Genomic DNA, 72,089 nt, shown 5'->3' on the forward strand with positions numbered 1-72,089 from the left:
GGGCCTGAACCACGAGAAAAAAGTGCAATTGCCGCAGGAAGCATGGGACAGAGCTATAAGAGCTATGAACGGCACGGAGCCGATGACCACACAAGTCTCGGCAGCAGCACTACAAGCATATCAATATAAACTCAATCGTTCCTGACGCGAGTTAGAAAAACTGCAGCAAAAACTCGACGAAAGAAAGGCTGCAGCAGATGCTTCCAGTGAACGAAGAAACAACCTGAGTCAACACTCGAGAAATTTGGCAAACAATAAGAGAGATGGCCATGGGCAAGGTCTTGGCTAGCAGGTGTACCCGAAGGACAATGGGATAACCTAATTCAAAACCTCGACATGTCCTTCATGTCGATAGATACGAGAGGGAACATAATCCCAAAAACGCCAGAGGCAGGATATACGGTGACACACGCATTCCTGATGGTATCCAGGCCATCTCCAGGAGATTCTCGATCATCATTATACCAGATGGCTATGGCAGGAGTTGGCGTGATGGGTGCGGCGATAGCAAGGAGAGAGATAGCACCACAACCTGAAAGTGCCCCACGCCAAAATAGCCCAAGGCAAAATAGTCCCCGGAGAACTGTGGTGGCAACTCGAGATGCTCCAAGAGAAGGCGACGCGAGGAATACAGTAGTTCAAGCTTGAGTCGATAGAGCACACGAGGAAAGAGGCCGAGAAAATAGAACCCGAGAAAGCCGTCAAGCGGCAGAAGAGAGTGATGAAGATATATGCGGTTTACCTTGCTTCACCCGTAGAGTGTGCAAAACTCGGGTACCTTCTAGCTTCAAGGTACCTGATAATTATGAAAAGTTTGACGGGCTGCAAGACCCAAAGGATTGGCTGGTTGATTACTCGGAGGCAGTGAAATTAATGGGTGGAACGAGAGCAACGGCTATGGAAAGCATCCAAGTTCACCTCAGCGGGGCTGCAAGATCCTGGATGAGGAAAATACCAAAGGGGTCCATAGATAGCTGGGAAACCTTCGATGAGTTGTTCGTAAAAAAATTCAGGTCTACCTGAAAAAACCAGCGTCAATAGAGAAGTTAAGGACGTGCAAGAAAAAACCAGACGATTCGATGAGAGTGTAATATCCATCGGTGCCGCAACATTAAAAACTCGGCTAAGCACGTGTCTGATGAGAGGGCCAACGATGCATTCATCGCAGGCATCCGCAGGAGGGACCTCATCGAAGAATTGGGAAGATCTAACCCAAGAACGGTAGCGGAACTCATGGAAATAGAAAATCGGTGGGCTGACGGCGAATACGTTGCTCATAACAAACGGCAGAGATCACCCGAAGAAGATCGCAATAGAAATGGCAATCAGAATAGGCGATGTTTTTGCAATTTCATGCACTACGATGGTCCCGGCCAAGTATCGGCTGGCTTCCGAGGAAATAATGGTGGAAGTCATCGTAATGATTGCCATAAGAGTAATGAACAACAAAGCAATCATAGACATGCACCTAGCTCCAGCAGACAAAATAGTCGACCTTGGTTTCCGTGGCCATACAACGTGTCACCCGAAGATCTTCTGAACGGTCCGTGCCAGATTCATTTTTATGTCGGCTCCGACGGAAGAAACAGTCATGTCACCTCCAGAAGAACTGCCGAACCTTTCAAACTTGCAAAGGGCGACAGAGAGCACACAAGCGGAGGCAGTAAGGAGAGGATACGCACAAGGACTAAGGAGCGAGGTGCGCATACCATTGCCACCACCACCCGCAATTACCAGTGCGAATCAGCACCAGCTACAGATTTCGGTTCCTTTGAATATTAATGATGATTTTACCCCCACAAAAGGAGCGGTGTTGATGATCCAGAAGGGCTGGTCGTCAAACAGATCTCAGAAGCTTATTTTGCGACAAATAAACATGGCAATATTGGCACCCCGGCCAACCATAGAGTATATGAATTGGTCGGGTCAACCAATAGGGTTCTCCATAGAGGATCATCCAACACAAGTACCGCGGCTAGGGCATTCAGCAATGGTATTACCAGTAGTCATTGAAGGGTGCGATGTATCTCACATATTCATTGATGGAGGAAGCAGCAAAAATCTCATCTATGCGGATATGTTGAGGAGGAAGAACATCTCATTGGCTAACCTGTCACCAATAGATACACGCTTTTATGGCATCACACCCGAGAAACCAACTTATCCCTTGGGCAAAATAGCACTTGACGTACAGTTCGGAACCAAAGAAAACTTTGGGAAGGAAAAGCTCGAGTTTGAGGTAATAGATTGGCCATCACAGTATCATGCACTCTTTGGACGACCCGAATATGCCAGATATATGGCAGTACCACACTATACATATATGATGTGGAGGATTCCTGGATCTAAGGGCCCAATAACAGTCAAAGGAAGTTTCGCTCTGTCTGACAAGTGCGACAGATACTTTCACAAGCATTCCGAATAATTCGGAATGCAAGCTGAGTATGAGGCAACCAAGCTCACCACCAACCACGAAGTCTTGCCAGACGGGGGTAGATCCTTGCAAGAGCAAGCTTTCGAGACCTCCAAGGACTCCAAGGAAGTTCAGATGCACCCGACGGATCCTAAAAAGACGACATCCATCGCAACCAACTTGGATAGCGCATAGGAAAGCGCGCTCATCGAATTTCTCCGTGAGCGTTGGGAAATCTTCGCATGGTGTCCAGCTGACATGCAGGAGTACCCAGGGAACTTGCCGAGCATGCCCTCAATCTAGACCAAAGAGCTAGACCAATTCGACAACCTTTGCGTCGTTTCTCGGAGCCAAATTGCAAAGCTATGTTATCTGAAATCCATTGACTCGAGGATGATGGTTTTGTTAAGGAATAGAAGACTCAAGCCACCTGGGTCGCCAACCCGCCAGTGCTGGTCCCGAAGAAAAACACTGAAGTCCTTCGCATGTGCGTCGATTTCACGTGTCTCAATAAACATTGTCCAAATGATCACTTTCCCCTACCCAGGATCGATCAAATCATCAACTCCACAGCACGTTGCGAACATCTTTCCTTCCTGGATGCATATTCTGGTTACAACCAGATTGGATTGAAAGACGACGATGAAGTCAAAACAACTTTTATAACACCTTATGGTGTGTTCTGCTACAGAACAATGCCCTTCGGGTTAAAAAAACGAGGGAGCAACATATCAGAGGATGATGCAGAAGTGCCTCGCCACGCAAATTGGCAAAAACGTCCAAGTATACATTGACGATGTGGTCATCACAACAAAGCAAGGGTTATCCCTCATTGATGATCTGCGGGAAACATTTGATAATCTCGATAAGTTTCGCCTCAAGCTAAACCCGGCAAGATGTTCTTTTGGCGTTCCTGCGGGAGAACTCCTCGGATAATTGGTGTTAGCCAGAGGAATCGAGGCCAATCCAGCGAAAATACAAGCTATTCTGACGATGAGAAAATCAACCAAGCTTAAAGAGGGACAACAGCTAACTGGGCGAGTCGCAGCTTTGAGCAGATTCGTCGCCAGGTTGGGAGAAAAAGTTTTGCTCTTTTACGCGCTTATCAAGCAAGGGGAAAAGATCGAGTGGAACGAGGAAGCAGACAAGGCTTTCGAGGATCTGAAGCGTACGATTTCGACACCACCAATACTGGTGGCACCAAGAGAAAAAGAACCCTTGCTGATGTATATTGCAGCCACACCCCAGGTGGTCAGCACAGTTCTCGTAGTAGAAAGGGAAGAAGAAGGAAAGATCCATGGAGTCCAACTCCTCGTATATTTTCTTAGTGAGGTCCTGTCTCCATCCAAGCAGCTCTACATGCAGTATCAGAAGCTAGCATATGGAGTCTTCATGTCAGCCAGAAAGCTAAGGCACTACTTTTCAGCACACCCGATAATAGTGATTAATGAGGTGCCCCTCTCGAATATTTTGAATAATCCGGAGGCTACAGGACATGTCTCCCTTTGGGGAATAGAACTTTCCCCTCTGGACATCACATACGAGAAAAGAAAGGCAATCAAGTCGCAAATTCTGCCGGACTTTGTCGCATAACAGATGGAACTTCAAAACACGGGGCCACCAAATTTATCAAGAACTTGGCATGTGAAATTTGATGGATCCAAAAGAGTAGAAGGAGCAGGTGCAGGCATTGTACTTGTTTCTCCGCAGGGTGGCAAGATGAAGTACATATTACGGATGACTTTTCCCAGCGCTTCAAACAACGAAGCAAAATACAATCCTCTCCTTCATGGAATGAAGATGGAAAAGGCATGCGGCTCCACGCGCCTTAAAATCTTCGGCGACTCTCAGCTAATCGCACAACAGGTAATGAACAAGTGTGATGCAGTCAGCGATAGTATCATAGCATACTGCATGTAAATCATTTGAGCAAGCTCAGCAACGACAAAGCTAACGATTTAGCAAACATTAGGTCACAATGCCTGCCCATACCACTTGGAGTTTTTTGGTAGGAAATTAGCGAGGGGTCAACCAAGTGGAGAAGTTAACAACGCCGAAGCAGTCGAAGAAAAAAGATAAACTCAAGAAAGCCTCGGAGGCTGCAGCAGCCTCAGAACTACATATTTCTGATGAAGAGGAAGAACAAGAAGAGGTCATGATGGTACAAATCCCTTGGATGCAAACATACTTAGCATACATCTCGAAGAAAGAAATATCCGAAAATCCAGTAGAAGGGCGAAGAGTTATTCGGCGATCTAAAGCGTTTACAGTGGTTAAGGGAGAACTATACAAAAGAAGCATATCGGGTGTACTGCAGAGGTGTGTTACACCCAAAGAAGGGAGAGTCATATTAAAGGACACACATGAAGGGATATGTGGCCATCACGCAAGCAGCTGAGCAATTGTAGCCAAGGCTTTCCGAGATGGATTTTACTGGTTATTAGCCATAGACGATGTGAAGGAAATTGTGCGTACTTGTGAAGCTTGTCAAAGATTCGCGTTTAAACCCCACTCTCCAGCAACATAATTAATGCCAATACATTTGGTGTGGCCTTTTTCTCAACGGGGGCTAGATATGGTGGGAAAATTGCATAAGTCTTGGTCGGGAGGACACGTCTATCTGCTCGTAGCAGTCGAAAAATTCACCAAGTGGATTGAAACAAAACCACTAACTACGGACTATGCGGCGGCAGCAGTAAAATGGCATCCCTCACATCATAGTCACAAACAATGGCATTAAATTCACTTCTCGAGAATTCAAGGACTATTGCGAAGGTATAGGCATCAAGCTGCAATTTGCATCCGTCGCACATCCACAAACCAATGGCCAAGTCGAGAAAGCAAATGGTCTCATATGCAATGGCAGTAAGAAGCACTTGTTAGCACCACTTGAAAAGGCAAGACATGCTTGGATCGACGAGTTATCCTCCATGCTTTGGAATCTATGAACAACGCCAAATGCAACAACTCAAGAAATCCCCTTTTTCTTGGTCCATGGTGCAGAAGCAGTACTCCCAATAGAAATAGAACACAATTCTTCTAGGGTCGTGGAATATGAAGAAGAGGCTTCGCAGAGAGCACTCGAAGATGCTATGGACGCAGTCGATGAAGCACAAGACGTGGCGTTATCCAGAGTAAGCGTATACCAACAGAACCTCAAGAATTACCATAGTCGTCGATTGCAAACCAGATCGAAGTCAGAGATTTAGTCCTTCGGCTCAAGCAAGATGGCCATGAGAATCTAGAATCACCTAGGTCAAGACCGTACATCGTCACGGAAGTTATTCCAGGAGGAGCATATCGACTAAGAGACAAGAAGATAGGAAAAGATGAAGGGAACCTGTGGAACGCCACACAGCTGCGGCGTTTCTGCGCATAGAAGTAGTCAATATAGCAATAACCATGTAACATACATTGTACTCGAGTAGCTTTGAAGTTTTCAGACGCACTCTTTTCCTTTCAGGGCACCAAGTGGGGCTGAAATGTTTTTAATGAGGCGGGCGCTTGCGATGCTGCAATATAGCATGGTGAAATAAAAATAGTGATGTTAAATTTTCTTTTTTCCTTTACAAGCAACGCTTGGGGGGCTCGAACCCGCAAAATACAACATAGCTAACCTTGAAAAACTTGGCAATATATCCGCTTTGGTTTCACAGAATCCTCGCGACAAAACAAGCATTCGTATGCCACTCCAGATACTCGGGGGCGAAGAAGAGAATTATCATACAAACTACAAGAATTTGCTTTGACTGGTCAACTTTCTTGCAAAATTTTACAACAAGACACGACAAAATAGTACACGAAAAATATTATCCGCACAAGGACCGATATTTAAAAAACGAAATATACGACAAATATATATATATATATATATATATGTAACATTGCGTCTTGGCTCAAACCTCACGCATCAAGCAATATAAAGAATTCTGATATCAATCTATCTATATTTTCCCTTGTAGCAAGCATCTATATTGTCGAATCGTCATATCAGTATTCTTTGAAAAAAGAGGAGTCTACTTCAAGGAGTTTATCTATCATCTTTTCAGCGACAGAGGACACGACCGCATTATGTCGATCAATATTTATCCTCCTTTTTGAGGTCTTGAGGAGAACACCGTCCATGACCTTGTCAAGATCCATCTTCGGGTAGTAAATCCTCAGCCAAATCAAGGCAAATTTGGCACCATCCACCATCTGGGCCTTCAAGAAGTCGTGAATATTGCGCACATCCTTAAACTTGCCCATGAGTTGAGCAAGACTCTAAGGTTGAGGGTTGCGAGGAAACATTACATTATATACCATCACTAAGGTGCGGTTGCAGAAATCAAGAAATTCTCTAGTCTGGGCGACACGGTCTTGAAATTGAATAATACTGCGACATCGCATTTCCTCTACCCAAAAATCAATATCGTTGGCTCGGGCAAGACTAAGAAGGCTTTCAACCCGCAAGTTTACTCTTTGCTCTTCAGCAACAGTATCTAGGAACACACCTATGAGAGATCCATACAGAAGGACAAGGAGAGAGTGGAAGGACATAAATAACGTACCGGCCATGGCTTAGCTCGCATCAGTCATAAGGTCTAGCATAAATTTTTCACGTTGAGCAGACCGAGCGGCATTGGAAGTTGCAGTTTTCTCTAGTTCAAGAGATTCTTGCACCCGACGAAGAGCAATTTGTTCGCGATCTGAGGATTTTTGCGCTTGTTCCAAGGCAGTCATGATTTGCTTCTTCATCGACTGAAGCTGTTGTCGCAAATCGGCCACGTCCTTTTTCATCGAGTCGGGGCACGATGAAACGTCCAAGGAGGTATTTTCAGGTATTTTTGTGGAGTGTGAATCATTAGGGGATGTGTCGGAGTATCCAATCCCGGTATAGTTGTTAAAAATCAACTGGAAAGCAAAAAATTATTGAAATCAATCCTTCGGCAAGACGAACTCTTTCATTCATATCCATAGTACATTACATGAAAGTGTTTTTCAAATATATGGCTCATAAGTCGCTTACATAATGTTTGAGAGCAACAAAAGGCGAAAACATCTACAAAGAAAAATGAGTACAAGTTTGTCTACTTGACCTCCATTTGAGTAGTGCTGGTAGAAGCAGAAGACTGCGGGTCAAGAATAGCAATGAGCTTCCTCGAGTAGAACTTGAGATATTTTATCAAAGCCTTCCACTTTCGATGTTTAAGCCCCTGACAACAGCAACTTTGGCCTAGTAGACTTTTTCACCACTAGCCGCTACGAGAGCAATTGTGCGTTCGACTCCAATCTTCAAGCTTGCTTGGCAATGTTCCAAAGCTAGATCATTTTGTCCATTGAAGTTTCTAGCGAGCTAGCCAAACTTCGAGGGCAGCACAGCCTTCGGGAATAAATGTGAGAATATGCGTTTAAGCGCAGTCCGCACTGACTTCAAGCAATCACGCGTCAGGCCTCAGTTCAGCTCCAGGACGGTAAGAGTATCGAGGAGACGATCTTCATCTAACTCCTGGTTCCTGGTATAATGCTTACCAATCTTTTCTGCTGAAGAAGAGAAACATCTTATCAATATAAATATAGCAACGACGTGTACACGCAAGTAAAAAGGGCAGATAAAGGAAATGTAGTGTTACTCAAAAATCTAGCGGATTGCATCTCGAAGCGCGTAATTATGTTGGCTTCCCGTTGGGAGATCTCTATTTCTCTTTCGTTCAAGGCATTTTCTGCGGTGTGTAGTCTTTCTCGAAGATCTTCGACACCACCAGCTTATTTTTCAGTCTTTTTTGCAAGCCTCCTCGCTGGCCTTAAGATTTTTCTCCAAGTCAGGGGCGCGCTCCTCGGCAAGACGCAATGCCTCTGAGAGAAAAAAGGGATCAGGATACAAGATAAACAAAAAACATAGAAGGTATTATGTGCAACAAGAGCTTACCTCTTAGAGAGTCAGCTTCATTACGGAACTCGATAAAATGGGAGCCTATATTGACCATATCCTTCATCACGGGCTGCAAAAATAGTCGACAAGCAAAAAGACAATATCAAAAAGTTGGAAATTTTTCCAAGCAAATAAAGAAAATAACAAGAAAGTAAAAGGTATTTTACATCGTCAAGGAGAGGAGTCAATAAGCTTCCAGTGATAATTTCTTCATTACCAGATGCGCCCGTCCTAGCTTTTTTCTTCTTCAATTCTCGAGGGATGCGTGCTGGAGCCGAAGTTTCTGGAGCAACATGAGTTGGAGCCGAAGTTTCTAGATCAATTGGCGGTTCGTCGGACAAGACCAGCGTGTGAGATGTGCTCGTGTTCGCTGGCCTAGGAGGCTCAAGTTCCAGCAATTCTTTGTCATCTTTGTTCACACATCGGTAACCTTAGAACTCGAAACAAAATATAAGCCAAGATAGCTGGTAGAAAGGAAGACAAACTTACGAGCTGACGCTGCCAGCACAGGTGAAGGGGTCGAAGATCTCTTGTCCTTCGGGGGTAGATTCTTCGGCAACTAGTTGAGATATTTTGACGCGCCGAAATCTTCTTCGTCAGAGATTCTCTTCCTCTTACTTCTTGCTGAGCGCGGAGTTGATGAAGGAGAATTTATGCGCAACATTGAGTGGAACCCCAAGAGGAAGGTATGATGAGCACAACAGGAATTTTTCCCTCAGTAAGAAACCAAGGTTTATCGACCAGTAGGAGAAAAACGTTCTCTCCCGAGGTGTTGCGAACCAACTCGTGGCAGGGCGCACTGCCAGCGTCAGCAGCAACGTGGAGACCTGCACACAAACAACCAAGTACTTTGTTCCCAACTTTCAGCGAGATTGTCAAGCTCACTGGTTTTGCTGAAAACAAAGGATTAAACGAACCGTGTGGAAGAAGAATTGTTTGCAGAGAACAGAACAGGAAAAATGTTATAGAATATTGCAATTAAAAGAAGAAGGACCGGGGTCCACAGTTCACTAGAGGCGCCTCCCCAATAAACAAATATGCTGGGTAAACAAATTACATATGGGCAATTGTCAAACGGAGATTCTACGCTAATGGTTGGTGCAGAGTACATGCTATGAAAGTATGCGGACATTACAACAATATAAATAGACCGTAATCCAACAACATCTATGACTAATAATCCAACTTCAGGATTGCATCCGCGACACCCTCCAGTATTAAGTTGCAAGCAACGAACTATCGCTTTAAGCAATGTGTGTAAAGTAAACGATGAAACTACCCTTGAATAGAACACCGCTGTTTTCTCCCTAGTAGCAACAACACATCTACAACCGTAGAGAACAAGGTCACTTCCCATGGTTAAATAGAGGCATGAACCCACTATCGAGCATAAATTCTCCCTCTTGGAGTTGCTAGCATTTACTTGGCCAGAGCATCTACTAGAAACGGAGAGCATGCAAGATCATAATAACATAATACATAATCTAAACCAAAGCAATCTCTCTATAAATCGGATCCACATGAAACCAACATGTAGCAATTACAAATAGATGATCTTGATCATGTTAGGCAGCTCACAAGATCTATACATGAAGCACAACAAGGAGAGGACATCCATCTAGCTACTGCTATGGACCCATGGTCCCGTGGAGGACTACTCACGCATCACCTCAGATGAAGACATGGCGATGTAGAGGCCTCCGGCGGTGATTTCCCTCTCCAGCAGGGTGCCCGGATGGACTGCAGAACCCTCCCGGACTAGGGTTTCAATTGACGGCGACGTCAGAACTTTTCTTGGATGCGGGCTCGGGTCCCTGGGGTTTTCCCGATACGAGGAATAAATAGGCGGAAGGGCGGAGCAAACAAGGCAACGAGGCGCCAGTACATTGGCCAGGCGCGGCCCAGGGTGGGGCCACGCCTGCCCTGTGTACTGCCACGTGGCAGCTCTCCTGCGCGTGTCCTTCTGGCTCCATCTTCATCCCGGAAAAATATGACTCTAGGATATTGTTTCGTCCAATTCCGAGAAACTTCATGTACAACTTTTCTGAAACACAAAAACAACAGAAAACAGGAACTGACACTGCGGCACTGCGTTAATAGGTTAGTCCCAGAAAATGCTAAAAAGTGTGGAAAAGTGCACATAAAACATAGAAGAATTGTAACAAAACAAGCATGGAGCATCAAAAATTATAGATACGTTTGGGACGTATCACTTCTATCTGGAGAAGCCGCAGGAGGAGGAGAGTTTATTCGAGAGTAGCTAGAAACTTGTTCTGACTCTGAAATTTGGTCAGAGGAACCCGCACTCTTTTCAAATTCTGTGGATTCACACTCGAGAACGGAAGTTTCCTGCGAGTCATCAGTGATGATGGCTCGCTCAGGTACATCTCCACCTTTGGGAAGGGGAGGAAGAGAAGAAAGAGTGCGGTGGTTCTGCATACAAAAAAGCGAGTTAGTAGGCGGAAATTTGTTGGATTCGTAAGAAGAATAGTGTAACTCGAGGAAAAAGAACTTACAGCTGGAAGGGCATGTACACTACTGAATGGTTCCACGCGACAGGAGGAGGGAACTTCACTTTTCTTGCTTAACGAGGTGAAGCGGTGCACTAGTTTTCCAAATCCTTCAAAGGAAGATCTTTGGAAAACCTATTAGCATCTTCAGCACCTGAATAAGCCAAAGGGGATTTTTTTGAGCTTGAAGAGGTTGCACTCGAATCCGCAGGAAGTGTGCAATGATTTGCACACCTGACAGTTCCTTCCCCTCAGTGTTCTGCATGGCCTGGATACGAGCAATCAGGGACTCGGTGGCCGCTATTTCTTCGGTCGTGGCCTCTGCGTCCCAGGATTTGCGCCTCTGTATATCTTCTGTCGGGTCAGAAGGGGCAAGGCCGTATTCTTGAGTATCCTAAGATTCATGCTTGACGTAGAGCCATTTCTTGTGCCAGCCTTGGATGGAGTCGGCGAATTTCAAATAAAAATAGTCGGCTTCCTGCCGAACACAGATACATACACCACCTACATTGTAGATTGTGTTCTTCGAGTTGTTGCGGCAGAGGTAGAAAATGAGTTTCCACAGGCCCCAGTGGGGGTGTATGCCAAGGAAACACTCGTATAGAGTGATGAAGATAGAGATGTGGAGGACATAGTTGGGGGTCAGCTGATAGATCTGAATCCCGTAGATAAAAAGAAGACCACAGAGGAATTCGTGGACAGGAACAGATAATCCACGAACAAGAAAGTCAGTGAAGATTACCCGGAAACCTTCAGCATTATGGTGAGTACATTCGTCCCTTGGCATCCGCATGGCCTCATTCTTGAAAAGGGCCAAACTCTTGAGCATACGGCGATCCTGAGCGGAGATCTTAGATCTCTCCCATTCGAAGATCTTCTCCTTCTCCACGCGCTCTCTAGTACCTGAAGCGATGTTACTGCAGTGCTTGGTCCGGGGAAGCATGGTGACGAAGTGGTGGAGCGGAAAAAGGAAGAGAAACCTGGGCGCAGGAGGTGCTCAAGGAAGGAGGAAGCTAGGGCAATGGCAAGTGAAAGTAGAGTGTGCAGCACAGAAGGGGAAAATGGCCATAGGGATAAATCTTTATAACCTGGAAGACGATGAGGTTCAACCATTGGATGAACGCGGGGAGATCTTGAGCCCTACACGTGGCCACATAGTAAAAAGCGTTTTACGGATTGAGGAAGTTACTAGGAGCGCACACCCGCAGAACAATAAGAGTGAAAACTAGAGTGTTCTATGCAATTAAAATGGAGCATGTCACTCTCCCACACAAGAATGCTAGAATCCAACCATATGCTACAAAAAACAAAAAAAACCAAAATAAAGACACTCCAAGAATAACACATATCATATGAAGCAATAAAAATATAGCGCACGATGACCTGTTGATTTGTTGATGAAGAAGGGGATGCCTTGGACATCCCCAAGCTTTGACTCTTGTACCTCTTGAATATTTCTTGGGGTGCAGTAGCATCCCCAAGCTTGAGCTTTTGTCCATCATTATTCTCTCCCTACACTTGAAAACTTCCTTCATACAAAACTTCACATAATTCTTTACTAGCAGCATTAGTACAATCAAAATAACAAATTCACTAGGATTCAGTTCTAACATATATCAAACATCCATTATAACATTATCTACTATAGCAACTTCTTCAAAAATCTCTTTGGTCAAACTAACTCAAAAAGAAAGAGATTTAAGAAGCAAATGCAAATAGTGCAGAAATCCGTCAAAATAGAATACCAGATAACGATCGATTTTTTAGAAAATCCTATATTGCTTATATCGAAAATTGGTCAACTAACAAAAGTTAGATAATAACCCAGGGCATATGCGTAAAAAATGGAAGCTCACAATTCCTCTCTGGCTATTTTTATGAATTTTTACGGTAACAACACTTAATCTGTTTCTGGACAGCAACTTCCCTAAATCTTACTTTCTTCCTATCAGAGGCCATTCTTAGCACAAAAATCAAAAAAGCAATGATAAGGAGAGGTTGTTACAGAGGCAAAAACATCCGAGATTAATCAAAAAGAAAAATTACAGAAAATAAAACAATGGGTTGTCTCCCATAAGCACTTTTCTTTAATGCTTTTCAGCTAGGCACAATAATTTGAGAAGATGCTCACATAAGAAATATGAATTGAAGTAAAAGAGAGCATCAAGGAGCAAATATAAAACACATTTAAGTCTAACCCACTTTCTATCCATAGGAATCTTGTACGAAAATAAATCAAAGAAGCACATAGTAACAAGCATAGAAAAGTAAAACAAGTGCAACTTCAAAATTTTCAGCATATAGAGAGGCGTTTTAGTAACATGAAAACTTATACAGCCATATTTTCCTCTCTCATAATAAATTTCAGTAGCATCATGAATAAACTCAACAATACAACTATCACATAAAACATTTCTTATCATGAGCCACATGCATAAAATAATTACTACTCCCCACATAAGCATATTCATTCTTATTAATTGTAGTGGAAGCAAATTCAACAAAAATAGCTATCACTATTATTCTCATCACCATAATCATCAAATATAGGAGGCGTATTGTAATCATAATTAATTTTATCCTCAATAGTAGGTGAACTGAAAATAACACAATCATCATTGTAATCATCGTATATTGGAGGCATAGTATCATCAAAGTAAATTTCATCCCCAGTGCTTAGGGGACTAAAAATATCATGCTCATGAAAACCAGCTTCCCCGAGCTTAGACTTTTCCATAGAATTAGCAATAATGATGTTCAAAGAATTCATACTAATAACATTGCTATTAGCATGCAAGTAAAGTTCCATAGGTTTTTTAATTTTCTCTTCAAACACCTCACGTCCTAACTCAAGATAAATATTATAAAGCTCTCTATTTTTGTTGTTGTTTTCCATTAAGCCTAACGAGTCAAAATAAAAACAAGAACCAAAAAGATGTAATTGCAGAATCTAAAGGAAATAACTTCAAGCACTCACCAGCAACTAAAAGATTTAGTAACCAGAGGATGCGAGTACCTTTTACCTTACCTCCCCGGCAACGGCGCCAGAAAATAGCTTGTTGCCATGGGATTTAGCAATCTCTGTGGTGTAACTTTTCTTCAGTTTCCCAGCAACTGCGCCAAAAAAGAGCTTGATGTCTACACATGCTTCTATTCTTATAGACAATGTTGGGCCTCCAAGTGCAGATGTTTGTAGAACAGCAGCAAGTTTCCCTTAAGTGGATCACCCAAGGTTTATCAAACTCAGGGAGGTGGAGGCCAAAGACATTCCTCTCAAGCAACCCTGCAATTACGATACAAGAACTCTCTTATGTCCCCAACACACCCAATACACTTGTAAGATGTATAGGTGCATGATACGTCTCCAACGTATCGATAATTTCTTATGTTAAATGCTTGTTTTATGATGATACACACATGTTTTATACATACTTTATGTCATATTTATGCATTTTCCGGCACTAACCTATTAACGAGATGCCGAAGAGCGATTCTTTGTTTTAGCTGTTTTTGGTTTCAGAAATCCTAGTAAGGAAATATTCTCGGAATTGGACGAAATCAACGCCCAGGATCTTATTTTTCCACGAAGCTTCCAGAAGCCCGGAGGAGATACGAAGTGGAGCGACGAGGCGACGCCACACTAGGGCGGCGCAGCCCAGGCCCTGGCCGTGCCGGCCTAGCGTGTGGGCCCCTCGTGGTGCCCCCTGACCTACCCTTCCGCCTACATAAGCCTTCGTCGATAATAGTTCCAGTACCGAGAGCCACGATACGGAAAACCTTCCAGAGACGCCGCCGCCGCCAATCCCATCTCGGGGGATTCAGGAGATCGCCTCCGGCACCCTGCCGGAGAGAGGAATCATCTCCCGGAGGACTCTTCACCGCCATGGTCGCCTCCGGAGTGATGTGTGAGTAGTTCACCCCTGGACTATGGGTCCATAGCAGTAGCTAGATGGTCGTCTTCTCCTAATTGTGCTATCATTGCTAGATCTTGTGAGCTGCCTAACATGATCAAGATCATCTATTTGTAATGCTACATGTTGCGTTTGTTGGGATCCGATGAATAGTGAATGCTATGTTATGTTGATTATCAATCTATTATCTATGTGTTGTTTATGATCTTGCATGCTCTCCGTTATTAGTAGAGGCTCTGGCCAAGTTTTTACTTGTAACTCCAAGAGGGAGTATTTATGCTCGATAGTGGGTTCATGCCTCCATTAAATCTGGGACTGTGTCAGAAAGTTGTATGGTTGTGGTTGTGTTGTTGCCACTAGGGTTAAATCATCAATGCTATGTCTAAGGATGTATTTGTTGATTACATTACGCACCATACTTAATGCAATTGTCTGTTGTTTGCAACTTAATACTGGAGGGGGTTCGGATGATAACCTGAAGGTGGACTTTTTAGGCATAGATGCATGCTGGATAGCGGTCTATGTACTTTGTCGCAATGCCCAATTGAATTTCACACTACTCATCATAACATGTATGTGCATAGTCATGCCCTCTTTATTTGTCAATTGCCCAACTGTAATTTGTGCACCCAACATGCTATTTATCTTACGGAGAGACACCTCTAGTGAACTGTGGACCCCGGTCCATTCTTTTACATCGAATACAATCTACTGCAATACTCGTTCTACTGTTCTCTGCAAACATCATCATCCACACTATACATCTAATCCTTTGTTACGGCAAGCCGGTGAGATTGACAACCTCACTGTCACGTTGGGGCAAAGTAATTTGGTTGTGTTGTGCAGGTTCCACGTTGGCGCCGGAATCCCTGGTGTTGCGCCGCACTACACTCCGCCGCCACCAACCTTCAACGTGCTTCTTGGCTCCTACTGGTTTGATAAACCTTGGTTTCTTACTGAGGGAAACTTACTGCTGTACGCATCACACCTTCCTCTTGGTGTTCCCAACGGTCGCGTGCTGAACGGAAAGACATACGTCAACTACGCGCAGCAAGTAAATTTCTGGCGCCGTTGCCGGTGAGATTAAGACACGCTGCAAGGGGAGTCTCCACTTCCAATCTCTTTACTTTTTTTTTGTCTTGCTTTATTTTATTTACTACTTTGTTTGCTGCACTAAAACAAAATACAAAAAAATTAGTTGCTAGCTTTACTTTATTTGCTATCTTGTTCGCCATATTAAAAACACAAAAAAATTAGTTACTTGCATTTACTTTACTTATTTCATCATGTTTCCTCCTAAGTTCACTCTAAAAGATATATATGTAGGAGAAGGGTCTATAATTGGAAGAGATAATATAGAAGCATTTTTCACCCATGTTAGCATGGATGAAGATTTTGAAGATGTACCATTATTAAAAGCTGCTCCTACTTATGAAAGTGCTTCTGCCTGTTTAGTACACATGTTGGAAACTAGATTTATTAGTCTCAACCCCATGATACAACACATGTTTCTTACACTTTCTGATATGGAGATGGGAGAAAAGAGAGATTTTGTTTTAAAAGTCCTTGTTAGAGAATTTAAAGAGGTAGCTAAAAAAGCTAGAAAAGTTTTCATTAAGCATAAGAGGCTTGGTTTGTTCACTGATTTTAAGATAACACTTGAAAAGATGGACATGGATAGAATAAGGTACACTAATAATGTTAATGATGGTGGGGAGATTAAAGTACCGATACCTAGTAAGCTCCTAGGAATATATGAAGCTCTAGAAAATAATTATGCTTGGCTTGTCCCTGAAAATTTGTTTGATGAGAATATCAAGCCTAAGACTAATGAAAAGGGAGCCTCTGAAACTTACATATGCAAAATACAATGCATGGTTGAGAAAACTCCAAACCCCGCTGCCAATGCTTCATCTCTTGATAACACTTGATACACACTTTCTGCGCCTAGCTGAAAGGCGTTAAAGAAAAGCGCTTATGGGAGACAACCCATGATTTTACTACAGCACTTTTGTTTTATATTTGAGTCTTGGAAGTTGTTACTACTGTAGCAACCTCTCCTTATCTTAATTTTGTTGCATTTTTGTGCCAAGTAAAGTCTTTGATAGTAAGGTTCATACTAGATTTGGATTGCTGCGCAGAAACAGATTTCTTGCTGTAACGAATTTGAGCAGTAGTCTCTGTAGGTAACTCAGAAACTTCTGCAAATTTACGTGAGTGATCCTCAGATATTTACGCAACTTTCATTCAATTTGAGCATTTTCATTTGAGCAAGTCTGGTGCACCTAGAAAATTCGTCTTTACGTACTGTTCCGTTTTGACAGATTCTGCCTTTTATTTCGCATTGCCTGTTTTGCTATGCTTGATGGATTTCTTTATTCCATTAACTTTCAGTAGCTTTGTGCAATGTCCAGAAGTGTTAAGAATGATTATGTCACCTCTGAACATGTGAATTTTGATTATGCACTAACCCTCTAATGAGTTGTTTTGAGTTTGGTGTGGAGGAAGTTTTCAAGGATCAAGAGAGGAGGATGATACAATATGATCAAGGAGAGTGAAAGCTCTAAGCTTGGGGATGCCCCGGTGGTTCATCCCTGCATATTTCAAGAAGACTCAAGCATCTAAGCTTGGGGATGACCAAGGCATCCCCTTCTTCATCGACAACATTATCAGGTTCCTGTAATGAAACTATATTTTTATTCCGTCACATCTTATGCGCTTTACTTGGAGCGTCTGTATGTTTTGTTTTGTTTGAATAAAGTTGGATCCTAGCATTCATTGTGTGGGAGAGAGACACGCTCCGCTGTTGCATATGGACAAATATGTCCTTAGACTTTACTCATAATGTTCATGGCGAAGGTTGAAACTGCTTCGTTAAATTATTATATGGTTGGAAACGGGAAATGCTACATGTGGTAATTGGTATAATATCTTGAATAATGTGATACTTGGCAATTGTTGTACTCATGTTTAAGCTCTTGCATCATATACTTTGCACCTATTAGTGAAGAAATACATAGAGCTTGCTAAAATTTGGTTTGCATGATTGGTCTCTCTAAGGTCTAGATATTTTCTAGTAAGGGTCGAACAACAAGGAAGACGGTGTAGAGTCGTATAATACTTACAATATGTCTTTTATGTGAGTTTTGTTGTACCGGTTCATACTTGTGTTTGTTTCAAATAACCTTGCTAGCCTAAGCCTTGTATTGAGAGGGAATACTTCTCATGCATCCAAAATCCTTGAGCCAAACACTATGCCACTTGTGTCCACCATACCTACCTACTACATGGTATTTCTCCGCCATTCCAAAGTAAATTGCTTGAGTGCTATCTTTAAATTTCCATTCTTCTCCTTTGCAATATATAGCTCATGGGACAAATAGCCTAAAAACTATTGTGGTATTGAATATGTACTCATGCATCTTATCTCTTATAAGTTGCTTGTTGAGCGATAACCATGTTCCTGGGGACGCCATCAACTACCCTTTGTTGAATATCATGTGAGTTGCTATGCATGTTCGTCTTGTCTGAAGTAAGGGAGATTTACCATGAGTTGAATGGTTTGAGTATGCATATTGTTAGAGAAGAGCATTGGGCCGCTAACTAAAGCCATGATCCATGGTGGAAGTTTCAGTTTTGGACAACTATCCTCAATCTCTTATGAGAATATTATTTGTTGTTGAATGCTTATGCATTAAAGAGGAGTCCATTATCTGTTGTCTATGTTGTCCCGGTATGGATGTCTAAGTGGAGAATAATCAAAAGCGAGAAATCCAATGCGAGCTTTCTCCTTAGACCTTTGTACAGGCGGCATAGAGGTACCCCTTTGTGATACTTGGTTAAAACATATGTATTGCGATGATAATCCAGGTAATCTGAGCTAATTAGGACAAGGTGCGGGCACTATTGGTAATCTATGCATGAGGCTTGCAACTTGTAGGATATAATTTACATAATGCATATGCTTTATTACTACCGTTGACAAAATTGTTTCTTGTTTTCAAAATAAAAGCTCTAGCACAAACATAGAAATCAATGCTTCCCTCTGCGAAGGGCCTTTCTTCTACTTTTATGTTGAGTCAGTTCACCCATTTCTCTCCATCTTAAGAAGCAAACACTTGTGTTAACTGTGCATTGATTCTTACATACTTGCATATTGCACTTATTATATTACTTTATGTTGACAATATCCATGAGATATACATGTTATAAGTTGAAAGCAACTGCTGAAACTTAATCTTCCTTTGTGTTGCTTCAATGCCTTTACTATGAAATTATTGCTTGATGAGTTAACTCTTATGCAAGACTTATTAATGCTTGTCTTGAAAGTACTATTCATGAAAAGTCTTTGGTATATGATTCAATTGTTTACTCATTATATTTACCATTGCTTCGAACCGCTGCATTCATTACATGTGCTTACAATAGTATGATCAAGATTATGATAGCATGTCACTTCAGAAATTATCTTTGTTATCGTTTACTTACTCGGGACGAGTAGGAACTAAGCTTGGGGATGCTGATATGTCTCCAACGTATCGATAATTTCTTATGTTCAATGCTTGTTTTATGATGATACACACATGTTTTATACATACTTTATGTCATATTTATGCATTTTCCGGCACTAACCTATTAACGAGATGCCGAAGAGCCATTTGCTGTTTTCTGCTGTTTTTGGTTTCAGAAATCCTAGTAAGGAAATATTCTCGGAATTGGACAAAATCAACGCCCAGGATCTTATTTTTCCACGAAGCTTCCAGAAGCCCGGAGGAGATACGAAGTGGGGCGACGAGGCGACGCCACACTAGGGCGGCGCGGCCCAGGCCCTGGCCGCGCCGGCCTAGCGTGTGGGCCCCTCGTGGCGCCCCCTGACCTACCCTTCCGCCTACATAAGCCTTCGTCGATTATAGTTCCAGTACCGAGAGCCACGATATGGAAAAACTTCCAGAGACGCCGCCGCCGCCAATCCCATCTCGGGGGATTCAGGAGATCGCCTCCGGCACCCTGCCGGAGAGGGGAATCATCTCCCGGAGGACTCTTCACCGCCATGGTCGCCTCCGGAGTGATGTGTGAGTAGTTCACCCCTGGACTATGGGTCCATAGCAGTAGCTAGATGGTCGTCTTCTCCTAATTGTGCTATCATTGTTAGATCTTGTGAGCTGCCTAACATGATCAAGATCATCTATTTGTAATGCTACATGTTGCGTTTGTTGGGATCCGATGAATAGTGAATGCTATGTTATGTTGATTATCAATCTATTATCTATGTGTTGTTTATGATCTTGCATGCTCTCCGTTATTAGTAGAGGCTCTGGCCAAGTTTTTACTTGTAACTCCAAGAGGGAGTATTTATGCTCGATAGTGGGTTAATGCCTCCATTGAATGCAGGACAAGTGACAGAAAGTTCTAAGGTTGTGGATGTGCTGTTGCCACTAGGGATAAAACATCAATGCTATGTCTAAGGATGTATTTGTTGATTACATTACGCACCATACTTAATGCAGTTGTCTGTTGTTTGCAACATAATACTGAAGGGGGTTCGGATGATAACCTGAAGGTGGACTTTTTAGGCATAGATGCATGCTGGATAGCGGTCTATGTACTTTGTCGTAATGCCCAATTGAATTTCACACTACTCATCATAACATGTATGTGCATAGTCATGCCCTCTTTATTTGTCAATTGCCCAACTGTAATTTGTTCACCCAACATGCTATTTATCTTACGGAGAGACACCTCTAGTGAACTGTGGACCCCGGTCCATTCTTTTACATCGAATACAATCTACTGCAATACTCGTTCTACTGTTCTCTGCAAACATCATCATCCACACTATACATCTAATCCTTTGTTACAGCAAGCCGGTGAGATTGACAACCTCGCTGTCACGTTGGGGCAAAGTAATTTGGTTGTGTTTGCAGGTTCAACGTTGGCGCCGGAATCCCTGGTGTTGCGCCGCACTACACTCCGCCGCCATCAACCTTCAACGTGCTTCTTGGCTCCTACTGGTTTGATAAACCTTGGTTTCTTACTGAGGGAAACTTACTGCTGTACGCATCACACCTTCCTCTTGGGGTTCCCAACGGTCGCGTACTGAACGGAAAGACATACGTCAACTACGCGCAGCAGTGCACTAGTTTGGCGAAGAGATAGTAAAATACATGTGATATGGATGCATATGAGTGGTAATAACAATCTGAAATAAATATGACAACAATTAAATATGGAGTAAAACAATAAATAAATGGTGATTCGGTGTTTGGAAACAAGGCCTAGGGATCATACTTTCACTAGTGGTCACTCTCAACAATGATATCATAAAGGAATATAAATATAAGCACTTCACTATGCTACTCTGAACTACTCTCTTGTTGGATAACGAACACAAATTCATTGCGTAGAGCTGCAAAAGCAAACCTCAAAGATGTATTCCGCAAGTACTAATGAACACCCCACACTGCACTTTGAGCATCCATAGGCGGTACTAACACACCAGAATTTCATAGAGACATACAACTGAAATCATAATTCAGTTAACAAGTATTCTGTGAAATATAGCCTAAGAGACCCACACAGTGCACACACCCTCACCTTTACACACGTGGGACAATAAGTCTCCGGAGATCACATAAGTAAAATTCACTTAAATAGCATAACGACATCTAGATTACAAAGCTCATGAGCACATAAAGATCACATCATGGGAGAGAGAGATTAACCACATAGCTACCAGTAGACCCTCAGCCTCGGGCAGAACTACTCACTCCTCAATCCTCATCGTAGGAGTCAGCAACATCGATGGACATGGCTTGAGTCGATGGAGATGGCTCCGGGGGCAACTCCCCGTCCTGGCAGCGTGCCGGAACAGAGACTTCTGTCCCTCGGATCTTCTCTTGACGATGGCGGTCGCGACAGAAGTTTTCGGGGACGGAGGCTTGTATATTTAGGGTTTTTGCATCGGGAGCTTTATATAGGCGGAGGAGATAGGTCGGTGGGGTGCCCGAGGGTCCCATACCATGCCTAGGTGCGGGCCACGACAAGGCCGCGCCTAGGGGTGGTTTGGGCGTCCTGTTGCGCCTCTTCGATCCCCCTTCGGACTTCGTCTTCGTTACGATAAAATAGGCACTTCGGCTTTTGTTTCGTCCAATTTCGAGAATATTTCCTGTACAACTTTTCTGAAACCAAAAACAACAGAAAACAGGGAACTAGCACTGTGGCATCTTGTCAATAGGTTAGTTCCAGAAAATGTAGAAAAGTGCAACAAAGTGTAAACAAAACATATTGGAATTGGTGTAAAACAAGCATGGAGCATCAAAAATTATAGATATGTTTGAGACGTATCAAAGTGTTGGCTGAGAAAACTGCATCGGGGTTGTGGTTGAAACTGGAATCGATATGCATGTCCAAAGATCTAACCAGTAAGATGCATGTGAAGATGAAGTTGTTGTCGCAGAAGTTTCAAGTAGGTGCGTCAATAATGAATCACCTATTAATCCTCAGAGAGATCGTTTCTGATTTGTTGTCCGTGGAGGTAAATTATGAATATGAGGATCTTGTTCTTCTACTATTAGTCTCGTTGCCTAATTCTTTTGCGAATTTCTGAGACACCATATTATACAGCCGTGATGAACTAACCCTTGCCGAAGTTTATGAGGCCCTCCAGCAAAGGGAAAAGATGAATCTATGTTGCAGGTAGAGGGTTCGTATGCAGGTCCGAGTTATGACCAAACAAAGAAACAACAACTACAATAGAGATAAGAGCAAGACCGTCAGAGACTGATCAAAATCCAAGGGCCGAGATAGTAGGTTCTGCAAGTATTGTAAGAAAACTAACATAATATTGATGATTGTTGGAAGCTGCACAACAAGGTGAAAGGAAACGGTACTTACCAACCGAAAAACAAATCTGATGATGATGGTAAGGTTGTTGTTGTTGTTTCCAGTGATAATTCATATGGTGATTGCCTAGTTGTGTTTGATGGTTGTGTTTCTGGTAATGATGAGTGGATACTTGATTGTGCATGTTCATGTCATATTTGTCGTAACAAAGACTGGTTCAGTTCTTATGAGTTAGTGCATAGTAGAGATGTTTTGTGTATCGGAGATAACAACCCACGTGAGATCATGGGCATTGGCTCCATTCTAATCAAGATTCATAATGGCATGACACGCACACTAATAGATATGAGAGACATACATGGCATGACCAGAAATTTGATCTCTCTCATTACACCGGATGTTGATGGGTACAAACACTCTGATTCTCATGGAGTTCTGAAGGTATCAAAAGGTTCTATCGTTCACATGCTTGGTGATATAAATTTTGTGAAATTATATATTATTAGAGGTAGCATTTTGTCTGGTATTGATGCTGTTGTTATTGCAGATGAACCTACAAAAACTAATCTGTGGCATATGCGTCTTGGATATATGAGTGAACATGGCATGTCAGAATTGCACACGAGAGAAATGCTAGACGACTTCAATATGAGTAAGTTTCACTTATGTGAGCACTGCATTTTAGTAAGCATAAAAGGTTTAAATTTGTTCATACCGCTAAAGAGATTTTACATTATGTGCATGTTGATTTGTGGGGTCTGACAAGGGATTAACTTGTCAATGCCTACGGATGGTAGACTAGGGTTTAGTTGGAAGTAGAGGGCAAGTAGATCTCGAAGGTTTCAGCCAAAAAGTACTCGACGATTATGAAAACTAGGGTTTGTGAGACAATGATTCGATGCTTTCTTTGTCCCTCGACTCCCCCTTATATAGGAGGTGGAGTCGAGGGATTCGTATTGTACAAGTTACAGAGTCCGGGAGGGTTTCCAACCCATCCCGCAAGATTACAAACATCGTCTTCTAATACAACTCTAGCTTTCCTAAATATCCACTTGGGCTTCCGATTCTTCTTATTCTTCGAGTTGTGGACCTCCAGTAAACCCCGGGTACTATATTCGGCAGGCCCATTGGGGATGCCTATGTCAGTAGCCCCCGAGATTTTGCTTGAATCGTAGAGTTAGGGAAAATCTCCACTGTTTATATTTATTCGACAACTTTAAACTTCTCTATATTTCTTCATATGAACTTCTATATTGTACAGGGATAATGGTAGTTGGGGCTAGTTCATCTGACGGATCAGGTACTAGTTAACTGCTCTAGTGGCAATCCGCAAAAACCTACTTCAAGATCACGTCCCTGGACATGATCTCGGGATACTGGTGTAAACTTCCACAGGTGCCGCTTAAGGTCTTACCATACTGTCGAGTCCCAGTCATATTTATCGGGTACCTAACGTGTCCGTTAGGATTTTTCTTCGTATCTGTTGATACGGATAAAAGTAGCAAACCGACGTCAGAGACGGCGCCACGCCACACAGAACGGATCTGGGGTCTTATCTTCGCATATTTGCGGCATTCAGAAATTGTTCGCAACTTTGGCGTTCTGAGAATATATTGTCGAGTGCTTATTCGGCTATTGGAATGGCACATTTTATTGAGTCAACGGATGACTTATATTGCTCTCCCGATGGGAGTATATGTAGAGTTATGTATATAACTCGAAAAATGCACACTTTTTCTTCTTCTTTTTCTCTATCTTTTTTTATAATTTCATCGGGCACGCGAACAGCGTTCCCGATGGGAGTAGCCCCCGAGGCTATGAGCAAATACTTGTATTTGATCATAGGCTCTCGCCATTTCTATTTTGTCTTTCTCAAAATTTTCATTTTTCCAAAGTAGCCCCCGAGCATTTGATCAAAAACTTGTATTTGATCAAAGGCTCTCCAATATCTTTTGCTATCGCCATTTTTATGAAGCTGTTGAGTCGAATTTTTCTCTTTGCTAAAGTGATGTCATTGCTGACGATAGCCACGACCGTAATTCCTGGAAATCGCGAGATGCTCCCTCTCGCTGCCTTGCGGGCCCAATTTTCGCATTGTATTGACACGTCGTGGAAGTGGGGGACACACGTTCTCCACTTTTCCTGGCGCACGCACTGTACCTCCTCCAGGGTGAAATTACTTTTTTACCCCTGTTCCACGTGTACATCATCGGCCACACACTTTTTCCACCCAACGGTGCGCCGCTTCGCCGCACCTCTATATAAGATCCCTTTCTTCTTCCTCGAGCACTTTCGCTCGCGCCGCTCTCCTGCTCTCCTCTGCAAAAAATCTCCTCTTGCGCCCCATAGTTTCCTGAGCTCAACTTCCCTCGAGCTGTACTCCTGCGCCATTGTTGATGCCACCGCGCAGACTGACGAGGCACAGCACGCCAGAATCAACAATGACTTCCGTGGATCTGGGGAGCGCGGAATGGGAGAGATCCAAAATCTCTACCCAAGACATCAACCTCTTGAAGAAATTGAGGATAAGCAAGAAGCCCAAGGCGCTGTGCTTCCCCAGCGAAGAGAGCTACCCAACCCCTCCAATGGAGTATCGGGTTAGTTTTGTCGATCACCTCATCCGCGGCCTTTCTGCCCCCATTCACCCTTTTCTTCGGGGGTTGCTTTTTGTTTACGGACTGCAACTGCACCACCTCACACCCAATTCTATCCTCCACATTTCCATCTTCATCACCCTCTGCGAGTCCTTCCTCGGCGTCCAGCCTAACTGGGCGTTGTGGAAGCGCATTTTCTTTTGTCGCCGCAATGGCTCTCCCAATGTCGCCTATAACATAGGCAGCGTTGTTATCTGCGTTCGCCCTGATGTCGATTACTTCGACGTCAAATTCCCTGACTCAGTTCAAGGGTGGCGCAAGAAGTGGTTGTACATCCATGAGGAGAACCATGGATGTGCTGAAGACAACATCCCTCCTTTTGACGGTGCCGAGAAAATCTACCGCCGCTGCTCCTGGGATGCAGAGGCTACCGAAGAAGAAAAAACGGCGACGGAAGCATTGATGACCCGCATCCACGAGCTGCAAAACACCCGCGGCAAGGAGCTGTCGGGTATCCAAATCACGACGTATTTCCTTAGGATCAGAGTGCAGCCTCTGCAGGCTCGCAAAAATCCCCTCTGGAAATATGCTGGCGACAATGATGTGGATCGCATGTCGGTGGATTTACCGGTCAAGGACTTAGAAAAACTTGTCTGGAAGATTTCCTCCCTCAGCAAAAAAGATCATGTCCCTTCTTCTTGTCGCGTAAAACCATACAGCGCCACCAATGCGCTCCCCGAGGTAACCTTTGTCGACTTTGCCTATTTTTATTTGTCATCCTTTACATAGCTCTTTTGCTGACGCCTCCCCTTGTTTTTGTATAGAATCATCCAGATCTTGTCTCGCTTCCTCCCCTTCCTGAAGGTGGAGAAGTCGAAGAACGAGCTGTTGTCATTGAAGACAACCAAGATGCTCCTGTCCCTGAAAATGAACCCGCAGGTTCTCGAAAATCTGCGGGATCCTCTGAAAAGGAAGCTGAATCCGAGGGTACCACCTCGGCACACTCTCCTCCTCCTGTTGTTTCTCCAAAGAACAAAAGGAAAAGGACTGATGTCGAAGATTTCGGAACCTCCAAAGCCGAAGAAGCTTCTCCTTCACGTCGGAAGGCAGCTTTCGATCCATACCTCGAAGCTCTCGTCAGTTCGTAAGTCACCTTTTGTCTCTTACTGTTTTGCTATTTGAAGAGTTTTGTCTATCTTGCTTCTTATACTGTCGCCATTTAATCGTAGTGGCGACGAGGAAGAAATGCCAGCTTTTGATGCGACTGCTCGAACGAGTACGTCGCATACTCTAGTTGTTTCTGAAGTGCAAGTTGAAGGAGAAGAATCTTCGCCTCCTCAACAAAACACCGACGAACCTGCTGCTCCTGAAAGCCCCCTTGTCCCTTCACCAAAAAGGGCGAGGGTTGAAACAATCACAGAACCTACCCTGCAATTGGGTAGCTCCTCAACTCCTCTTCTGGATGATGTAAGTTCTTGAACGCTTCCTGATACTGTCGATATTTTCACTGTTTGCTTCTTTTTATTTTGTGCTATCGCATTTTTGTCTTCTACCGACACTTTGTTTCTTTTTTTTTCTTTCTTTAACAGCCTTTAATTAAGGAATTCATCCGCTTCGGTGCCCAATTTGTTGGGTACCGCGAATATGCTAGCAAAACTGAAGGTACTGACTTCCTGCTTCTCTTTGCCCATGACTCCTTACTCCTTTCTTGTCATAACTTTAACTTACTTTTGACTATTTTGGCAGAAAAACTTGCGGAGGCCAACAAACGTGTCGACACGCTTGCTCAGAAATTAGAGCAAAGTGAGGAGGCTCGTAAAAAGGCCGAATCTGATGCTAGCACGGCTAAGGCAGAGGCTGACAAAGCCAAGGCAGAAGCTGCTGGTGTCGAAGATCTCCAGAAGAAGCTTCAAGACGCCGAAACTGCCTTGAACGAACATAAAACCGCACAAGCTGCTCGTGAAGAGGCGATCCTCAAGCGCTTGGACTCGCAAAATCGACGCTTCCTCAGTAAGTTACCAATCTATTTTTCCTTCGTTAGAATTGCTTTTCTGTACTTGTTTGTTGACCACCACATTTTTTCCCCGACAGGGAAAACAAACCAAGAATTTGAACTTGAAGACCCTGACGATGATCCTCTCCTCGACGCACTTTCTTTCCTTGAGTTTCACGGAACAGAAGCCCGTGAAGGCATTGAGCAGGCCCAGGAGGGATTGTCGTGGCTCTATCCTTACTTCTTTCCGAAGAAAAAGGAACCCGCGACTTTCCTTGCTCTTGCCAAGGATTTTAATCCGCCAGAAGATCTTGGACTGAAGCTGCGCCAAGAAAACATGAAGGTTGCCATTGAAAGCACTGTCGCCCTAGTTGCTGACAGTCAACAAAACATCGACTGGACCAAGGTTGGCGACACACAAGAGATGGAGACCACCAAGTGGTGATCGCTGATCAAGGCTGCGAAGCCCAACACGAAGAAAATCCTTGCTTATCTTGGATTCAAGCCCACTCCTGCTCCTAGCTCGTCGAAGCCGGAGGTCTAGTAGAATGCTCTATCTTTTTTATTTTTCTGTTTCTTTTGAAGTCGTCACCATAGTAGCTTTGACGACAATTGTCGTAGCAACCCTTTTGAAGACCCCCTTTCTGTAATATCTATGTAAATTTCCTGAAGATCAATGAGATTCTATTTTGCATGATCATTGATACTGAAACTTTCTTTTCCAGTTGATATTTGATAACTACTCCGCCAATTCTTGTCCTGCCGATACTTCGCCTGCTTCTTCTTTCTCGAAGAAAACCCTTGTCGATGATAACCTTATCGAAGGTTCTTCAAGTAAACACTTGTCGCAAGATTTGCAAGAACTTCGCCAACAACTTCAATCCATGAAAAAGCAAATGCTTGTACTAATGGAACAGTCTCGAAGATCTTCGGAGAGGGAGAAAATTGCTCTTCAACAGGCCCAGGATGCTATGGCCGCAAAGGATGCCGCTGTTGCTGAGGCTACCGAAGCTTCTTCGCGAGAAAATTATATGCTTCAACTAATGACTGACGCCAGCCTGGACATGACAGGTATGCTTCCTGTACATAACCATGCTTGATGTTGTTCTTGCTATTTTTCCTTCCTTAATAATTTCTTTACTGGACCAGGCTCATTTTTAGATACTGCTGCCGAAGATCAACGCGTTGAAGCTCGAGCCAATGTTCTGCTCGGACTTGCTGCACAGCATGGTTCTAACTTTTGGGTTACTCCTGAGCGTACCCGCCAAATTGTCAGATTCCAAGATCGCGCGGCTCAGGTCCGTGATTTCCTCGACTTCTGTACAAAGACCTTGTTTTTAGTTTATGGGACCATGTTCCCGCGCAACAAGATGCCAGAAACTCTTCCTGCTTTGATGGAGAAAATTCGAGATGCCCCTCGAATCCATGGCTTTGTGCGGGCTCAACTCTCTGCTGGCGCAAGATTTGCTATGATGATGATAAAGATTTGCTATCCAAAATTTCCCATGAATCAAATTGTTTCCAAGTGCCTGGCCAAGATGTCAAAAAAGAAAAGAAATATGGGCAAAATTGACGATATCGTGACTCCCATAGCAGAAGATATGATGGATGAACTTCTTCGGATGGATGCTGAGTTCTTCGTGAAGGGTAGCTATGCTGAGCATAGTACTCGTACTACAAATGAACGAATAACCATAGATCATGTGCTAGGCATCCACTGAGGGTTTTTCGTTTATCTTGCTGTATTTTCTCCATTGTTACGTCTTCTATATTGTAAAGCTATCAGCTATGTATATGTATTTTTTATTATTTCTGTTCGTCAAGCCCCCGAGTGTTCTGGTGGCGACGTTCTATATTTTTGTCGTGAGGTTTTTAAACCAAATCAATAGAGTTCTAACGAGTATACTATATTTATGGGTGTGATCCCCTTTCTTTATTTGGCGAGGTATTTTGTACCAAGGCGAAATATTTTTGCGAGTTGAGTTCATCTATATTGTGTATATTTGGTAACCTTGAAGGCATTTAGCCCCCGAGTATATCGAAGAACAAGAAGTATATCTCCACTATTTTTATTATATTGCAGCAGCGCGAGCCCGCCTCGTTAAAAACCTTTCCAGCCCCACTCGGTGCCCTGAAAAGGAAAAGAGTGCGTCTGAAAACTCGCGGGCGTTTCAGTACATTGTATTTCTACAAGGGAGGACTATATTTTTAGCTCTAAGCGTAGAACCGCCTGAGCTGCGCCACGTTCCAGGGGTTTTTCTCGGGAACCCCCGTTTTCTTGTCCTTGATCCTGTATGCTCCTCCTTCGATTACTTCTGTGACGACGTAAGGGCCTAGCCATGGCGACTCGAGCTTTTCAGTACTTTTTTGATTTAGCCATAGGACCAAATCTCCGACCTGGAAAGATCTTGGCGTTAATCATCGACTGTGGTAGTTTTTGAGGTCCTGCTGGTACTTGGTGACTCGTGAGAGTACTTCATCTCGAGCTTCATCGAGTGCATCTACGTCGTCCTCCAAAGCTTTTCTTGAAGTTTCCTCGTCATACTCTGTCACTCTTGGGGAATCATGCTCTATCTCAATTGGTAGTACTGCCTCAGCTCCGTGGACGAGGAAGAACGGAGTTTCTTGTGTCGCCGTATTTGGTGTTGTTCGGATACTCCACAAAACACTTGGCAATTCTTCTGGCCAGGTATGTCGAGCCTTTTCAAGTGGTCCTAGCAGGCGCTTTTTGATACCGTTGCAGATGATACCATTGGCTTTCTCGACTTGGCCATTGGTTTGCGGGTGCCCAACTGACGCGAAGTGCAATTTGATGCCTACTTCCGCGCAGTATTCCTTGAATTCCTTGGACGTAAAGTTACTGCCGTTGTCTGTGACGATGCTGTGAGGTACTCCGAATCGAAAAACGATGCCCTTCACGAATTTTACTGCTGATTCTCCATCTGGTGAATTTATCGGCTTTGCTTCTATCCACTTGGTGAATTTATCGACAGCAACCAACATGTACTCGTATCCTCCTGGCGAAGCCTTGTGCAGTTTTCCCACCATATCGAGTCCCCATTGGGCAAACGGCCAAGACAATGGTATTGGCATCAGCTCTGCCGCCGGAGAGTGGGGTCTGGCGGCAAATCTTTGGCACGCGTCGCAGGTTCGTACTATCTCTTTTGCATCCTCGATCGTTGACAACCAGTAAAATCCAGCCCGAAAGACCTTGGCTGCAATAGCTCGACTGCTCGCGTGGTGACCACATATTTCCTCGTGTACGTCTTTTAGGATTTTCCTTCCTTCTTCGGGTGTAACGCACCTTTGCAGCACGCCCGAAATATTTCGCTTGTATAACTCCCCTTTGACCACTGTGAAGGCTTTGGATCGTCGAATAACTCGCCTTGCTTCAACTGGATCTTCGGGTATTTCTTTCCTTAGGATATACGATATGTACGCTTGCATCCATGGAACTTCTACCATCATCACCAGCTCTTGGTCCTCTTCGTCATCCGCAGCTTCTTTGAGGGGTGCCGAAGTTTTCTCTTCCTTCGCTTTCTTTTGCGCCTTCTTTGGCTTTGTGGATCTCTCTACTATTTCTTCCCAAAATACACCTGGCGGGATTGGGAGGCACTGCGACCCGATGTTTGCGAGAACGTCGGCTTCATCATTGCTCAGCCTACTGATGTGATTTACTTCGCATCCATCAAACAGCTTCTCGAGTTCGTTGTATACCTCCTTGTATGCCACCATACTGTCGTTGACTGCGTCACATTGGTTCATAACCTGCTGAGCTACCAATTGCGAGTCGCCAAAGATTTTTAGTCGAGTTGCGCCGCAAGCTTTCGACATCTTCATCCCGTGTATAAGGGCTTCATATTCTGCTTCATTGTTAGATGCGTTCGGGAACGTCATCCGTAGGACGTACTTTAATTTGTCGCCTTCAGGTGATATGAGTATCACCCCTGCACCAGCTCCTTCTACTCTCTTGGATCCATCGAAGTTCATGGTCCAGGTTCTCGACAAATCTGGGGGTCCTGTATTTTGTAGCTCCATCCACTCTGCAATGAAATCTGGCAGAATTTGCGACTTGATTGCTTTTCTTTTTTCATACGTGATCTCCCGAGGGGAGAGTTCTATTCCCTAAAGGGAGACACGTCCTGTAGCTTCTGGATTGTTCAGTATATGTGATAGAGGTGCTTCATTGACCACTATGATCGGGTGTGCCGAAAAATAGTGGCGCAATTTTCTTGCTGTCGTGAATACTCCATATGCTAACTTCTGGTACTGCGGGTACCGCTGTTTTGAAGGAGATAAAACTTCACTGATAAAATATACCGGCCTTTGCACTCCATGGAGTTTTCCTTCTTCTTCTCTTTCAACGACTAGCACCATACTAACCACCTGGGGTGTGGTTGCGATGTATAGCAAGAGAGGTTCCTTCTCTTTTGGCACCACCGGGATTGGTGGTGTCGAAATTGTTCGCTTCAGATCCTCGAAAGCTCTATCGGCCTCTTCGTTCCACTGGAATTTCTCCCCTTGCTTGATTAAAGCATAGAACGGTAACGCTTTTTCTCCCAGCCTGGCGACAAATCTGCTTAAAGCTGCGACTCGCCCAGTTAGCTGCTGTATTTCCTTTAACTTTGTTGGCTTCCTCATGGTTACGATCGCTTGGATTTTTTCGGGATTTGCTTCAATCCCTCTCGCTGAAACTAGAAAACCAAGAAGTTCTCCTGCAGGGATGCCAAAGGAACACTTCGTCGGGTTCAACTTGAGGCAGAATTTGTCAAGGTTGTCAAAAGTTTCTTTCAGATCCTCAATTAACGTCGTTCCCTTCTTTGATGTTATGACGACATCGTCGATGTACACTTGTACGTTTTTCCCAATTTGTGTCGCCAAGCACTTTTGCATCATCCTCTGGTATGTTGCTCCCGCGTTTTTCAGACCAAAAGGCATTGTTCTGTAGCAAAACACGACGTAAGGTGTGATGAACGCTGTTTTGACCTCATCTTCTTCTTTCAATCTGATCTGGTTATAACCAGAGTATGCATCCAAGAAGGAAAGACGTTCACATCCTGCCGTGGAGTCGATGATTTGATCGATCCTCGGGAGGGAAAAGTGATCTTTTGGACAATGTTTATTGAGACACGTAAAATCGATGCACATGCGAAGGACTTTAGTGTTTTTCTTCGGCACCAACACTGGATTTGCTACCCATGTGACCTCTGTATGCAGCTCTTTTATAAAACCAGCTTCTCTTAGTCGATTTATTTCTGACAGCATAGCTTTGCGGTTTGGCTCTGAAAAACGCCGCAAAGGTTGTTTGATTGGTCTCGCTAGTGGATCCAAGTTTAGGTGGTGCTCGGCAAGTTCCCTGGGTACTCTTGGCATGTCAGCTGGACACCATGCGAAGATTTTCCAGTTCTCACGGAGGAACTCGACGAGCGCGCTTTCCTATGCAAGGTCCATGTCTTTTGCGATGGACGTCGTCTTCGTCGGGTCTGTCGGGTGAATCTGCACCTCCTTAGAATTTTTCTCAGTGTTGAAAGTTGATTCTTTGTTTGGCCTTCCTACATCTGGCAGCACATCATAGTCAGTCGTGAGTCTTGACGCCATATATTCTGCTTGCATCCCGAAAGTTTCTGACAGTCGATGAAAATCCTTATCGCACTTATCGGCTAGCGCAAAGCTTCCTTTGACTGTGATTGGTCCCTTAGGCCCAGGCATCCTCCATAACAAGTACGTGTAATGTGGTACCGCCATAAACCTAGCATATGCTGGTCGTCCCAACAAAGCGTGGTACTGTGATGGGAAATCCACGACTTCAAATTCCAGCCTCTCTATTCTGTAGTTTTCTCGGGTGCCAAACTGGACATCGAGATTAATCTTCCCCAGCGGATAACTTGGCTTCTCTAGTGTAATGCCGTGGAATCGTGTGTTGGTTGGTTTTAGATTTGCTAGGGATATGTTCATCTTCCTTAATGTATCTGCATACATAAGGTTTAAACTGCTGCCGCCGTCTATGAACACTCGAGATACGTCGAATCCTGCAATTACTGCTGGTAAGATGAGTGCTGATTGCCCTGGTCGAGGAACTTACTGTGGATGATCTGCTATTGTGAAGCCAATATCTTGCCCTGACCAATTAAGATACTCGACTGTTGGTGGAGGCATCTTCTCTGCCATGAACACCTGTCGCGAGATTACTTTCTGAGCTCTATTGGATGGCCTGCCTTTCTGAATCATCGAGACCGCTCCATTGGAATTGGGATCAACATAAGGCGGTGGTGCAGGTGCTGCCGCAATTCTGAGCTGGTGTCGATTATCATTCGTAATTGCGGGAGGGGGTGGTAGGTGAATCTCACTCCTGGGCCCCTGAGGATTTCTGGGTGTTGCCTGAGCATTGGCATGCCCGGCCCACCTTAACATTGCCTGAAAATTTCGGCAATCCTTCTGCAAATGTCCCGACTGTCTTTTCCCGTTGTTGTCAAGATAAAAATGCATTTGACACGGCCCGTTCATCATCTCCTCGGGAGACACGAAAGGCCTCTGAAACCTCGACCCGGTGTTTTGCCTGTTGTTTCGAGAGTCATCTCTATTGTCACCTCGCTGCTCGTTGCTCCTTTGGTAATCATCTCTATTGTTTCCTCCGGCGCTTGCTCGGAAGCCAGCCGAAATTTGCCCAGGTGCATCATAACCCGAGTACTGCCGAGGAAATCGTTGCCTATTTTGATAATTTCGGTCGCGGTCCTCCTCTGGTGACCTATGCCGTTTGTTGTGAACAGCATCTTCTCCATCTACCCATCTGTTTGCTATCTCCATCAATGCTGATACTGTCTTTTGATTGGTTCTCCCCAAATCCTCGACAAAATCTCCTCGCCTGATTCCTGCGACAAACGCATCTATCGCTCTCTCGTCAGATATATTCTCTGCCGAGTTTTTGATAATATTCCACCTCTGGATATATTTTCTCATTGATTCGTCTGGCTTCTGTCGACATGCCCGCAATTCCTCTAGCGATGCGGGTTTTTTGCAGGTGGACCGGAAATTCTTGACGAATATGTCCTCGAAGCTATCCCAGCTGTCGATAGATCCTGGAGGAAGCTTCTTGATCCAAGATCGCGCAGCTCCACTTAGATGCACCTGGATGCTTTGCATAGCTGTTGCCCTGGTCCCTCCAGTGAGCTTCACCGTCTCGAGGTAATCAACTAGCCAATCCTCTGGATCTTGCAGGCCGTCGAATTTCTTGAAGTTATCAGGCAACTTAAATCCCGAAGGGACTCGAGTTTTTCGTACTCTCCTTGTGAAGCATGGCAAACCGCACATATCCTCGTCGTTTAGTTCTGGGGAGTGCCGATGTTCCCTTCTACTTTGCCGTGCTCTGTCCACCCTTGCCTGCGCTGCCGTGTCTCTTGCTCCACTTGTTCCTTCGGGAGTCACTGCTGCTGCTGCCGCAGGTCGTGGACTATTTTGCCTTGCTGTTCCTTCGGGAGGTGTTGATGCAAACGCCGTTCCCATGGCTCCAACTCCTGCCATTGCCATGTTGTACAGTGCCTCCCTTGGATCTCCTGGAGGTGGCCTGGACGCAAGGATAAAGGCTTGTGTCACCATATACCCAGCTTCTGGTGTCTTGGGGATAATATTCCCTCTCGTGTCTATCGACATGAAAGACATGTCGAGGTTTTGAACCAAGTGCTCTCTTTCTCCTTCGGGTATATGTTGCAACCTTGACCTTGCTCTGTTTCGAGCTTCCCTGTGGCTATCTCCCGAGGTTCCAGATTGTCGACTCAGCTCTGCCCTTCGCCTGCTTGACGCAGAGGCTGCCTCCTTTCTTCTGTTCAGGGCAGCTGTCTGTTTTTCCAATTCCCTCGCAACCCGTGCGAGCCTATATTGATATGCTTGCAACTCTTCTGGCGTGGTTGTTGTGGCCATTGGTTCTGAGCCATCCATAGCTCTTGCGGCTCTATCCCATGCTGCTTGCGGGAGTTGAACTCTATCACGAGGCTCAGATCCGATATATTTGTTGCCTAGACCTCGTCGTAAATCAGAGGGATCGACATATGGATTTCCCAAATCGTCGAAAGCCTCAGATGTTTCCTCCTGATCGCGGCTTGGCTCTCCGATGGCATAAATCTGATGGTATTTTGTATTCAGATCTGTGCTGGGTTTGGTGACACCATCATAAAGATTGGTGAAGACCTTGCCCACTGTAGTAGATTTGTCGATGAAGTTGAAACTGTCGACATTGCTCGAGTCATCGCTTATATAGGAGTCCGCAGATGACTCGAAGGACATGTCGCTGAAGATCTTGGCGAGCTTTTCGCTTGCCCTGGTGCTGATGAAGCGTGGCGATGAAGTCTCCTCTTCGCCTGACTCAATCGATGATGTTGAGTTCGAAAAATCGGAATCGACCGCCGACAATCCCGACGATATCGGAATTTTGAGACGATACGTTCCCTCTTTCTCGACGCGAAAGTGGAATCTTCCGAACGTCATCTCCATAGGCTCCTCCAGATACGCATATGCATCCAAACGGGAGGGCGGGTGAGGAACAAAATCGACAGGACCAGTTGCGATCTGTTTACCTCGATCCATCGCGTTGCTTGCTGTTGATAAAGTCGACGATCTTGAACGTGCCATCGAGACCAGATCCTTGACGCCTCTAATTCCCACAGACGGCGCCAATTGACAAGGGATTAACTTGTCAATGCCTACGGATGGTAGACTAGGGTTTAGTTGGAAGTAGAGGGCAAGTAGATCTCGAAGGTTTCAGCCGAAAAGTACTCGACGATTATGAAAACTAGGGTTTGTGAGACAATGATTCGATGCTTTCTTTGTCCCTCGACTCCCCCTTATATAGGAGGTGGAGTCGAGGGATTCGTATTGTACAAGTTACAGAGTTCGGGAGGGTTTCCAACCCATCCCGCAAGATTACAAACATCGTCTTCTAATACAACTCTAGCTTTCCTAAATATCCACTTGGGCTTCCGATTCTTCTTATTCTTCGAGTCGTGGGCCTCCAGTAAACCCCGGGTACTATATTCGGTAGGCCCATTGGGGATGCCTATGTCAGGGTCCTTCCCGCAAGACTTCTTTTGGTGGTGTAAATTACTGATACGTCTCCGACGTATCGATAATTTCTTATGTTCCATGCCACATTATTGATGATATCTACATGTTTTATGCACACTTTATGTCATATTCGTGCATTTTCTGGAACTAACCTATTAACAATATGCCGAAGTGCCAGTTCCTGTTTTCTGCTGTTTTTGGTTTCAGAAATCCTAGTAACGAAATATTCTCGGAATCGGACGAAATCAACGCCCAGGTTCCTATTTTGCCCGGAAGCATCCAGAACACCCGAGAGCCGCCAGAGGGAAGCCCTGGGGGCCCCACACTACACCCTGGCGTGGCCAGAGGGGGGGCCGCGCCGCCCTATGGTGTGGTGGCCCCAGGCCCCCTCCAAGGCTGCCCTTCCGCCTATTTAAAGCCTCCGTCGCGAAAACCCTAACACGTTCGACGAAACCCACAGAAACCTTCCAGAGCCGCCGCCATCGCGACGCCAAGATCTGGGGGACAGGAGTCTCTGTTCCGGCACGCCGCCGGAACGGGGAAGTGCCCCCGGAAGGCTCCTCCATCGACACCGCTGCCATCTCCACCGCCATCTTCATCACCGCTGCTGCTCCCATGAGGAGGGAGTAGTTCTCCATCGAGGCTCGGGGCTGTACCGGTAGCTATGTGGTTCATCTCTCTCCTATGTACTTCAATACAATAATCTCATGAGCTGCCTTATATGATTGAGATTCATATGATGATACTTGTAATCTAGATGTCGTTATGCTAGTCAAGTGAATTTTACTTATGTGATCTCCGGAGACTCCTTGTCCCACGTGTGTAAAGGTGACAGTGTGTGCACCGTGTGGGTCTCTTAGGCTATATTTCACAGAATACTTATTCACTATTATGAATGGCATAGTGAAGTGCTTATTTATATCTCTTTATGATTGCAATGTATTTTATATCACAATTTATCTATGTGCTACTCTAGTAATGTTATTAAAGTAGTTTTATTCCTCCTGCACGGTGTAATGGTGACAGTGTGTACATCCGTGTTAGTACTTGGCGTATGCTATGATTATGATCTCTTGTAGATTATGAAGCTAACTATTGCTATGATAGTATTGATGTGTATTATTCCTCCTACATAGCATGAAGGTGACAGTGTGCATGCTATGCTAGTACTTGGTTTAGTCGAATTGATCTTTCATGCACTCTAAGGTTATTTAAATATGAACATTGAATTGTGGAGCTTGTTAACTCCGGCATTGAGGGTTCATGTAATCCTACGCAATGTGTTCATCATCCAACAAGAGTGTAGAGTATGCATTTATCTATTCTGTTATGTGATCAATGTTGAGAGTGTCCACTAGTGAAAGTGTAATCCCTAGGCCTTGTTCCTAAATACTGCTATCGCTGCTTGTTTACTGTTTTACTGCGTTACTACTGCTGCAATACTACCACCATCAACTACATGCCAGCAAGCTATTTTCTGGCACCGTTGCTACTGCTCATATATATTCATACCACCTGTATTTCACTATCTCTTCGCCGAACTAGTACACCTATTAGGTGTGTTGGGGACACAAGAGACTTCTTGCTTTGTGGTTGCAGGGTTGCATGAGAGGGATATCTTTGACCTCTTCCTCCCTGAGTTCGATAAACCTTGGGTGATCCACTTAAGGGAAAACTTGCTGCTATTCTACAAACCTCTGCTCTTGGAGGCCCAACACTGTCTACAGGAAAAGGAGGGGGGCGTAGACATCAAGCTATTTTCTGGCGCCGTTGCCGGGGAGGAAAGGTAAAAGGTACTCACACTCCGGATCTCGGCTATCAAGCTATTTTCGCCGTTGTAAGTACTCGAAGCTATTTCCTTTAGATCCTGCAATTGCATCTTTTTGTTTCTTGTTTACACTAGTTTGGCATAATGGACAAGAATGAGCTTCTTATGCTATTTCATGATTTAAAACATGGATTGTTTGATGCGAAAATTAAAAAACCTATGGAATCTTATTTGCATGCTGGTAGTAATATTAGTATGAACGCTTTGAACACCATTGTTGATAATGATATAGAAAGTTCTAAGCTTGGGGAAGCTGGTTTTCATGATCTTTTTAGTCCCCCAAGCATTGAGGAGAAAATTTTCTTTGATGATACTTTGCCTCCTATTTATGATGATTATAATGATATTGATCTTTTAACGCCGCCTACTATGGAGAGTAATTTTTATGATGATAATACTATGCCTCCTACACTTGATGAGAATAATAATGATAGCTACTTTGTTGAATTTGCTCCCGCTATTACTAATAAAATTGATTATGCCCATGTGGAGAGTAATAATTTTATGCATGAGACTCATGATAAGAATGCTTTATGTGATAGTTATATCGTTGAGTTTGCTCATGTTGCTACTGAAAGTTATTATGAGAGAGGAAAATATGGTTGTAGAAATTTTCATGTTACTAAAATGCCTCTCTATGTGCTGAAATTTTTCAAGCTATACTTGTTTTATCTTCCTATGCTTGTTACTTTGCTCTTCATGAACTTGTTTATTTACAAGATTCCTATGCATAGGAAGCATGTTAGGCTTAAATTTGTTTTGAACTTGCTTCTTGATGCTCTCTTTCGCTTCAAATACTATTTCTTGCGAGTGCATCATTAAAACTGCTGAGCCCATCTTAATGGCTATAAAGAAAAAAACTTCTTGGGAGATAACCCATGTGTTATTTTGCTACAGTACTTTGTTTTATATTTGTGTCTTGGAAGTTGTTTACTACTGTAGCAACCTCTCCTTATCTTAGTTTAGTGTTTTGTTGTGCTAAGTGAAGCCTCTAATCGAAGGTTGATACTAGATTTGGATTTCTGCGCAGAAACAGATTTCTATCTGTCACGAATCTGGGCTGTTTTCTCTGTAGAAAAATCAGAAAAATATGCCAATTTACGTGCGGGTTCCTCAGATATGTACGCAACTTTCATTAGTTTTGAGTTTTCTGATTTGAGCAACGGAAGTATTTATTAAAAATTCGTCTTTACGGACTGTTCTGTTTTGACAGATTCTGCCTTTTATTTCGCATTGCTTCTTTCGCTGTGTTGGGTGGATTTCTTTGTTCCATTACCTTCCAGTAGCTTTGAGCAATGTCCAGAAGTGTTAAGAATGATTGTGTCACCTCTGAACATGTGAGTTTTTGATTATGTACTAACCCCTCTAATGAAGTTTATGAGAAGTTTGGTGTAAAGGAAGTTTTCAAGGGTCAAGAGAGGAGGATGATATACTATGATCAAGAAGAGTGAAAGCTCTAAGCTTGGGGATTCCCCGGTGGTTCACCCCTGCATATTCTAAGAAGACTCAAGCGTCTAAGCTTGGGGATGCCCAAGGCATCCCCTTCTTCATCGACAACATTATCAGGTTCCTCCCCTGAAACTATATTTTTATTCCGTCACATCTTATGTGCTTTTCTTGGAGCGTCGGTTTGTTTTTGTTTTTGTTTTGTTTGAATAAAATGGATCCTAGCATTCACTTTGTGGGAGAGAGACACGCTCCGCTGTAGCATATGGACAAGTATGTCCTTAGTTTCTACTCATAGTATTCATGGCGAAGTTTCTTCTTCGTTAAATTGTTATATGGTTGGAATTGGAAAATGATACATGTAGTAATTTGCTATAATGTCTTGGATAATGTGATACTTGGCAATTGTTGTGCTCATGTTTAAGCTCTTGCATCACATACTTTGCACCCATTAATGAAGAAATACATAGAGCATGCTAAAATTTGGTTTGCATATTTGGTCTCTCTAAGGTCTAGATAATTTCTAGTATTGAGTTTGAACAACAAGGAAGACGGTGTAGATTCTTATAATGTTTACAATATGTCTTTTATGTGAGTTTTGCTGCACCGGTTCATCCTTGTGTTTGTTTCAAACAACCCTGCTAGCCTAAACCTTGTATCGAGAGGGATTACTTCTCATGCATCCAAAATACTTGAGCCAACCACTATGCCATTTGTGTCCACCATACCTACCTACTACATGGTATTTCTCCGCCATTCCAAAGTAAATTGCTTGAGTGCTACCTTTAAATTTCCATTCTTAACTTTGCAATATATAGCTCATGGGACAAATAGCTTAAAAACTATTGTGGTATTGAATATGTACTTATGCACTTTATCTCTTATTAAGTTGCTCGTTGTGCGATAACCATGTTCACTGGGGACGCCATCAACTACTCTTTGTTGTATATCATGTGAGTTGCTATGCATGTTCGTCTTGTCTGAAGTAAGAGCGATCTACCACCTTATGGTTAGAGCATGCATATTGTTAGAGAAGAACATTGGGCCGCTAACTAAAGCCATGATCCATGGTGGAAGTTTCAGTTTTGGACAATATCCTCAATCTCATATGAGAAAATTAATTGTTGTTACATGCTTATGCATAAAAGAGGAGTCCATTATCTGTTGTCTATGTTGTCCCGGTATGGATGTCTAAGTTGAGAATAATCAATAGCGAGAAATCCAATGCGAGCTTTCTCCTTAGACCTTTGTACAGGCGGCATAGAGGTACCCCATTGTGACACTTGGTTAAAACATGTGCATTGCGACAATCCGGTAGTCCAAGCTAATTAGGACAAGGTGCGGGCACTATTAGTATACTATGCATGAGGCTTGCAACTTGTAAGATATAATTTACATGATACATATGCTTTATTACTACCGTTGACAAAATTGTTTCTTGTTTTCAAAACCAAAGCTCTAGCACAAATATAGCAATCGATGCTTTTCCTCTATGGAGGACCATTCTTTTACTTTTATTGTTGAGTCAGTTCACCTATTTCTCTCCACCTCAAGAAGCAAACACTTGTGTGAACTGTGCATTGATTCCTACATACTTGCATATTGCACTTATTATATTACTCTATGATGACAATATCCATGAGATATACATGTTACAAGTTGAAAGCAACCGCTGAAACTTAATCTTCCTTTGTGTTGCTTCAATGCTTTTACTATGAATTATTGCTTTATGAGTTAACTCTTATGCAAGACTTATTGATGCTTGTCTTGAAGTACTATTCATGAAAAGTCTTTGCTTTATGATTCAGTTGTTTACTCATGTCATATACATTGTTTTGATCGCTGCATTCACTACATATGCTTTACAAATAGTATGATCAAAGTTATGATGGCATGTCACTCCAGAAATTATCTTTGTTATCGTTTTACCTGCTCGGGACGAGCAGAACTAAGCTTGGGGATGCTGATACGTCTTCGACGTATCGATAATTTCTTATGTTCCATGCCACATTATTGATGATATCTACATGTTTTATGCACACTTTATGTCATATTCGTGCATTTTCTGGAACTAACCTATTAACAAGATGCCGAAGTGCCAGTTGCTGTTTTCTGCTGTTTTTGGTTTCAGAAATCCTAGTAACGAAATATTCTCGGAATCGGACGAAATCAACGCCCAGGTTCCTATTTTGCCCGGAAGCATCCAGAACACCCGAGAGCCGCCAGAGGGAAGCCCTGGGGGCCCCACACTACACCCTGGCACGGCCAGAGGGGGGGCCGCGCCGCCCTATGGTGTGGTGGCCCCAGGCCCCCTCCAAGGCTGCCCTTCCGCCTATTTAAAGCCTCCGTCGCGAAAACCCTAACACGTTCGACGAAACCCACAGAAACCTTCCAGAGCCGCCGCCATCGCGACGCCAAGATCTGGGGGACAGGAGTCTCTGTTCCGGCACGCCGCCGAAACGGGGAAGTGCCCCCGGAAGGCTCCTCCATCGACACCGCTGCCATCTCCACCGCCATCTTCATCACCGCTGCTGCTCCCATGAGGAGGGAGTAGTTCTCCATCGAGGCTCGGGGCTGTACCGGTAGCTATGTGGTTCATCTCTCTCCTATGTACTTCAATACAATAATCTCATGAGCTGCCTTACATGATTGAGATTCATATGATGATACTTGTAATCTAGATGTCGTTATGCTAGTCAAGTGAATTTTACTTATGTGATCTCCGGAGACTCCTTGTCCCACGTGTGTAAAGGTGACAGTGTGTGCACCGTGTGGGTCTCTTAGGCTATATTTCACGAATCACTTATTCACTTGTTATGAATGGCATAGTGAAGTGCTTATTTATATCTCTTTATGATTGCAATGTATTTTATATCACAATTTATCTATGTGCTACTCTAGTAATGTTATTAAAGTAGTTTTATTCCTCCTGCACGGTGTAATGGTGACAATGTGTACATCCGTGTTAGTACTTGGCGTATGCTATGATTATGATCTCTTGTAGATTATGAAGTTAACTATTGCTATGATAGTATTGATGTGTATTATTCCTCCTACATAGCATGAAGGTGACAGTGTGCATGCTATGCTAGTACTTGGTTTAGTCGAATTGATCTTTCATGCACTCTAAGGTTATTTAAATATGAACATTGAATTGTGGAGCTTGTTAACTCCGGCATTGAGGGTTCGTGTAATCCTACGCAATGTGTTCATCATCCAACAAGAGTGTAGAGTATGCATTTATCTATTCTGTTATGTGATCAATGTTGAGAGTGTCCACTAGTGAAAGTGTAATCCCTAGGCCTTGTTCCTAAATACTGCTATCGCTGCTTGTTTACTGTTTTACTGCGTTACTACTGCTGCAATACTACCACCATCAACTACACGCCAGCAAGCTATTTTCTGGCACCGTTGCTACTGCTCATATATATTCATACCACCTGTATTTCACTATCTCTTCGCCGAACTAGTACACCTATTAGGTGTGTTGGGGACACAAGAGACTTCTTGCTTTGTGGTTGCAGGGTTGCATGAGAGGGATATCTTTGACCTCTTCCTCCCTGAGTTCGATAAACCTTGGGTGATCCACTTAAGGGAAAACTTGCTGCTGTTCTACAAACCTCTGCTCTTGGAGGCCCAACACTGTCTACAGGAAAAGGAGGGGGGCGTAGACATCAATTACATGTTTACTATCATAGATGATTACTCCAGAAAAATATAGCCTTTCTTTCAGAAACATAAATCTAATGTGTTTGATGCTTTTAGAAAGTGAAAAGTTGTGTTGTAGCTCAACGGTAAACTAAAATTAGTCTCAAATATAGATTGCTACTTGAAATAATTGAGCATAACACAAGTTGTAGCATTCTTCCGTGATAAAGATGCATGTTTTTTCACTTCCAGTATAGACTTGCCTTGTATTTATAATTGCGAACTTTTTCTAGCTTAGGACACCATTAGTGATATGAAATTATGCATTCCGTTAAGAAAAATATCAATATCTATCACCATGGGAAGTTACCAAGCCACATTCTTGTAATATCATCACTATCATCTATAATTGCTATACTTCATAGATTGAACAACCTATTCGCTCGGAATATTTTAAAATCAACCTAAGCGCATATCATTGAGATAGCCCTGTTAAATACCCTCGTCGACGAGTGTTGCGGCGCTGAACATCAACCTCTCGGAGAAACTCAACTGAGACAATTTCCTCCTTTGGCAAACTCAGGTTCTTCCGGAGATTCGAGGGGCACAACTGTTTGGCTACCTTGATGGATCAATTCCGGAGCCTGTGAAGGAGCTGGTGACCAAGGATAAAGAGAGGGCTGAGGTGAAGATTCCTAACCCCGAGTATGTGCAGTGGGTTGCACAGAATCAGGTTGTTCTAGGGTTCCTTGTGAGGAACATGGCCCGGGAGGTGCTCACCCAGATGGTGGGCCTTCTGACCTCCGCTGAAGTGTGGAGGGCTGTTGTGCAGATGTTTGCCGCACAGTCGCAATCCCGGATCGTCCACCTTCGCATGAAGCTGAATCAGTGCCGGAAGGAGTAGAAATCGGGCCAAGTCTACCTGGATGAAATCAAGGGCTTAGCTGATGAGATGGTAGCTGCTGGTAAGCCCATGGACACGACGGATGTGATCTCCTACATCCTTGCAGGGCTCGATGAGGAATATGATGGATTTGTCGCAGCCATTAACGCATTGCTCAAGGAGAACAAAAACGTCTCTCCCAGCGATGTGTATTCAGAATTCATGACATATGAGTCTCGTTTGGTGGCGAGAATGACCGGCGATGGAGCATCTGCTAATGCGTCAACTCGTGCTGGTCGAGGCCGTGGGCGTGGACAGTACGGTCCGTACCATGAGCAACAGTATCAATACCGCGATCAGCGGTCAGATTATGATCGTGGCTATGAACAGCGTACTAGCCGTGATGGATACGGTGGTGGCCGTGGCAATGGTGGCGGGCATAACCCTCGTGGTGGTCGTGGCTATGGTGGAAACTATGGCGGTCGCGGCAATGAAACCTGTCATGTCTGCGGAAAGCATGGCCACACTGCTCTGAACTGTTGGAAAAGTTTGAAAAAGGGGTATAGAGGCCCTGAAAGATCTGCTGGTGCTGCCTATGGATCCGGTGGTGGCTCTAGCTATGGTTCTTATGGGGTAGATACAAACTGGTATAGCGACTCTAGAGCGACAGATCATGTTGCTAGTGAACTGGAGAAGCTGCATGTTCGTGATCGCTATAATGGGAATGAGCAAATTCACACGGCTAGTGGTACAGGTATGGATATACGTCATGTTGGTCATTCTGTTTTTCATACCCCTTCTCATGATTTGCATCTCAAAAATATATTGCATGTCCCAAAAGCTTCTAAGAGTGTCTTATCTACTAGTCTCCTAACCAAAGATAACCATGCATTTGTTGAATACTGGCCTAATTCTTTCTTTGTCAAGGATCGGGACACGAGGGAAATACTTCTTCAAGGTAGATGCGTGGACGGTCTCTACCCATTTCCCAAGACATCATCCTCTTCACCTCCTGGCCAGCAAGCTCATGGTGTCGTCAAGTCTTTATCTTCGCTATGGCATAGGCGTCTAGGTCATCCATCTTCAGTGTTAGTTCATCAAGTTCTTAGAGACAATAATATTTAGTTTAGTGAGTCAAATAAAGAGTTTGTTTGTGATGCTTGTCAAAAGGCCAAGAGCCATCAACTACCCTATCCAAAGTCATCTAGTGTGTCCACTTTTCCTCTTGAATTTGTGTTTTCTGATGTTTGGGGTCCTGCTCCAGCCTCAGTTGGAAGATATAAATACTATGTCAGTTTTATTGATGATTATAGCAAGTTCACCTGGATTTATCTCTTGAAAAAGAAATCTGATGTGTTCCAGAAATTCCATGATTTTCAGCATCTTGTTGAGCGACAGTTTAATAGGAAAATTGTCGCCATGCAGACTGACTGGGGAGGAGAGTACCAGAAACTTAACTCTTTCTTTCAGAAAGTTGGTATATCTCATCTTGTCTCTTGTCCTCATGCACATCACCAGAATGGTCCAGATGAACGCAAGCATAGGCATATTATTGAGGTTAGTCTATCTCTTCTTGCCTATGCATCCATGCCACTTAAGTTCTGGGATGAGGCATTTCTTACGGCCGTTTATCTCATTAATCGGCTTCCTAGTAAAGTTATAGACTCACAAACACCTCTTGAGCGTCTTCATGGTGACAAAGGTGACTACTCTTTTTTGCGCATCTTTGGATGTGCATGGTGACAAAGCTAGAGTTTCGCTCTAAGCAATGTGCATTCCTTGGGTATAATACTTTACACAAGGGTTACAAGTGTCTAGACATCTTCACTGGACGTGTTTATATCTCGCGTGACATTGTCTTTGATGAGACAGTTTTACTGTTTGCTTCACTCCATGCCAATGCCGGTGCACAGTTAAAGGCTGATATTCTTCTACTTCCATCTGAACTACAACCCACTCACATGCATGATCATGAGGGGCATGAATTACAGATTGACAATGATGCTAATCCTGCTGACCATGTTGTTGTTGAGTCATCCCTGCAGGAATCTGCTGAAAATTCTGGACCAAGAGGCTATTCTGATGATTTTTCTGGCTATGGCACAGAAACTGGAGAAGATTATCCCGCCCAAAGTCAAACAACATCGTCTCCGGGATCAACGTCGCGATCAGCTTCGGGATCCGTCCCTGCAGCATCTGATGCTGCTTCTCCTGGCGTGGCACGCTCTGGCTCGTCCATCCCGCCTTCTGCTGGGTCCCGCGAATCTGCGGGTGCACGTGTGTTCGCGGCTGACGCAGGATCTTCTGTGGCTATCTCTGCTGGCACACCGCAGTCTACAGGATCGTCTGCTCCGGATGGTAATGATACGTCTCCGACGTATCGATAATTTCTTATGTTCCATGCCACATTATTGATGATATCTACATGTTTTATGCATACTTTATGTCATATTTATGCATTTTCCGGCACTAACCTATTAACGAGATGCCGAAGAGCCAGTTGTTGTTTTCTTCATTGCTTTTTGGTTTCAGAAATCCTAGTAAGGAAATATTCTCGGAATTGGACGAAATCAACGCCCAGGGGCCTATTTTGCCACGAAGCTTCCGAAGTCCGAGGGAGACGAAGTGGGGCCACGGGCGCCGCCACACTAGGGCGGCGCGGCCTGTGGGGCCCGCGCGGCCCTAGCGTGTGGGGCCCCGTGACGCCTCCGACCTGCCCTTCCGCCTACTTAAGTCTTCGTCGACAATACCCCCGCACCGAGAGCCACGATACGGAAAACCTTCCGAGACGCCGCCGCCGCCAATCCCATCTCGGGGATTCAGAGATCGCCTCCGGCACCCTGCCGGAGAGGGGAATCATCTCCCGGAGGACTCTTCACCGCCATGGTCGCCTCCGGAGTGATGAGTGAGTAGTTCACCCCTGGACTATGGGTCCATAGCAGTAGCTAGATGGTCGTCTTCTCCTAATTGTGCTTCATTGTCGGGTCTTGTGAGCTGCCTAACATGATCAAGATCATCTATCTGTAATACTATATGTTGTGTTTGTTGGGATCCGATGGATAGAGAATACTATGTTATGTTGATTATCAATCTATTACCTATGTGTTGTTTATGATCTTGCATGCTCTCCGTTATTAGTAGAGGCTCTGGCCAAGTTTTTACTCTTAACTCCAAGAGGGAGTATTTATGCTCGATAGTGGGTTCATGCCTCCATTAAATCTGGAACAGTGACAGAAAGTTCTAAGGTTGTGGATGTGCTGTTGCCACTAGGGATAAAATATTGATGCTATGTCCGAGGATGTAGTTATTGATTACATTACGCACCATACATAAAGCAAATGTCAGTTGTTTTCAACTTAATACTGGAAGGGGTTCGGATGATAACCTGAAGGTGGACTTTTTAGGCATAGATGCATGCTAGATAGCGGTCTATGTACTTTGTCGTAATGCCCAATTAAATCTCACTATACTCATCATATCATGTATGTGCATTGTCATGCCCTCTCTATTCGTCAATTGCCCAACTGTAATTTGTTCACCCAACATGCTATTTATCTTATGGGAGAGACACCTCTAGTGAACTGTGGACCCCGGTCCATTCTTTTACATCGAATACAATCTACCGCAATACTTGTTCTACTGTTTTCTGCAAACAATCATCATCCACACTATACATCTAATCCTTTGTTACAGCAAGCCGGTGAGATTGACAACCTCACTGTTTCGTTGGGGCAAAGTACTTTGATTGTGTTGTGCAGGTTCCACGTTGGCGCCGGAATCCCTGGTGTTGCGCCGCACTACATCTCGCCGCCATCAACCTTCAACGTGCTTCTTGGCTCCTACTGGTTCGATAAACCTTGGTTTCTTACTGAGGGAAAACTTGCCGCTGTACGCATCACACCTTCCTCTTGGGGTTCCCAATGGACGCGTGTTGTACGCGTATCAGGTAATCATTCCTCTGCCTCCTCTGATCCTCTGCTGGAGTCTGCGCCTGCCAATGTTGTGACCTCTCGTGTGCCGCCTGTGTCTATTGCTGATCGCCCGCGCACACGCAGCCAAAGTGGCATCACTCAGCCTAAGATCATTACGGATGGACGTGTTCGTTATGACAGGGTCCGTTTTGCCAATTATTGCAGTTCTGTTGAGCCCACAACTCTTGATGAAGCTTTTGCTGATCCTAAGTGGAAGTCTGCAATGGATGAAGAGTACCTGGCTTTGAAGAAAAATCACACCTGGCATTTGGTTCCTGCTAATGATGGTCGAAATGTGATTTACTGTAAGTGGGTTTATAAAGTCAAACGCCGAGCTGATGGATCTATCGATCGTTACAAGGCTCGTCTTGTTGCAAAGGGTTTCAAACAGCGCTATGGCATCGACTATGAGGATACATTCAGTCATGTAGTAAATGTGGCAACCATTCGATTGGTTCTTGCTTTGGCTGTTTCTCGAGGGTGGCATCTTCGTCAACTTGATGTGAAGAATGCATTTTTGCATGGTATTCTGGAAGAAGAAGTCTACATGAAACAACCGCCTGGTTATGAGGAGCGTGTGGGTCATATTTGTAAATTGGATAAAGCTCTGTATGGGCTTAAGCAAGCACCTCGCGCTTGGTACTCTCGACTCAGCTCTAAGCTCTCTTCTATTGGGTTTTCTCCTTCCAAGGCTGATACTTCTCTGTGTTTCTACAACAAAGGGGGAGTGTCTATATTCATGCTTATTTATGTTGATGATATTATTTTTGCTAGTTCATCAGAGAAGGCTGTGGCTAGTCCTCTTCATGATCTTGGTATGGATTTTGCCTTGAAGGATCTGGGAGCATTGCATTATTTCCTTGGAATAGAAGTGAATAAGGTTCATGATGGTATTATTCTTTCTTAGGAAAAGTATGCTAATGAGTTATTGAGCCGGGTAAATATGAGCATCTGCAAGCCTGTTGATACTCCTTTGTCAGTATCAGATAAATTATCAATGCATGATGGTGAGTTGTTGAGTAGAGATGATTCCACTCATTACAGGAGTATTGTTAGAGCCTTGCAGTATATTACCACGACACGACCTGACATTGCATTCTCTGTAAATAAGGTGTGTCAGTTTCTTCATGCACCCACTACTGTTCACTGGGCAGCTGTGAAACGGATTTTGAGATATATTCGTGGTACTATATCACTTGGATTGCGGTTGAGCAAGTCTAAGTCCACTGCAGTTAGTGCATTCTCTGATGCTAACTGGGCAGGCTGTCCAGATGATAGGAGGTCCACTGGAGGGTTTGAAGTGTTCTTGGGGTCAAACTTGATCTCATGGAGTGCTAGGAAGCACGCCACTGTTTCTAGATCAAGCATAGAGCTGAGTATAAAGCCTTAGAAAATGCCACAGCTGAAGTTATTTGGGTGCAGAGTTTACTCAATGAGTTGGGAGTGTCGCAGGAGATGACTGCGTCTTTATGGTGTGATAATATTGGAGCTACGTATCATTCTGCTAATCCTGTGTTCCATGCCAGAACAAAGCATATAGAGATTGATTATCATTTAGTTCGAGAAAGAGTAGCTCAGAGATTGTTGGACATACGGTTTATACCTTCAGGATACCAAGTGGCTGATGGTTTTACAAAGTCATTGTCATTCAGACAGCTAGTAGTGTTTAGACGAAATCTTAACTTAGATAAGTTATGAATGAGGGGGAGTGTTAAATACCATGTATAACTAGCTGTAGTATAGATAGAGGTCTCTGGTATATATCGTGTTGTATGGTATCCTCTACCTCTCCAACTCATATATATATATATATATATATATATATATAGACACACACCGAGCGGCCCTGTTTAGGGTAACGCTTCCATTACATTTGATAAGCCCCCCGGGGGACTAAGGTAGACGAATACCAGAGGGGCTAGATACCACATCATAGGCTTTGGTTCCATGTGACAAGAAGATGATCGAATCTATTGATGTTGGTGGAAGGTATCCCCATATTCGGCTAGGAGAGGGACGACTGAGTCATGGTCCGGGCGCCCAGACATGGGGGACTCCCTTGGATCAACGAGGCAGGGATCAACCTTTGACGTATGAGGCCGCCCCACCACCTTCATGTCTTCATCCTCAACCGCACAGTGTCGAGTCGATAACTTGTAGTGGCTCCTAGCAGAACCCGCTAGTTCTCAAGCGACGCAGTCATAAGAACATACATTTCTAGCGTGACTTTAATTCCAAGTTCCATTTGCCTCACGATATAGTCAGAAAGAGTGTTATGTGCATTTCTTGAATTTTCCTCTCATAATGTGTGAACGTAGAGAAAGTCCAAGTAAACATTGTTGAATTGTCTTTTTGCGTTAGCGTACAAACAAGCTATATGAGGAAAATGGATGCTTGTTTTCTTTACTTTTTCAGCACACGTGTCAGGTACGTTTTACAATTCCTATCTGGCTTATTAGAACATTATTATACTAATATTGTGAGGACTAGCTATGTGTGAGGCATGGATATATTATATAATTAATTAATACGTACTATATATAGAAAAATAAAACCATCATACGATTCCTGATAGCCTAATTATCTTGTGCATATCGCAGATTGAATATCTGGTGACAGGCCATCATACATAGGCTATAGCATGAGTTATTTGGCAAGAGATAATAAAATCAATGAAAATCCTTCATTAATTGTATCGTTGATCATAACTTAGTACAGTATAAATTACGTTGATGGCCATATGGCCAGGATTAAAGCACCGATGATCTCTATCCATATGGAGGTAATCAAACTAGGGCAGCTAATCTTTTTTTCTACAGCTTAGCGTGTCATCTTTGTTGACCTGCAAATACATACATGCTGTTTATGTTATCTTCATTGCGCATCTCATCTTTTTTATACAGCTTCTTCGTTGACCTGCAAGTACAGGCAAATGGTACATAACCAGCATAGGACAATAACATAAGCACACACATAACACATTGTCAATTTACGATCGAGCGGTGCAGAGATGGCGGTGTCAATCTCCATAGCAATCCTGCTCACAGTCTGCTTCGTGGGCTTCTACGTGCCCGTCCCGTCACTGGCGTCGTCTTCGGATGATTTCCTTGGGTGCCTAATGACAGAAGTCCCCAGCCAGCTGGTGCTCACGCCGGGCTCCCCGTCGTTCAAGCCGCTCCTGGTGTCGTCCATCAGGAACGCCAGGTTCCTTGCGCCGGCGACAGCGATGCCTCCGCTCTGCATCGTGACGCCCACCAACGCGTCGCACGTCCAGGCCGCCGTGCGGTGCGGACGCGCGCACGGCGTGCGCCTCCGCGTGCGCAGCGGCGGGCACGACACTGAGGGCCTCTCATCCCGGTCCCAACGTCCCGAGGTGTTCGCCGTGGTCGACCTCGCCAAGCTCAACAACGTCCACGTTGATCCGCAGGAGGCCACCGCGTGGGTCGACGCCGGCGCCACGATCGGGGAGCTCTACTACGCCGTCTCCAAGGCGGCACCGGGGCTGGGCTTCCCTGCAGGCGTCTGCCCGACCGTCGGCGTGGGAGGCCACTTCAGCGGCGGCGGCCAGGGCCTGATGATGCGCAAGTACGGCCTGTCCGCCGACAACATCCTCGACGCATCCATCGTCAACGCCGACGGAATCCTCTTGCAGGACAAGAAGGCTATCGGGGACGACCTCTTCTGGGCCATCCGCGGCGGCGGCGGCGTGAGCTTCGGCATCGTGCTGTCGTTTAAGGTGCGGCTCGTGCCAGTCCCACCCACGGTCGCGTACTTCAGCGTCACCAAGACCATGGACCAGGGTGCCGTCGAGGCCGTGACCAAGTGGCAGACGGTGGCGCCGGCGCTCCCCGACGACCTCACCGTGCGGGTGAACGTGCAGCAGCGCGAGGCCAACTTCCAGTCCCTGTACCTCGGCAACTGCAGCGCGGTGGTGGCCACCCTGCGCGACCAGCTCCCGGAGCTCAACCTGACGCGCGCCGACTGCCGGGAGATGAGCTGGGTGCAGTACGTGGCGTACATATACTTCGGCGACGCCATCAACAACGCGCCCCTCGAAGCCCTCCTGCTCAACCGCACCATGACCCTGGGCCGCTTCTACAAGAACAAGTCCGACTACGTCAGGGAGGCCCTCACCAAGGACGCGTGGGAGAAGATCTTCACATGGCCCAGCGGCGCCGCTGAGGGGCAGCTCGTCCTCGAGCCGCAAGGCGGGAGGATGGGGAGCATCGCCGAAGGCGACACGCCCTTCCCGCACCGCGCCGGCGTGCTATACAACATCCAGTACCTCGAGTCCTGGGTCGGGGGCAACAACACCACAACGCCCAGCTGGATCAACACCATATACGACTTCATGGAGCCGCTGGTCAGCCAGAACCCCAGGGCCGCCTACGCCAACTACCGGGACCTGGACATCGGCGTCAACCAGGTGGTCGGCGGCGTCAGCACCTACGAGAGCGGCAAGGTGTGGGGCGAGAGGTACTTCGGGGGGAACTTTCAGAGGCTCGCCATGATCAAGGGGAAGGTGGATGCCAGCGACTACTTCCGCAACGAGCAGAGCGTGCCGCCGCTTCTCTCTTGATCTCTCTTGATCACGAAAAATATACGAGCTACTTGTTGTCACAGTGATCAACTAATTAGCGATTAAAATAAACAGTGATCAAATAGCATTTGCCCATGTTTCTTATAACTGCTAAAATTTACAATGAGATCAAAATGTAACATTTATCAATACAATTATAATACACGTTTATAAAAAACTGCAATAAGCTGAAAATGTAACAATTATCAACAAGATTATGATTATAAATAATCATCTAGCTTTGCTAACATTCAATTGAGTGCGTATCATTTAGGTACAGTTTTTTATCAACAAGATCAAGATTATAAATTATCATCTAGGTTTGCTAACATTCAATAGCTGTTTGAGCACAACCAGGACTGGTACCTTCATGCCTCAAACTCTCCAATGTCAAACAGAGAGCGCCCTTCTTGATGACTTTGTGGCGTATATGGCATATGTACATAATAAGATTACGCACAGCAAGAAACCTGCACCAGCTGAAGCATCGAAACGCTTCCTCCTGAGCTATATGGACTTGCCAGAAGAACTCATTGGCAACACCCGAAATGCAAGAAGTAGTATTTTATTTACTATGACATGCATCGTTTCTTTTCATTTTAGCGCAATCTGAGGCGATGAGCTATCATCAAAACTTTCTTATAATGTGCTGCTATTTAAATATATTTGTTGCCAAACTTACTTATACTGTGCTGCTATTTAAGAGACATTTATCCACAATTGTCATCAGCAAATCGATAGACTTATGTATATGCTTACTTGATCTCTATTACCTCGGTTCCAAAATAAGTATAAGACTTTATAGCTTTCTAGAAAGGCTTATATTTTGCAACAGAGGTAGGATTCCAGCGTGGAGGTGAAGATGATCAGATACCTCGAGTCCTGGTTCAGGGGCAACAACACCACAATGCCGAGCTTGATCAACACCATATACCACTTCATGGAGCCGTTGGTCAGCAAGAACCCGAGGGCCGCTTACGCCAACTACCGGGACCTGGACATCGGCTTCAACCAGTGGCAGAGCCAGGAATTAAGATAAGGTGGGTCGAACATATAAGGCCTAACTTTTTTTTAAGCAGAAATAGAAGTCTATACAACAAAATAAATGACTCTAAAGATTCAGTTTTCATAATTCAGGAAATACAACTAGCAAAAACATGAAAATAAATAAGAACGACTTGGATACATGAAAATAAATAAGAACGACTTGGATATCATACATCTCGAAATGGCCGCTAATCCGGATCGAATTTGGTTTTGGGAAAATTGTGACCAATCAAACGACTCGGGCCTCTGGATAGATATGCCCATCTCATTTTATCTCTAATTTCCGGGGTACCAAATTCATCGATTGGTCTCCGCATTCCAGGATGAGAGATGACATTTGCTAGATCAAACATTTCAGGGACATTTGCTTGTTGAGTGTTCGTGAGCTAGGAGCGAGCAATATCTTACAAACAGTGAGCAAATCAGAGAAGGAAATTTAACCTGTTGGCCTTGGGGCGCTGCCTCTTCTCCTGCGGATTCTTCTACCTCGTGCTCCAGTATCCAGGCCGCGCCAGTGCCGCTTCATCCTCGGGGTCCATGAGTGCGCGACGCCGGCTGAAATGCGAAAGAGGGCGCGCGGCGGCCGGGCGGCCGGAGAGGAGGCGGCGGACTGCGGCGTCGGGAGAGGAGGCGTGGCCTTGGCGGCGGCTGGCGGTAGAGGATGTGGCGTGGCGCCGGATTGCAGCGGCGGCCGACGGGAGAGGACAGAGGAGGCGGCGTGGTGCCGGACTGCAGCGGAAGCCGGCGGGAAAGGAGGCGGCGTGGCGCCGGACTGCAGCAGCGGCCAGCGGGAGAGGAGGCGGCGTGGCGCCGGACTGCAGGGCGGCCAGCCGGTGAGAGGAACGCACGCGAGAGGAATTAGAGTTGCTCGGGAGCTCCTATACACCGCTTTTAGCGGTACACAAGGGAGTCACCGCGTACCGTGTGCGACAATGGGCTCGGCCCATTCAGGTTCGACTGTTTAATTCATTTGTCTGTTCGCGGTTTGCTTTGCTTGCAACTGTTTCGTGATATATTCTCAAAAAAAAAACTGTTTCGTGATTTGACTGCTTCTGTTTTTCTCTCTCTCTCTCTCTTTTTTTAAACAATGTTGACTGCTTCTGTTGATTGCGCAGAAATAGAAGTAGTAGCTTTTGTTGAACTGCTCCGTCTATTATTCATTCCCCTACAGTTAGCAAATAAAATTTAATAGGTGCAATTTGCAAAAAAACGAGCCGGCAGTAGCTATATCATCTTAGATACCAGTACGTTTGCCAAACAAGCTAGATATATATAGTACGTACCAATTTGTTGTTTTAAATAGTTTTTTATATTTTAATTTATTTTTGTTTCAAACTTTGTTTTCAAAGACATGAACTTTTTTTGAACCATGGATAGTTTTTTTTTATGAATTTGAAAAAGTTAGCAATTTATTCGATGAATTTGAAAAGAAATCACAAATTTTAAAAATATTGGCTAATTTTGAAAAGAAGACACGATTTTAGAAATTCGCTCATTTGAAACATGTTCATGAATTCTAAAAATGATCGAAAGTTTAAAAATATTCCTGAATTTGAAAATTGTTCACGAACTCGTTAGCACTTTTCGAACTCATATGCATTTTGGAACCCATCAATAATTTTTTAATCCGTGAACATTTTTCATCTCGTGAACGTATTTTTAACCTATAACCAAATTTTAACCTTGTGAACATTTTTTCAAATTACATGTATAAATTTTAAAAAAATCTTAATCTATGAACAATTTTTTTGAATCCACAAGTTTTTTTAACTACAAGACCATTTTTTCCATTTCTACGATTTTTTTTTCGTTGAAATTCTTTCTATTTCATTAAAAACATTATTTCAAACTAAATGAACAATTTCAAATATGAAAAAATATTTTTTAATCAATGAACGTATTTTTGACCCATTATTGTTTTCTATATGATGAACATTTTTTCAGTTTTGTGAATTTATATTTTCAATCATGAACAATTTTTTAAATCCCGTAAAAATATACATTTTGAACCCATGTCTCTGAATATTTTCAAAATCTAAACATTTTTAAAATTTGAATAGTTTCAAAATACAAACATTTTCAGTACCTACCTTTTCAAATATCTGAAATTTTTTCAAGGGATTTCTATTTTCGTGCCCCTGGCTCCTTAGTTGTGCTCAGTTTTCCCCAGCCTCTTAGTTTTTCCTCAGTTTTCCCCAAAACCTTGTCTGAAACCCGCAGAAGGAGCTCGGACGGAAGGAATCCCGTTAAGTTGACGTTGGTTGGTGCTGGCAAGTGGGGCCGCTGTTGGTTCCCCGTAGTGGATACGTCTTCACTTATCCAGATCATCGTGGGACCCACAACTTGTCCACGTTAAGTGCGCCGGACCCACAGCTTACCCAGGTGACCGTTGCAAAATGGGAGCCCGAGCCAGCCCCGCGCCCATGCCCGTGCCATTGCTTCCCCTTTCTTTCCCCGCGCCCCATTGTTCTTCTTCTCCGCCAGCGGCAGCCCTTCTCCGGCAGGCGGGTGATGTCTAGTTTCTCTTCGACCTCCCGTTCTTCATGGCTGCAGTATGGACCCGTGCCTTTGACAAGATGCTCCAATTTTTTTAGAACCATGAAGCTGAAGGGGGGGACACGGGAGCAATCACGTTGGTTCGACCGCGGAGGCGTGACGGGAGTTGCTTCCCGACGACCTCGGCGCGATGACGTGACCAAGTACAAGACCTCCGCAACTGCAGCGAGCTCATGCCGGTCCCACCCACGGTCGCGTTCGTACTTCAGCGTCACCAAGACCATGGACCAGGGTGCCGTCGAGGCCGTGACCAAGTGGCAGACGGTGGCGCCGGCGCTCCCCGACGACCTCACCGTGCGGGTGAACGTGCAGCAGCGCGAGGCCAACTTCCAGTCCCTGTACCTCGCTCGGCAACTGGAGCGCGGTGGTGGCCACCCTGCGCGACCAGCTCCCGGAGCTCAACCTGACGCGCGCCGACTGCCGGGAGATGAGCTGGGTGCAGTACGTGGCGTACATATACTTCGGCGACGCCATCAACAACGCGCCCCTCGAAGCCCTCCTGCTCAACCGCACCATGACCCTGGGCCGCTTCTACAAGAACAAGTCCGACTACGTCAGGGAGGCCCTCACCAAGGACGCGTGGGAGAAGATCTTCACCTGGCCCAGCGCCGCCGCCGAGGGGCAGCTCGTCCTCGAGCCGCAAGGCGGGAGGATGGCGAGCATCGCCGCCGACGACACGCCCTTCCCGCACCGCGCCGGCGTGCTCTACAACATCCAGTACCTCGAGTCCTGGGTCGGGGGCAACACCACCACAACGCCCAGCTGGATCAACACCATATACGACTTCATGGAGCCGTTGGTCAGCCAGAACCCTAGGGCCGCCTACGCCAACTACCGGGACCTGGAAATCGGCGTCAACCAGGTGGTCGGCGGCGTCAGCACCTACGAGAGCGGCAAGGTGTGGGGCGAGAGGTACTTTGGAGGGAACTTCAAGAGGCTCGCCATGATCAAGAGGAAGGTGGATGCCAGCGACTACTTCCGCAATGAGCAGAGCGTGCCGCCGCTTCTCTCTTGAGCACGAAAAATGAGCAAGCTGTCACAGTTCTCAATTAATTAGCTACGTACTAAAATGAGCAAGCTGTCACAGTTCTTATAACTGCTAAAATTTACAATAAGCTCAAAATGTTACATTTATCAATATAATTATAATAAACTTTTATCAATAACTGCAATGAGCTGAAAATGTAACAAGTATCAACAAGATTAAGATTACGAATAATCTTCCAGCTCTGCTAACATTCAGTTGTTGTATAGCAAAGTAACTCTATATTTTAAATCAGCATGTTGTAATCAGTTTCAGTCATGTGCCTGCGGTGTTGGGGTTCAGGTTAGGTGGGACCACGGGATTCCCACCTAATTGATGGTTCTGCAAAGCACGCCCCGTTGGGCAAAGCATGCGTGCCTTCTTTCCAAGCCAGAAGAGCGCGGTGGGGTGCGGGTTGCTAGTTTGGTTGGTTGCCTTTTCCGGAAACAAACATGAAACTGTATGTTTTTTCATAAATAGAAATGTGATCATGTCCGAACTGACCACCCTAGGTCTTAAAAAGTGGCTGACCACTGTGTAGTCGGGTCCTTTCCATAAATCTTACTCCTGGGTCCGAACTGGAGAATGTTCGATGGGATTATCTTGTATCCTTTGGCAAATATTGTGTTCCTCATGTGTCAGTTTAACACGTATAAGGTAGAATCAGAGGTGTAGCAGCTATGCGTCTTCTTCTTACCACCCTGGGGATGTGGAGAGCCGGTCGATTTGGGGTGGAGGAATTTGCCCTCTTGTTTCTAATGTAATTTAGTGATGACATAGAATGATTGTGAGCACTGAATTGGCTGCTTTAAAGCTAATCTGAAAGTAAGCTTTTTGGTTGTTTTAATTTGGTAATGCATCTTGGTTGCCAAGTTACTCTGAATTTACTCTGAACTCTGATAGTAGTCCAATATGCTCGAAAGAATATTTTTCTTGATTAACCCCTTGCATATTAGCAACCCTTTTAACCGAAATTAGGCAAACTTTATTGACAAATTACTTTAGTTATTAGTTGTATGTACTCCCCTTTGCACGGTTGAAATCAAGGATACATGATTTACAGGAGGAATACTAGCGAGGCACGCACCAATCACGACGTCTTTCAGCGCTGGATCACTGACCGGTAGAAACCGGTTCCGTGAGAAATGCGTTTCGGTCTGTGCTGTCAAGTTACTATGTATTTAATCTGAACGACGGTAAAGAGATCTTATTTGTTACCATAGGTTCTTAAGGTAATCAAATGTGCCGGCAAGAATATTTTTCTTGATTCACCCCTTGCATAGTAGCGGCACTTTTAACCTTGCGAGCTATAGTAGAAAATCTTTGACTGAATAATGTCCAGACTTGTTGGCTTTTTTTGATAAAATGTTTCCCTAGGCGACACACATTCTTGGCCGCTCCGCTTCCGGCCGATGCAGGCATCCGATGGCAGGTGGGGCCGTGTTGCCATGCTATCCTCCCTTGGTGCTTCTCACGGACCGCATGCCCCCAATGTCTTCCGCTTTCCTTCTAAGTTTCGTTATCTTCCGATTAGTTTTTGCGGTACATCTCGGTTAGTTTTTAATATTTTTCTTGTTTTCATCCCTTCTATATTACCAACATATAGAAAACTTGCATTAGTCATTAGCTCTATGTGTTTGAAGGATAATCCTGCTGCACACTAGTTTCCTTTTACAGCTTATTCAGAAATAAGTGTTGGGCATTATGAGCTTGTTCACTGTCCAACGTAGCTAGGTCGTTTTGAGTTATCCTTAGACTAGATAACCACTAGGATTTGGAATCGTGGGATGGCACGATGTTGCTCAGGTCTTAGTGGTGGTAGTGGACTTAGTCTGCCGAACGCCATGGGATGGCATGGCCGGTCAGTTCGGAGGAGTAGGTCATGGTTTGTTTCCACTTTGTAAGGATCACTCGATCCAGCTTAATAAGGAGAAGAAACAGAAAAGCCGAGCAGTTGAACGCGGCACAAAAACACTGAGTCTCGCTCTCTCCCCGTTCCTACGTTTTTCTCTCTGTCATACGTTTCTTTGTCAGGCACTGTTCACGATCCGGCAACGTCAAGTGGTATCAGAGCCCGCGGTGTTCGATCCGCCTCACCACTCTCGCGCGGTGTTTGATCCGTCGCGGAACGATGCCGGGATCGCAGGATGGCGACAAGGACAAGGACAAGGGGACGCCGCCGGCTTCACCAAAGAAGTCCCTGGCGCGGCTGTCGCTCAACGACGGCAAGGACGATCGCGTCGTGGAGCGGGTGTACCACAGCGGAGGAGGCTCACAGCCCCCGATGCTCACCAAGTCCAACTACCAGGAGTGGTCGTTGGTGATGAAGGTCCAGATGGAGGCGGAAGGGCACTGGGACGTCGTCAACGATCTCAACGGCACGAACCGTGACGATCGACGTGCGCTGGCGTACATCCTCAAGGGAGTGCTGCCGGAGCTCACGCGCATCTTGGCCGTCAAGGACACTGCCCACGATGCGTGGGAGGCGCTGAAGACCATGCGCGTCGGCAGCGAACGCGTGCGCGAGGTCAAGGCTGGAACGCTCCGCTCGGAGTACGACAGCCTCAGGTATCGTAGTGGAGAAGGGATAGAATCCTATATTCTGCGTTTTAGCACGATCATGACAGATCTTGAGGTGCTCGGCGATCCGATCGACGAGCGCAAGGCTGTCCTCAAGGTGCTGCGCACGGTGCCCAAGCCGTACAAGGAGATGGCGCAAGCGATCGAGTCCCTGCTCGATCTGAAGAACATGACCCTGGAGGAACTCACAGGGCGCCTCGTCGTCTGCGAGGATCGCGAAGCCGACGAGGAGAAAACCGCCACCGGTGGGCGCCTACTCCTTACAGAGGAGGAGTGGGCGGCAAGGAGCAAGTCCGGCGACCGTGGCGCTGGGTCGTCCTCCGGGGGCGACCGCAAGGGAAAGGGGGACTACAAGCCCAAGCAGCACGCGGGTGACCGCGGGCAAGGCAAACATGGTGGTGGCGACGGCGCTCCCAGGCGAAAGGGCGAGTGCCGATACTGCGGTATCCGTGGGCATTGGGCCAAGGAGTGCCGCAAGCGGGAGCGAGATCGGCGTGAGAAGGGCGGCGAGGCGCACATCGCCCAGGCTGAGGAGGCTCACGTCGCGCAGGCAGCGCCAGAGATGCTGCTCGCCACAAGTGTCGTCAACGCTCCAGACGTCGCGACAGAGCGCGCACTGGTCGCGCACGGCGAGCCCACACCATGTCCAGAGCGCGCACTGGGCGCGCACGGCGCGGCTAGCGCTGGCATGCAGTTCGTCTACCTCAACGAGGAACGCGTCATCCCCAACCCCAGCGACGGCAAGCGCTGGTTCTTCGACTCTGGTGCAAGCAACCATATGACTGGGTGCCTGGAGATGCTCACCGACGTCGACAACTCCGTGCACGGCGTGGTCAAGTTTGGTGATGGCTCACTGGTGGAAATCCATGGGCGCGGCGCCGTTGTCTTCATCGATGGAAACGGCGAGCACCGAGCGCTTACCAGCGTTTACTTCATCCCCAAGCTGCGCACAAACATTGTGAGCCTGGGGCAGCTAGATGAGGTGGGGTGCCAGTCGATCATCGGTCGTGGAGAGCTGCGCCTGTTCGACCAGCAAAACAAGCTGCTCGCACGGGTGCAGAGAGCCTCGAACAGGCTGTACCCAGTGGAGTTAAGCTTGCAGCGCCAGTCTGTCTGCTCACGGCGGTAGAAGAGGACCTCGCATGGAGGTGGCATGCACGCTTCGGACATCTTCACTTCCGAGCATTGCACGAGCTGGGCGCAAAAGGTATGGCAAGAGGGATGCCGGTGGTCGAGCATCTCGATCATTTCTGCGACGGCTGCGCACTTGGGAAGATGCACAGGACTCCATTTCTTCGTGCGACTGCCTATCGAGCAGGGCGCGTGCTCGACCTCTTACACGGAGACCTCTGTGGCCCCATCACACCGACATCGCCTGGAGGTAGCAAGTACTTTCTGTTAATTGTTGATGATTTCAGTCGATATATGTGGCTTGAGGTGCTCCACAGCAAGGACGAGGCCTTCCGCTTCTTCAAGAAGATCAAGGCACTTGCAGAAACTGATCGCGGCGTAAAGCTCCGTGCGTTCAGAACGGATCGTGGCGGTGAGTTCAACTCACTGGAGTTCACCACGTTCTGTGAGGAGGCTGGCATCAGGAGGAACACGACGGCGCCTTACTCTCCGCAGCAAAACGGCGTCGTCGAACGGAGAAACCAAACGGTGGTCGAGATGGCGCGATGCCTGATGAAGAGCATGAGTGTGCCGGCCACGTTCTGGGCCGAGGCAGTAAAGACTGCTGTGCACATTCTGAACAGATCACCGACGAGGAGCCTCAAGGGCATGACCCCGTATGAGGCATGGCGAGGGAAGAAGCCAAGGGTGGAGTACTTCCGCACCTTTGGCTGCACGGCACACTTCAAGCTCGTCAGGCCCGGAATCACCAAACTGTCCGATCGAGCTCGTGCCGGTGTGTTCGTGGGTTACGAAGAAGGGTCCAAGGCCTACCGTGTGTTTGATCCGGTGGGGAACCGCGTGCATATCACACGCGATGTGGTGTTCGAAGAAGAGAAGAAATGGAGCTGGGACAAATCTGCAGTTGCAGAGGAAGGCCTCGATCGGTTCACTATTGTGTTCTCTGACGAAACTGAACCAGGGGCGACCAGCACACAGACTTCAGTGAAGGCGCAGGATCCAGTGACGGACACATCACCGCCGCTGACGCCAGCACCAGCACACTCACCTAGCCCTTCATCAAGCTCGTCGGAGTCTGAGTCACCGGTGCCATCACCTGTGGAGCCCGCTGCAGCACCTGCACCGCTGGTGCTCCCGACTCACCCGATGCGCACTCGTGCGCAGAGCGGCATCTTCATGCCGAACCCCAAATACACAGGGGAGCTCGAGCTGGGCGAGACGTGTCTCGCTGCAGCGGAGGAACCAGACTCCGTGGACGAGGCGCTGGAGCAAGCCCCGTGGCGCAAAGCCATGGAAGAAGAGATCAAGTGCATCCTCGACAATGACACATGGGAGCTGGAATCACTGCCTGCCGGTCACCGCGCAATTGGCCTGAAATGGGTCTATAAGGTGAAGCGTGATCCAGTCGGGAACGTGATGAAGTACAAGGCCCGGCTCGTTGCAAAAGGCTATGCTCAACGGCAGGGTATCGACTTTGACGAAGTGTTTGCACCGGTGACCAGAATTGAGACTGTGCGTCTGCTTCTTGCGGTTGCTGCTCATCGCCGGTGGAAGGTCCATCACATGGATGTCAAATCGGCTTTCCTCAATGGAGAACTTGAGGAGGAAGTGTACGTGCATCAGCCCGCTGGTTTCGTTGACAGCAAAAACGCAGGCAAGGTATTGAAGCTCAAGAAGGCACTGTATGGGCTCCGACAGGCGCCGCGTGCCTGGAATGCAAAGCTTGACGCTTCCATGGTATCACTTGGATTCGAGCGTTGCCGGCATGATCATGCTCTGTACCGCCGGTCTGATGGTGATGAGTTCCTGATCGTTGGAGTTTATGTTGACGATCTTATAATCACAGGGACAAGTGCCAAGACTATTGACTGTTTCAAGTCACAATTGCACGAGTTTTTCCAGATGAGTGACCTAGGGTTGCTGAGCTACTACCTGGGAATTGAGGTCACGCAGGAGGATGACAGAATCACTATGTCTCAGTCCAGCTACGCCAAGAAGATTGTCCAGGTGGCAGGGATGGAAAACTGCAACTCCTGTCACGTGCTGATGGAGAACAGACTGAAGCTGAGAAAGTTGATCGAGGGGGAAGTGATCGATGCAAGCTTGTACAGGAGTCTGGTAGGAAGCTTGCGCTATTTGGTGAACACAAGACCTGATCTGGGATTTGCTGTTGGCTTCATCAGCAGATACATGGAGGCACCTGGGAAGGAGCACTGGGCAGCCCTGAAGCAAGTTCTTCGCTATGTTCAGGGTTCAGCTAATCTTGGTTTGGTGTTCAAGGCCAGCTCTGAATCAGAAACTCTCACTGGATACAGCGACAGTGATCATGCTGGTGATCTGGACGATCGAAAGAGTACATCTGGTCAGGTTTTTTTTCTTGGATCGAGCCCCATCACATGGGCTTCTCAGAAACAGAAATGCGTGGCGATCTCAAGCTGCGAGGCAGAGTACATGGCGGTGTCGACAGCATCCTGTCAGGCTCTGTGGCTTCGCAGCTTGCTAGCAGAGGTGGTTAGAGAGGAGCCACAGAAGGTTAGGCTGTTCTGTGACAATCAGTCGGCGATCACACTTTGCAAGAACCCTGTCTATCACGACAGGAGCAAACATATAGACACTCGGTATCATCACATACGCGAGTGCATCGAGGATGGCAAAGTGGATGTGTTCCATGTTCGTACTGAGGAACAGGTTGCTGACATTCTCACAAAATCACTTGGGCGTACTAAGTTTGCTCAGCTGAGGCAGATGCTCGGAGTGATCAATGTGAGCTGAATGCATCAGGATTAGGGGGAGATTTGAAGGATAATCCTGCTGCACACTAGTTTCCTTTTACAGCTTATTCAGAAATAAGTGTTGGGCATTGTGAGCTTGTTCACTGTCCAACGTAGCTAGGTCGTTTTGAGTTATCCTTAGACTAGATAACCACTAGGATTTGGAATCGTGGGATGGCACGATGTTGCTCAGGTCTTAGTGGTGGTAGTGGACTTAGTCTGCCGAACGCCATGGGATGGCATGGCCGGTCAGTTCGGAGGAGTAGGTCATGGTTTGTTTCCACTTTGTAAGGATCACTCGATCCAGCTTAATAAGGAGAAGAAACAGAAAAGCCGAGCAGTTGAACGCGGCACAAAAACACTGAGTCTCGCTCTCTCCCCGTTCCTACGTTTTTCTCTCTGTCATACGTTTCTTTGTCAGGCACTGTTCACGATCCGGCAACGTCAGTGTTCACCTCTGCCTCTTTTCTGGTCATCTTGTACTAGAGAAAGTTTGACTAAAATTGATTCGAACAAATAATACAGATGCACTAGCGATGCTATATGTTGCAGCTAGATGTTAAGCAGGTGAAATACAATGTCACCATTATTCTTCAAACTACAATAGACAGCTATATTATACCATGAGTGCATGACATAATCTTGCTTCATACTACAATTTATTTGTTGGCAAGCAGGACACTACTGAAGTGCACTGATGAAGGAGGAGGGATCTGGTGGCGTGGGGATTTGGACAGCCCCATCAAGCATTTGTGTCACTTTAAGCATGGTTGGCCGCATCGTCGGCTCCTCCTGGAGGCACCAGAGTGCTACAGCCACAAAGCGCTCGACTTTTTTTATGTTGAAGTTCGCCTCTTCATCGCCGTCCACCAGCAAGTCCATCCTCCCACACCTGTAACAGTCATTTGCCCAGTAAGTTAGTATCGTCCGCTCTTCATCAGCGATCTCTAGCTCCACATTCCTCCGGCAGCACACAAGCTCCAGCAGGATCACCCCAAAGCTGTATACATCGACTTTGGAAGTGATCCCTATGTTCTTGAACCACTCTGGGGCAACGTATCCTCGTGTGCCCCGAATGCCGGTGTTCGTCTGAGTCTGATTAGCTCGAAGAAGCTTTGCCAGGCCAAAGTCTGCAATCTTCGCCATAAAGTTATCGTCGAGAAGGATGTTCTGTGGCTTTATGTCACAATGGATAATCTGTGCGCTACACTCCTCGTGCAAGTAGAGCAGTCCTCTTGCTACTCCGAGTGCGACTTGGACACGGAGGCTCCAATGCGGCTGAGTATCACTGAAGAGAAATTCGTTCAGTGAGCCATTTGACATGAATTCGTACACTAGCAGTCTGTCAGTTCCCTCATTGCAGAACCCAAGCAGCCTGACCAGATTCTTGTGAAACGTCTGCCCGATGGTTTGCACTTCCACCATGAACTCCTTCTCGCTCTCTTGCTGGAGCTTTTCAATTTTCTTGACAGCAATGCTGGTTGAATTGTCATCTTGCAGCTGCCCTTTGTACACGGTACCGGAGGCACCGCTGCCTAGCACCTCGCGGAAACCAGTGGTTGCCTTCTCCAGCTCATTCAAAGTGAAAATCTTCGGTGGAACTAAGGAACTACCTGATGATTGTGACGACTGGAGTTTCTTCTTGGAGTTGATTGTGAGACCACAGTAAGTGCCAAAGAGAAGAATGGAGGTAAGGAGAATGTTGACCAATACAGAACTCCCAAGAAACAAGGAAGTCCCAAGAATCCAATACTTCCTGCCCTTCCATTTGCTAGAGCCTAAGCTGAGCTGGGACTCTGTTTTGTTGTTCTTAGGCACCTTGATGAGAACCGTCCTCTGGACACTGTCTGCCATATTCCCATTTGATAAAGGGAGCTTTTTCTTCCAGCAGGTTTTGGTGCTTCCGTCAAAGACGGCTGTGGCGCAGAAGCAATCAACCACACACAGCTTCCGGCACTCATTCTCGTCTATGGGGCTGTACTGCTCATAGTCAGATTGAGGCCAATCAACACCATTGATCGTAGTCATCTCAAATTGCGATGCTGCTTCTGCCTCATCAAGGTCACAGCTTTGTGGTACAAAGTCAGGCTTGCACCCTTTGTACTTCCTCTCGTTGTCGAAGAAATCGTAACCTTGTGGGCAGTGGCAGCTTGTCTGATTCATGGTGCCGTCAAAGGTGCAGTAGCTGTTGAAGCCGCATGCACCACTGCCCACGCTCCCCGATACTCTCTGGCAGATGTTCTGGGGAATTGAGCTTACCATATTCCATTGCGATCTCCATATGCCTTCTTTGGCCTTTGTGCTCTTTGGGTAGACATATTGCCGAAACACACCGTCTGGTTGAAGCGTAGCACGATGGAAGAAATCACCCATAGAGTTCCCCTCTGCTGAGGTGATATTGATCTGTGTCCAATTCTTCAAGGCAAAGTACACCCTGCCGGTTTCATTGAACACCAACTGTGAACCATTCCCAACTGTATTGCTTGCCCAGTATGCAGTGTACGGAAATGTAGAATTCTCGGCAATTGGATACATCACAAGATTACCATCATGTTGCACAGCTAAGAGAAACCGTCCATTGGAGTAGTCCGTGTCGAGAAGACGGCTTATGAGCACCTTGTCCTGACCACCCACAGGGAGAACTTGTGTGGGCAGGATGGTATCAGCCGGGAAGTCGAAGGTCTCCCATTTTGGTGTGCCATCTGCGCCCACAAGCATGAAGTCCCCTGTGTCGAGCATTCTGGCGTAGTCCGCGCTGGGGACACGGGGACTCCAGACCTCGTCGCCAGACGGGTCGCGGAGCGAGAGCAACCCCTCAGCAGTGAGCTCCAGCACAGAGCTGGATGGCACTTGCACAGGTGCGTCGTGCCCGTCCGAGCTGCTCTTGGCGTACCAAGCCACGGTCTTTTCAGGGATCTTGTTGAACCAAACGGCGAGGAGGTAGTTGGAGTTACCTTCTACTTGCCGGAAACCGAACGCGAAGTCGCCGGAGGGCGAGAGCCACGAGGTGTTTGGCCCCTGGGGTGTCAAAGAGGATCCCCGGCTGATGTTCACTTGCGCTTGAGCAGATGCTATGCTCAGGAGGAGCAGAAAGAGTTGGAGGAGGCGAGGTACCATTGCGTTTGTTGCTTGGTTCCTGCTTCTACTTGCTGTGAACAAGCTTATGCCCCTTGTCCAATGGTACTTAACACTCAAAGTTCGCCTTCATGGAGTAGTATGCGTCAATACGGCGCGTGGAGAATCATGTCCATGGATTGTATTTTTGTGTGGAATAGCCTGTGTGGCTGAGTTTGATGAATAGCCTGTGTGGCCTGTGTACAGTTCATCGACTACTACTGTGCCTAATTACTAGTACGTAGTTCACATTTCCTTGTCATGCCTGGAAAAGCTTTGCCTGCTGCCTGCCCAGCTTTTCTCTTTGAGAGAGCTGACTGTTCAACGTGAGAAAGAAGGCAGAGGGAATTCATGAATGCTATTTTTCTCTATCCTACTGGCCGGTCTGTTCGGTAAAATAGCCACTATATGTGGCTGAAAGTAGATTGCCGTGCCAGCCGGTATGACCTTGTTTGGTCCTAATACCCATTTTTTCAGATTTACACAAGGCACTGGTTGATGCTAGTGTTATTTTTTCGATAAAGAATGCTTTCATTACTTTTAAAAGCAATTACATCCAGCCTCTGCATAACCAGGATGCACGCAGCCGTTTATGTTGTCTCAGGTTCGAAAAAGATAAAAACAAAAAACTAGGCGAGATACACATCAAGATGAAACATATAACGCCTAAGAAGTAGGTGGGGCATCTATCCGTAGACTATGCAGCCACCCATGTTGGGAAAAAGTATCCCTCGCCGTAGCCTCCAACCGTGTACAGACCTCCGTAAACAGGTCTCGGTTCTCCACTCGCTGAAGAGGTAACCACGAACGGAGAATACCTGTACATCTGTAGATGACCTGCAACAAAGAGCAATTCATATCATTAAAAATCTTGTCATTTCTACATAGCCAAAGCGCTCAGATAACTGCTAGCGCCCCCACCCTAAGAAGCAACTTAAACCTTGAATCAACACCATGGAGCCAATTACCAAAGACATTGGCAACACTAGTCGGAGGATACAGGGTAGACGCTACTTGGATGACCGACCATATAGATCTCGCGAACTGGCACTGGAAGAACAAGTGCTTGATTGTTTCGTCCTGGTGACAGAAAACACATCGAGTACTCCCATGCCAATTACGCTTAACAAGATTGTCTTTGGTGAGGATTACCCCTCGACGAAGATACCATCCAAAAAATTTTATTTTTTAATGGTATCTTCATCATCCAAATCTTTTTATTATTATCAACTGGTAGATCAGAAAGAAGGATCGCATTGTAGAAAGATTTCACAGAGAAAGCACCGTTGGCATGAAGGTTCCATCTAAATTCGTCCGGTTCGTCCGATAATTGAATATCCCCGAGCCGTTGAATTAAGGTATTCCATGCCGCAAGTCTTTGTCCAAGTAAAACCCGTCTGAACGTCACATTCGGGGGTGAGGTAGCCATTACGGTAGCAATGGTATCACCTTGACGACGAGCAATCCTATAAAGAGCTAGATACTGTTCACTTAGGGGTGCATTGTCAAACCAAGCATCTTCCCAGAAACGTATTTGTGCTCCATTTCTGATTGAGAAAGTGCCATGGCGAAAAAATTCATTTTTAGTCGCCATTAGCCCGGCCCAGAAGTGAGAATCCCCTGGTTTCCAAACCATTTGGGATAATGTCTTCGAACCGATATACTTTCGCCGAAGGATAGTCTGCCAAGTCCCATCCTCAGTGAGGAGCTTAAACAGCCATTTTCCCAATAGGGCCGAATTCTTGACTTCCAAATCATGAACTCCAAGCCCACCTTGGTCTTTGGGACTACAAACTATACTCCACTTAACCAGTCGATATTTCTTTTTCTCACTGTCCCCTTGCCAAAAGAATCTGGATCGATAATAATCGAGTTTATGCAGAATTCCTTTTGGTAGGATGAAAAATGATAACATATACAGTACCATGTTTGTGAGTACCGAATTAATGAGTACCAATCTTCCACCTAGGGACAGCAACTTGCCTTTCCAGCTACTAAGGCGTTTTTGTAGTCTTTCTTCCACTAATTTCCATTCTGCGATTGTAAGTCTCCGATAATGAATCGGAATACCCAAATAACGAATCGAAAATTGGCCTTACCCACAACCAAACAACTCTGTGTACAGAGTCACATCATTTTGGGCATCACCGAAGCAGAACAATTCACTCTTATGGAAATTGATTTTCAATCCTGACAATTGCTCAAAGGCCGCCAAGATTAATTTCTAGTTTTGAGCTTTTTCAAGATCATGATCCATAAATAGAATTGTATCATCGGCGTATTGAAGTATAGATAAGCCACCATCAACTAGATGTGGAATCACTCCTTCAATCTGGCCAACAGCCTTAGCCCGCTCTATGAGTATAGCCAGAATATCCGCTACAATGTTAAATAACATCGGTGATAACGGATCCCCTTGGCGTAACCCTTTTCGTGTTTGGAAATAGTGACCGGTGCCATCGTTGACCCGGATTGCGACACTACCTCCATACACAAAATCATTTATCAGAGCACGCCACTCTGGAGAAAAACCTTTCATCCTGAGTGTTTGCTGAAGAAACGACCACTTAACTTTATCATACGCCTTTTCAAAATCTAGTTTTAAAATAACCCCATTTAATTTCTTAGAATGCATCTCATGTACCGTCTCATGCAAGACCGCCACTCCATCAAGGATGTTTCTTCCTTGCATAAAGGCCATCTGTGATGGCTGGACAACATGATCCGCAACCGTATTAAGTCTAATGGTGGCCACTTTCGTGAAAATCTTGAAACTTACATTTAATAGGCAGATAGGTCTATATTGTTGAATCCTTTCTGCCTCATTAACTTTCGGTAACAAGATTACTTCACCAAAATTTAGACGAAATAATTCTAGTTGTCCAGAGTGAAGGTCACTGAACAAATCTAGAAGGTCTGATTTAATCGTGTCCCAGAAAGTTTGATAAAACTCAGCTGGGAAACCATCAGGACCCGGTGCTTTGTTGCATTCCAATTGAAAAACTGCCTTCTGAACCTCTTCCTCAGTATAAGGTGCGGTTAGTAGACCATTTTCCTCAACGAAAACTTGGGGTATATCGGCCGTTAAATCCTCATTAAGAGAGAAAGTACTTTCCTCCGGAGGACCAAACAAGCCTTTTTAATAATTAGTAATGTACGATTTGAGCTGCTCATGGCCTTCAATCACCCCTTCATCTTGAGTAAGAGAATGAATACGTTTTTTCCGATGTCTCCCATTGGCTAAAGCATGGAAATATCGCGTATTTGAATCTCCCTCTAAAATGAACTGGGCTTTGGATCGTTGGTACCATTTGAGTTCCTCCTCACGAAGAAGACTCGCCATCTGCGCATTTGATTGATTTTTGAGTTCAATCTCCTGCATCGACAGCGGTCTAACCTCCGCAAAAGCCTCAAGCTCATCAATAACCTTTGATAAGCGAGCCTTCTCTTTTTTAAGAATACCAGCCGTATGGGCAGCCCAACCACAGAGATGTTTGCGCAATGACCGCATCTTATTGTTCCATCTCAGAATTGGAGAGCTGCCTCTGACCGGTCTCTCCCAAACCTTCTTAACCATATCATGAAAACCCTCCCGATTTAGCCAACCAAGTTCAAATTTGAACGGCCGCTTACACACAGGACGAGGATCCCCAGTGGTTAGAAGGATGGGGGCATGGTCAGACAGATTTACAATACGTTCTAGTGCACGGACAGACACCATAGGGTATTTATTTTCCCAATCGGTGTCCATCAACACGCGATCTAGTTTCTCGTAAGTGGGTTCAGGCAAGCTGTTGGCCCAAGTAAACTGTCGACCAGACATGAACACCTCCCTTAAATCAAGACTGTCAATGACAGCATTGAATAGAAAAGGCCAATGTCCATCAAAGTGGCCTTTACTTTTCTCGTGAGGAAATCTCAACAAATTAAAATCGCCTCCGATTAAAATCGGATAGGGATTATCTTTTGTAAGATTTACCAATTCACGTAAAAAGTCAGCCTTAAAAGCATCCTGAGCGGCACCATACACAGCGACCAGACTCCACTTGAACCCGTCTGCTTTATTCTGAATGTCGAGCTTAATGTGATACTCTCCATCAGAACTAGCTAAGACAGTCATGGTATCAATACGGACGCCAAGTAAAATGCCACCGGATCTACCACGAGGTGGGCGAGAAAACCACTGAAAGTTAATTCCGCCTGACAATCGGTCGAGAAAACTTTGTGTGAAATTTCGCCTAACCGTCTCCGATATAGCAATGAAATCTAAATCATAATCTCTACAACCATCGGCAATGTGAGAATGCTTAGCCAAGTCACCAAGACCTCTGCTATTCCGAAACATGCCGTTCATCGAGAAACTATTTTGGATTTAGATTTTTTGCCATATCTACGAGATTTCTTTCCAGCCGATGATCTAGAACCACGTTCAGAGGCAGAGAGGTCATAAACTGAACTAAGCTCTGAGTGGTCTAAATCAACTTCTGTCACACTCCCAACTAGAGCCGAGAGAAGATGACCATCTAGGATGCCATCATCTTCATCATCGTCAACAGTGGAAGTAGCCAGCTCAGTGGATCCATTTGGAGCAACCGTTAAACGATCAAGCTCCGTCTGTCTCAACACATGAGCTGAAGCTAAAATCTCATCCGAAACTCTACCCAAAGATATACCTACACTACTCAAATTCGAAGAAATTCTAGAATCAGAAAAAGAAGTGAAGGACTTGGATGAAAATCTAGTACCTGCCGTGTCGAGGTTCTTTTCCGCCTTGCGTCGCATAGCCCTCTGCATCACGTCTTCATCCGTAGCCTCCACGCCATCCTCCGTCGTAGCAAACCTCCCACTCCTCCTCACCGGCGGCTGCACAACTGGTGGAGGAATAGTGGGGGGAGGATGCAAGACGGGGGCAGCTGGCGGAGGCGGAGACAAGCGCGGTGAAGATGTCGGTCCTGACACTGGTGAAGAAGATTTCGATGCAGGGGTAGATGGCGATGAAGCCCCCTGCACCGAACCCGACCGCGACGCCGAAACCCCCATAGGCGAAGAGGGCGCCGGGGATCGGCTGCAGCGCCTCACAGGGGACCGGCTGGGGCGCCTCCCCAACCAGCCCTGCTCCTCCGCCTGAGGCGCACGGGGCGAGGACGGCGCCACCCCAGGCCCTCCGCACGGCGACGGAGCACTCTGGCCAGAGGCCGACTGCTGCCCAGGCGCGCAAGGGACTGCGTGCAGTCCCTCTTTGCCCGTGGCCGGCTGCTGCAGCGCCATCGAGCCCGGGGGCGG

At 45.6% G+C, this 72,089-nt stretch overlaps 3 protein-coding genes, 1 long non-coding RNA gene and 1 pseudogene across 4 annotated transcripts; 3 read left to right on the forward strand and 2 right to left on the reverse strand.

Moving 5' to 3' along the window:
• The first annotated feature begins 11,895 nt into the window (after positions 1-11,895).
• On the forward strand, positions 11,896-44,054 carry LOC139835392 (uncharacterized). The gene is made up of 2 exons (XM_071825236.1): positions 11,896-11,937; positions 43,734-44,054. Exons 1-2 carry the CDS (start codon positions 11,896-11,898, stop codon positions 44,052-44,054), a joined length of 363 nt encoding a protein of 120 aa, XP_071681337.1.
• A 6,614-nt stretch (positions 44,055-50,668) lies between these two features.
• LOC139835951 (uncharacterized) lies at positions 50,669-54,620 on the reverse strand. The gene is made up of 2 exons (XR_011751310.1): positions 54,072-54,620; positions 50,669-50,920 (listed from the first exon to the last, which is right to left on the reverse strand). It is a non-coding gene; the product is annotated as an uncharacterized lncRNA (long non-coding RNA).
• LOC127324000 (berberine bridge enzyme-like Cyn d 4) lies at positions 50,918-52,766 on the forward strand. Its single transcript, XM_051352105.2, has one exon. It carries the CDS (start codon positions 51,015-51,017, stop codon positions 52,581-52,583), a length of 1,569 nt encoding a protein of 522 aa, XP_051208065.1. The 5' UTR covers positions 50,918-51,014; the 3' UTR covers positions 52,584-52,766.
• A 1,753-nt stretch (positions 54,621-56,373) lies between the features above and the next one.
• On the forward strand, positions 56,374-57,818 carry LOC127324001 (berberine bridge enzyme-like Cyn d 4; annotated as a pseudogene).
• A 6,357-nt stretch (positions 57,819-64,175) lies between these two features.
• LOC127324005 (G-type lectin S-receptor-like serine/threonine-protein kinase LECRK2) lies at positions 64,176-66,954 on the reverse strand. Its single transcript, XM_051352111.2, has one exon. The coding sequence runs from the start codon at positions 66,807-66,809 to the stop codon at positions 64,374-64,376; it is 2,436 nt and encodes an 811-aa protein (XP_051208071.1). The 5' UTR covers positions 66,810-66,954; the 3' UTR covers positions 64,176-64,373.
• Between the last annotated feature and the right edge of the window lie 5,135 nt (positions 66,955-72,089).

Source organism: Lolium perenne, chromosome 2 (genome assembly GCF_019359855.2).
Source record: "Lolium perenne isolate Kyuss_39 chromosome 2, Kyuss_2.0, whole genome shotgun sequence".
Taxonomy (NCBI): Eukaryota; Viridiplantae; Streptophyta; class Magnoliopsida; order Poales; family Poaceae; genus Lolium; species Lolium perenne.

Bases quoted from the DNA above. Each gene is read 5' to 3' on its own strand.
- LOC127324000 (XM_051352105.2), top strand. From the start codon at position 51,015: ATGGCGGTGTCAATCTCCATAGCAATCCTGCTCACAGTCTGCTTCGTG.
- LOC139835392 (XM_071825236.1), top strand. From the start codon at position 11,896: ATGGCCATAGGGATAAATCTTTATAACCTGGAAGACGATGAG. The intron at 11,938-43,733 runs GTTCAACCATTG...TGGCAAACTCAG, and splicing joins ATAACCTGGAAGACGATGAG to GTTCTTCCGGAGATTCGAGG.
- LOC127324005 (XM_051352111.2), bottom strand. From the start codon at position 66,809: ATGGTACCTCGCCTCCTCCAACTCTTTCTGCTCCTCCTGAGCATAGCA.